Source organism: Callospermophilus lateralis, chromosome 13 (assembly GCF_048772815.1).
Source record: "Callospermophilus lateralis isolate mCalLat2 chromosome 13, mCalLat2.hap1, whole genome shotgun sequence".
Taxonomy (NCBI): domain Eukaryota; kingdom Metazoa; phylum Chordata; class Mammalia; order Rodentia; family Sciuridae; genus Callospermophilus; species Callospermophilus lateralis.
In genome coordinates, this window is record NC_135317.1 from 50,703,931 (window position 1) to 50,776,019 (window position 72,089).

The 72,089-nt window shown below is 38.0% G+C and overlaps 1 protein-coding gene across 1 annotated transcript; it reads right to left on the bottom strand.

Moving 5' to 3' along the window:
* Nucleotides 1–7,805: 7,805 nt before the first annotated feature.
* Optn (optineurin) lies at nt 7,806–47,234 on the bottom strand. Its single transcript, XM_076831349.1, has 14 exons — nt 47,026–47,234; nt 40,255–40,431; nt 39,344–39,546; nt 35,308–35,490; nt 32,741–32,814; nt 31,030–31,164; nt 21,557–21,659; nt 20,314–20,429; nt 18,920–19,069; nt 18,463–18,556; nt 16,914–17,072; nt 14,732–14,862; nt 13,484–13,566; nt 7,806–8,840 (listed from the first exon to the last, which is right to left on the bottom strand). The coding sequence occupies exons 2-14, from the start codon at nt 40,418–40,420 to the stop codon at nt 8,713–8,715; spliced, it is 1,725 nt and encodes a 574-aa protein (XP_076687464.1). The 5' UTR covers nt 40,421–40,431; nt 47,026–47,234; the 3' UTR covers nt 7,806–8,712.
* Between the last annotated feature and the right edge of the window lie 24,855 nt (nt 47,235–72,089).

Below are 72,089 nucleotides of genomic sequence, written 5' to 3' on the forward strand. Positions count from 1 at the left end.
GTATTAAAAATAATCCCAAGTTATCTCTTTCATTAGGGTCAATGGAACTCTTAGCCAATCTTCACAACAATCTTGATTTTCTGATGCACACAATGAATTTTAGGGTGTTCATACTAAATAATCTTTTAGTTCAAAGTTATTTTTTCATTAAAATTAGTGTCAGTTTTTAGAACAGCTTTAGGATTATAGAAAAAATGAGTGGAATGAACAGAGAGTTCCATATAGCTGCTTCAAACAGTTTCCCCTATTATTAATATCTTGTAATAATAATACACGTGGGTCATTTGTTATAACTGATAAACTAATATTGATACATTAACTATAATCCATATGTTATGTTAGACTTCATATATTCACCATCACTGTATCATAAGAATACTTTCACTGCCCTAAAAGTGTCTGGGCTTCACCTATTCAGCCTTTTCTCTTCCCAATCCTGGAAACCACTGATCTTTTTTCCCATTTCCATAATTTTGCTCAGATCAGAGGTCATATAGTTGGAATTATACAGCTTATAGTTTTTTTAAGACAGCTTCTTTCACTTAGCAGTTTGCACGTTAAGGTACCTTCATTTTTTTTTTTTTTTTTTTTTTTTTGTGGCCTGCTAGCTCATTTCTTTTTTTTTAATATTTATTTTTTTTAGTTGTGGTTGGACACAATACCTTTATTTTATTTATATGTGATGCTGAGGATCGAACCCAGGGCCTTGCACATGCGAGGCTAGTACTCTACCACTGAGCCATAACCCCAGCCCCATCATTTTTTTTTATTATTGAATAATAGTTCATTGTATGGATGTGCCACTATTTGCTCATCCCTCCATATATTGAAGGTTATCATGGTTGCTTTCAAGTTTTGGCAATTATAAATAAAGTGGCTATAAACATTCATGTACAGAATTTAGTGGCTGTAAGTTTTCAATTCATTTGAGTAAATACCAAGGAGAATAATTGTTAGAGTGTAAGGTAAGTCAGCTTTGTTTTGTAAGAAATTGCCAAACTGTCTTCTACAGTTGCTATACATTTTTTATTCCCATCAGCACTGAGAGTTCCAGTTGCTACACATCCTCACCAGCATTTAGTTGTTAATGTTTTGGATTTTAGCTATTCTAGTAACTGTGCAGTGGTATCTCATTGCTGATGTTTTTTATTTGCTTTTGTTTTTGTGGTACTAGAGATTAAACCCTGTGTCACTCTACGTGGAGCTACATCCCCAGTTCTTTTTGTATTTTGAGACAAGGCTTCAAATCAGAAGTTGCTGGGGCTGCCTTCAAACTTCTGCTCTTCCTGCCTTTGCCTTCCAAATATCTGGGGTTACAGGCATGTGCCACTATGCCTGCCTTATTTGCAGTTCTTCAATAACATGTGAGGATGAACATCTTTTTATTTGCCTGTTTTCCAGCTCTATATCTTATTTGGCGAGATATCTGTTCATCCTTTTGCCTGTTTTAAGATTTGACTGTTTTCTAAATTTTAAGGGTATATTGTAGATGGCAGCTCTTTATGGAAATGTGTTCACTAAAGACTTTCTTTCAGTCTGTGACTTTATTTTTTTTAAATAATCATTTTTAATCCTTTATTTTATTTGTTTATTTTATGTGGTGTTGAGGATTGAACCCAGTACCATAGTAGACAGGCACACTACCAATGAGCTACAATTCCAGCCCCAGCTTTAATTTTTATGAAAAGTGTAAGGTCTATGTCTGGACTCTTCCTCTCCTCTACCTCCTCCTCCTTTTTCGCATGCGTATGAACAGTTGTGCCAGACACATTTATTGAAACAAACTTCTTCACTGAATTTCACTTATTCCTTTTTCAAAAATTAGTTGATTATATTTGTGTGAATCCACTTCTGGGCTTTCTGTCTGTTCCATTGATCAATTGGTCTAGGTTTTTGTTTGTTTGTTTGTTTTTGTTTTGTTTTTTGTTCTTCTGTTTTGCAGTGAGAGATATCAAATTTGGGGCGATACACATACTAAGCAAGTGTTATATCCTCAGTCCCTTTTCTGTTTTTATGCCAACGTCATACCATCTTGGTTACTATAGCTTTCTAGTAAGTCTTGAGGTCAGTAGTATCAATGTTTTTACTTTATTACTCTTCAATACTGCATTGGCCATACTTTTCTCTTTCCCTATAAAATTTAGCATTACCTTGTTAATATCCATAAAATAACCTGTTGGGACTTTTAATTGAGATTACATTGAATCTATACATCAAATTGGAAGAAGTGACATTTTTAGAATATTGAGTCTTCCTGTCCATGAACATGATCTCTCTTTATTTATTAGAATTTTTTTCCATCACAGTTTTATGGCTTTCCTCATAGGTCTTGTGTGTATTTTACTAGGCTTATACCTACGTCTTCCATTTTGTGTGTGTGTGTGTGTATGTGTGTGTGCGCTAATGTAAGTGGTACTGTGTTTTTAAATTTCAAGTGACCATTCCTTATTGCTGGCATGCTAAAATTGGTAATTTGTCTCTTCTTTCTTAATCTGGCTACAGGTTTACCAATTTTATTGATTATTTCAAAGAACCAGACTTTGGTTTTATCAATTTTCCTCTATTGATTTCCTGGTTTCAATTTCATTGCTTTCCACTTTTTTCCCTCCTCAGGTCAGGGAGAGAAGCTGAGAGCTAATGGTTTTCACCTACTTGTCTTGCACTGAATTGGGGGAAAGTACTATGGTAACTGAGTGTAATTTCTGCTGTAATTTTTATTTCTTTTCTTCTGCTTATTTTGCATTTAATTTATTATTCTTTTTTTAGTCTCCTAAGTGGAAATTTACTGATTTTAGAGACTTCTTCTTTTCTATATGTGCAATCAATGCTACAAATTTCCCTCTCAGCACTACTTTCTCTGTATACTTGAATTTTGACAAAGTATACTTTCATCTAGTTTAAAATTTCACAAGGAACAATGGTGCATGCCTATAATCTCAGTAATTTAGAAGGCTGAGGCTGGAGTATCACAAGTTTGAGGCCAGCCTCAGCATCTTAGTAAGACCCTTAGCAACTTAGTGAGACCTGTCTTAAAGTAAAAAAATAAAAAGGACTGTAGAAAAGTACCCCTGCTTTCAAATCCCCAGTTCCAGAAAAAAAAAAAAAAGTAATTGATTTCAGTTTAGACCACATAAAAATAAATAAACAAAATAAAGATATTTTAAAAAATTGTTTGTTTTGGAGATGAGTGATGACTTCCAAGTCATCATATACCAAACTAGATCAAAGTTATTTTTAAATATAATAGTTGATGTTTTAAGATTATTAAATGATTTAGTTATCTGATTTTCATTAGTTCATTAATATTTCTTAGTTCCCATATTTCTATTGTTCCCATTTAACAAGACTTAAGAATATAGCAATACACATACTATAGGAATTGATATATGTATCAATATATCAATGCCTTAAAAAAGGGACTAAGAGCCTGATGTAGTAGCACATGCCTGTAATCCCAGAAGCTTGAGAGGCTAAGCAGGAGCATGTTCAAAGCCAAGCTCAGCAACTTAGTGAGGCCCTGAGCAACTCAGCAAGAACCTGTCTCTAAATAAAATATAAAAAGGGCTGAGGATGAGGCTCAGTGGTTAAACACCCTGGGTTCAATCCCAGTATTTTAAAAAAAAAAAAAAGAAAGAATGAAAAAAAAAGAAAGAATGAAAAAAAAAGAAAAGAAAGAAAATAAGAAAAAGAAAAGGGGCCAAAATTCCAATAAGGGAGATGATGACATCATCCAGATGGCAGCATAGGACGCCTCAAGCCCTCCCTCCCCCAGAGAGATGCTGACTTAACAACATATATATATTCCTTTTGTGAGAAATCAAGAAGATAATTAAAATGTTCTTATACCTGAAGTGAGTATAAAACAAACACGTAGGCAAATTTATGGCACCTAATTGCTAGACAGAGTACCTCCCCCTGACTTAGAATAACATGATCAAGAGAAAACTCCCAGCTTCTGAGTTCTCCTTGGGGTGGCAAAGAGGAGAGAATACACCCAATATTGCAAATTTCAAAGGTTTGCCTGAGGGACTGGTTTCTATCCCATCTCAAGCCCAATACTGAGAGTGGCTGGGGAGGTGGGGCAGGACCGCATGGATGAGGATAGGACACACAGGACACACAAGCGACACCAGGCTGGAATCTTCTGAGAACAAAGAAGATCTGGATTAGCATACATTCAGTTACCATAGTACTTTCCCCCAATTCAGTGCAGGACAAGTAGGTGAAAACCCTTAGCTCTCAGCTTCTCTCCCTGAGGAGGGAAAAAGGTGGAGCATGCATTCAGTTTTTAGTTAGAGCTACCCAAGAGACTGGTTTTTGTCTTGCCTGGTCAGAGTGCTGGACAGGAACTTGTATACTACAGATGAGGGTGGGGATGGGGGTGGGGGTGGAGTGGGGTTCTAAGAATGAGAATTGAGTGGCTTGCTGCTGCTGTAGAGGATCTGTATCACAGCAGACACAGGCCAATACATCTTGGCAGGCCCTCCCTTGGGTAGAGAAGAGAAGAGTGAAGCACATGTCCATTGTTCCATCTTTGTGGGGGGAATTCCCAAGAGAAGAGTTCCCGTTTTACTTATCTTAGGGTGCTCGTGGGACCCAGCATACTGTAGACGTCTGGGTCCCAGAGAGTTGGGAGGCTTGCTGCTGCTCTAGAGAATTGTAGTGTAGCATACAGAGGCGTTTTGGTAGCCTCTCCCTCAGGAACAATGAGAAGAGTAGAATGTGTGTCCAACATTAAAGAAAGAATGTTGAAAGTAAGAGAAGAGACTCATCACATTCAAGGAAGTCTCCATAAGGCTGTAAGCAATTTGTAACAGAAAAACGTGCAGGCCAGAAAGGACTAGGATAATATATTCAAACTGCTGGAAGAGAAAAACTGCCAAACACAGATAATATATCCAGCAAAACTATCCTTCAGAAATGAAAGAGATACTTTCATAGATAAACAAAAGCTGAGAGTTCATCAAAAAAGAAAATAAGGGGCTGGGGTTGTGGCTCAGTGGCAGAGCACTTGCCTCGCATATGTGAGGCACTGGCTTCAATCCTCCTCACCACATCAAAATAAATAAACAAAGATATTTTTAAAAAAAGAAAATAAGAAAGGAATTTAAAGTATGTTGCTGCAAAAAAGAGAAGAAACAAGAATAAAGACAGCAAAAGGTAAAGACATGAAATTGGTCTTGGCACTGATTTTTTACATATGACACCAAAAACACAAACCACAAAGATGAAAATATAGACAAATGGAACTACGTTGAACCCAAACCCCCTCTGTCTAGTAAAAGAAACAATCAACAGAATTGAAAGGGCAACCTACAGCATGGGTAAAAATACTTGCAAACCATATATAAACAAAATATTATGGTTTGCAAGTATTTAATAAGGGATTAATAGCCAAAATAAATAAGGAATACCTGTAACTCAAGAGGGGGAAAATTTAAAACTATACAAAGGACTAGAATAGGCATTTTTTCAAAGAAGACATACAGGGGCTGAGGTTGTGGTTCAGTGGTAGAGTACTTACCTAGCACATATGAGGCACTAGCACCACAGAAAAATAAATAAATAAAATAAATAAGATACATATATGGAATATAACTTATTTTTTTTAAAAAAGAAGATGTACAAATGAACAACCGGTATATGAGAAGACATTAATATGACTAATTATCAAGGAAAAACATACCAAAATCATAATGAGATATCACCTCACCTATTAGTATGGTCATTATCAGAAAAACAGAAAATAGCAAGTGTTGACAAGGATGTGGAGAAATCAGAACTCTGTTCTTACTATGGTAAGAATGTAAAATGGTACAATAAGGAGTTTCCTCAGAAAATTAAAATAGAACTATCATATGATAGGTAGTTATCTGAAAGAACTGAAAATAGGCTCTCAAAGAGAGAGTTGTACTCCCATATTCATGTAGCATCACTCATAGTAGCTGAGAGGTAAAACACCTGAATGTCCATCAGTAGATAAATAGATAACGAAAATATGATATACATATACAAAGGAATATTACGCAACCTTAAGAAGGAAATTCTGCCATATATAACAACATGGATGAACCTCGAGGACATTGCTAAGTGAAATAAGCCAGTCACAGAACAACAAAATAAGCATGATACACTTATGTAAAGTATTTTAAATGATCAAAATCGTAATAAAAAATCATAGACACAGAAGGTAGAAAGGTGGTTGCCAGAGGCTGAGACGGGGAAAATGCGAATTATTTATAGGTACAGAGTATTAGACATGCAAGATAAAAAGTTCTAGAGATATTCTGATAGTAATGTATCCATAGTTAACACTACTTATAAATCTGTTAAGGGTAGACACCATTCTTTGTGTTTTCATCCCCCCACCCCCCCACACACAAGATTTCTATGAGGAATCATTAACTGTTAATATGGAACAAAGCAGGGCTTTGTTCCATATTATCAGGATAAATAAATTAGATAAGACATATACAGAGCTTACATGTTGTTTACTAAACTGGTTGATTCCCTTAAAACAGCCTTAATTTATTTTTTAATATACAACACATTATTTATTACAGTCACTATTTGTGCCAAATATCACTAAAGCTTACTCCTCATAATTGGAATTTTGTCCCCTGTGATCTACATCTCCATTTTCCCTATCTAACCCCCTCCCCATCCATTGGTAACCACCATTCTATTCTCAACTTCCAAGAGTTCAACTTTATATATTTCACATATAAGTAATACTATATGGTATTTGTCTTTCTGTGTTTGGCTTATTTCAATTAAACATATGTCCTTCAGGTTCATCCATGTTATTGCAAATGACAGGTCTTCCCTCTTTTTAATGGCTGAATAGTATTTTCATTGTGTACATACACCACATTTTCTTTATTTATTCATCTAATGACGACACCTAGGGTGTTTCAGTGTCTTAGCTACTATGAATAATGCTGTAATGAACACAGGATACAGATAACTCTTCAACGACCTTAATTTAAAGCAACCATAAGAACTTGCCTTCATTTGTCATACTTTTAGTTATCAAGCAAATGATTTGGTCACAAGCTTAATAAGCTCATTCATATATTTTAGACTTTAGATTTCCTAGATATCTATATTTGAACAAAGTAAAAGAATATCCACAATAACTTAAACATGAAACCATTTTGTTTTCTTCTCTATTTAGGATACTATTGAAATCTATTTTATCCAATATAAAAGGATAAAAACATTTATATTAGAAACTATAAACAAGTAAAGAAAAAATTTCATTATAATTTTAGAAATGTCTTTAACAAACATTCTCCCTGGGATGTATGTATGATAATCTTTTAATCTAGATTAATAAGGTGTACAGTGTATTCTCTTGGCATGAAGATAACTGTAATTTGAATAATATGTTCTTTTGGCATGAATTAACTATTTTGATTCATATTTAAATACACATAAATGCATACATGCATGTACATATATGTGTAATCAAGTTTGTCTAGGAGACATCATGGTAAATACAAAGGAGATCTTTTATTTTCTCTTAAATGTTTTAGGAACTGGATATATAAAGATATTGTTAACTTCTATGGCTTGTCCAGTACTAGTTAGTAAACTACAGGTCTAAAATAAGGCAAATCCCTATCTGTTCACCTTCTTAGTAAGAACAACTTTCTAATTCAAGTGTGTGTTGGTCTCAAATAAAGGATCCTGTTCAACTTCATCAAATTGATAAAATATATCTTACAAAGTAAGCTTATATTAAGCTAAGTGAGTTTAATACAGAAAATGCATACTATGAAATCAATCATATATGAACAATGTAAAAGATTTATAAACAAAATTTTATTTTGTAATAACTACTTCTTGTGATTATGAAACTTAACACTGTGAATGATGAGAAATCTAGTGAACTTAATCCCAGTGACTCAGGAGGCTGAGGCAAGAGGATGGCAAATTCTAGGCTAGACTGTGAAACTTAGCAAGACCATCTCAAAAAAAAAAAAAAAAAAAGAGTGGGGTTGGGGGAGGTGGGGCATGATGTAGCTTAGTGCTAGAGTGACCCTGAGTTCCATCCCTAGTTTCCCTCTCTAACACATATGGAGAGAGAAAAAAGAGAAATCCAAGGAACTTCATGTCATGTATGCCAACATTTTTTGACTTGTCCTAATATTAACTGAAAGCTCACCATACTAGATGAAAAGCGGTATGTCACAACTTTGGTACAATTACTATGGCTACAATAAAACTACAACATATACATAAACACATAAACCCAAAAGATCCAGTTTCAATAGATACATAATAACAATAATTTGCTTTAAAACTATTTAAAAGACATTTTTTCCTGATTAAATCTGTGACCAATTCATTTTTTCCTGCCTCCTTAAAAGATTCTCAAATTTATCAGTGAAGTTTCTTATAATTCCCTGAGCCCTGTCACTTTACATCCCTTGCTATTTAGCTGTATGAACAGTGTATTTGCCCACATAAACAGAACATAAAAACTACTGAATTTATTATCAGAAGGGCAGTGGTTAAGGATTCCATTTTGTGAGCTCATGGAAATCCAGAAAGTGTTCTCTTAGAATTGATACATCTTTTTTTTCCTCCTAAAACAAGCACAATGAGGCAAAATATTTGAGTGAAAACAAATAAGACAAAAGTACAAGTCTTGGAGGAAAAAGCTGACATTTACCAACAGTTTGGGGGAAGGTGAAACATCAACACTTAAATGATGCAGTCCATCACATGAATCTGTAATGTATCTATATCAGGCAGAACTTCTCCACACTTGGGACAGGAATGAATTGGAATACTCTGTGGTTGCTGTTGCCGCCAGTTCCTATCCTCTGCTCCTGGGAATAAGCAGGAAATTGAATGTTTCATTAGTTCCACCTTGAAAAGAACTTCTGCTTGATTTTAATAACATGGTTATTTGGTCATCTGTTAAACTTCATAATCAATACCCAGTGGGATACCATTCCCAATCCTTTTTATTTTGTTAATTCAAGACAGGGTCTTGCTGAGTTGCTGGGGGTCTGGCTAAGTTGCTGAGGCTGGCCTTGAACTTAGGATCCTCCTGCCTCAGCCTCCAAAGTAGCTAGGATTACAGGTGTACATCACCACACTCTTTAACGGAAGATATCACTGTGTGCACAGAGAAAACTCCACAAATAGTACCTGCTGCTTTTCTATTATTTCAGGATTTAAACTATATTCTAGGTGTGAGTCTGAAAAGACAATTTCAGTTCTAGGTACAGGACAATATAGGTTCTGGATAGAAGCAAAAGAGGGAAAGAATATGAAGGAAGGAATAAAGTGAGTATGGAGGGGTCTCCTGCAACAGTATATACCTTTTCAGAAGCAAAACACTCACTCCCATTTATTCAGCAAACACTTGTAAGCCCTCATGTATGTGCAAGAGACTGCTGTGTGCCAGGATACTGACAAGGTGGGGAAGCCAGGTAAGAAAAGGGGCAGTGGTGGTGTGGAAATGGGGGAGTGTTAGGCACTGTGGGCTTGGGTAGGAGTAAGAAAAGAGCCCCAATGCAGAAAGGCCTCCTGGATGAATAACCTATGAGAGGAGCCTTAGAAAGAATAGGAATTGCCCAAGGAAAGTCAGTGAAGAGAAACAGCTGAAGAATGCATCCTGTAATTGCCCCCAGTTCTGAGTTAGGTTGAGGTTGAAACCTAAATCAGAGAATGTTTGAAACAAGCTCTTACTCTGGGTATGTCCTAGATCAATACAAACTGTGATCATTGCTGAAATTTACTTCTATCTCCTGGGCATCTCTCTAGCCTGACCTTTCTGGACCAGTGCAAAGTATTTTGTGTTTTTAGAGTCTCAGCCCATAATTTGGTTCAGCCCCAAAACTTTGTTTTTGGATCTTTACCATTGTTATTTGGTTCAAAATACATTACTGAATTCAATAACATGTAAGACTTTCAGACAAAAAAGAAACTTAAGAAACTTTCTATTTTCTTTAATTTTTTTCAGTGCTAAGACCCAGATCCAGGGTCTTTGCAAACTGGGCAAGTGCTTTACTAGTGAACTACATCCCTGGCCCAAGAAGCATATTTTACTATCTATATTCCTCATAAAGCATGATTTTTGAAGCAGGGCTTTCTAATTGTCTCATTGCTTGAGATTAAGAGTCAACAAACTTCTGTAAAGGATCAAAGAGAAAATATTATATAGGCCTTGCAAATCATAAATAAAATCTCTGCCACTGTAGCATGAAAGCAGCCAAAGACAGGATGCAAACAAAAGGGCATGACTACATCCCAATTAAATTGATTTGTAAAAACAAAAGACAGGCCAGATTTGGCCTGTGGATTGTAGTTTGCCATTGGCATTGTTGGTTCTGCATTTTAAACACTGTTGCCTCCATGTGTGCTTTTTGTGTGTGTGCTATAGCAGCCTGCTCAAGGTTCCCTCTGCCTCCTGCCTCTTCAATCCATAAAAAGTTTAGTCAGTTTTTATTATCAACTGATCATACTCATTTCCACCTTTGCCTTTTCCTCTCACACTACACTTATCCAAATCCTAGCTTCAAAGTCAAGGTTAGAGTCATGTTTTTTCAAGGCTTTTCTCAACTCTCTGTGCCTTCATGATCAGCTTTTTCTGTTATCTTCACCACTATTCCTTTTATTTACCTACATGCTATCTTGTACATGAATTTATGTTTTTATGTGCACATTCTGTCTCCAGCTATACCACAGCCCTTAAGGACTTGAACACACCTTAGGCCTTTCTATTCTCTGTCACTTAACCAAGTCCTAGAACAGAGCAGACACTGAAATGGCTGCTGCTGATGACAATGATGAGATGTATCAAGAGAGACTTGTTTAAATCAGTTTTGTTAAGACACTAAAAAAATCTTAAGACAGTTCTCTGGAATATTTTTTATGACAAAACAGCTTATTTAGACAAGAATAAATGTATACATAGAAAAAGACTTTTAGATTATAAATGTAAGTCAGAAACTGACCAGTCTTTTTTATGTAAGTAGGTTTTTGCCTTATAAAGAACACAACCAGTCCTTAAGACATCCACATGCAAGAGACTGACCTTTTTGTAAGGGGTTCACTTGATGCTTTGACTAATATACCTTGTGGCTTTGAATCTTACATGTTTTTTTCCCCCAACCTTTTTCTCCCCGATCTTCTCCTTCCTGACCTTCTTTTCCCTAATCTTCTCCTTCCTGATCTTCTTAATCTCATTTTCTCTGAATTACCTCTTTAAAAACCCCGTTCATTCTGATGGGCAGAATCTCAGCCTTTGGGACAGGAGTCAGCAATAATTTGACCCAAGACTACCTTGTTGGACATTTCTAGAATCAGACACATATAGACAGGCATGGTGGTGACAGATTCAATTTCCAGTACTGATGGGGGGATGGGGGAAAGAAAAGAAAAAAGGAAGGAGGGAGGGAGAGAAATCAGATGAGTGGAAAGAAATCAAAGGAGTGGGCAGCTGTAGGTTTCTGAGAAAAACATAGCTTTACCCACTGATGCTAAAAAATGCCTCAGGGTAATATTTTTTAAAAAATATTTATTCTTTAGTTGTAGTTGGACACAATACCTTTATTTTATTTACTTTTATGTGGTGATAAGGATCGAACCCAGGGCCTTGCTAGGTGAGTGCTCTACCGCTGAGCCACAACCCCAGACCTAGGGTAATATTTTTGTTAGATCAAATAATAGCTTTTTTGCATTTTCCCCCATGAATAATCCTATGCATATTTTTAACCTGAATTGCTATCTCTAATGTTTAATCTTTTTGTTGTTGTTCCTGTAATAGGATTTTGGCCGGTGGGGGAAGGGGAGAGATAGAAAATAAAAAAAGATACTCAGAAATTTCCCTGAGATTTATCAGTTCATTATATATATTAATATTGTGTCCTTACTGATGATAATATTGCAGTTCCGTTTTAATAGTCAGTTGGTATGTGAAGGAAACTTAAACTGGTAAAATATTTACAAACAAAAAAGTTAAGGAAAGTTTTTTTGTGATATTTAAGAGGGATCCTGAACTCAGATTCTACTTGATGGCACTGCCATTAGTTTATTTTTTCTAGCTATGTTAGTCTTTGATCTTGGAATTTTATTTTTTAATACCTAGAATCAAGAATAATATTTTCCTTTCAATGATTCGTTATAAATTACAGAACATTATTACTAGCATATTATTAGTGTATTAGTACCAGTATAAAATCATGTATTAAATAGAGCATCACTCTTTTAAGATGTATCATGATCAGTTTTACTTAGGAAATTAAAATCTGGATGTATTTCAAAATTAAATGATATCTGTTGTACGCAGTATACTATGAGTAGTCAAAGTCAGATAACCTTTGGTTCCTCTTCCAATTCTGCTCCCAACTAGCCTTATAATCCTGGGTTACTTAACCTTGTCAAAATTTTAGTTTTGTCTTTTATAAGAAAATGATAATATAGACCTCATGGAATTTTTTGAGAATCAAATCAAATAATACAGATGAAGTTAGATCAGCAAAGTGCCTGAACATAGTAAACTCTCAAAAAAAAAAAATGCTAACATTATTATGTGCAAAACACCAGATATAGGGTGAAAATATATAGTCCAGAAGCCAGGTGTGTTGGTGCATACCTGCAATAGTAGTGACTTGGGAGCTGAGACAGAAGGATCACAAGTTCAAGACCAACCTGGGCAACTTAGCAAGTGCCTTTCTCAAAATAAAAAATAAAAAGGGATGGGATGGGAATGTAGCTTAGTGGTAGAGCACCGCTGGGTTGAATCTCCAGTACTAAACCAAGAAAATGTACTGTCCTGGGAGCTCATCATTTAACAGAGGTCTAAAATACTGATTTCAACATATAAATACTTAAAAGATAGCAGAAGAATGAAGTATTTTGGAAGCTCAGAAAGGTGACAATTTGGAGATGGGAAAATATGAAAAAAAATTTTTTTTTGGCCATACTGGGGATTGAACCCAGGGGTGCCCTACCACTGAGTTACATCCCATCCCTTTTTATTTTTTTATTTTGAAAAGAGGTCTTGGCTAAGTTGCCCAGGTGGCCTTGAATTTGTGATGCTCCTGCCTTAACCTCCCAAATTACTGGGATTATAGGAGTATACCTGTCTGAAATGGGTTTTAAAGATGGGATAAGAATTAATTGGAAGGAGAATATAAGAAGACAGGAATATGCATATGGAAAGGACACTTACATGAAGGATACTGCACAAATAAATATATGCAAGTAGAGGCTTAAGATGAGTTGAAGGGGATGATGCAGACGGCCTAATATCTGTAGACTTCAGCATGGGGTGAAGAGTCAGGTCTGGAATTAGTAATAGATAGAGATCTGAGTACTAGGGGAATAAGAGTGAATGGTGCTGTATTTTGGGTAGCTTAATTTGAAATCCCTTTTATAGAATATAGTGGGATTTTTTTTTTCTTTGAGTGCCTTCTTAGTAGGATATTCCCTGAATATCCTAGACTTGAATGTGACTCACCTCTTTGGATGAGGTAAGCCTGCTGGTCTGGGTCACTTGTTCTTGCCCCATGCCGGCTCTGCATTTCCATCAAGGATTGCCTACTGGGATTAAAAGCAACACTATTTGTGATGTTCTGCAACTCTGAACCATGACAACATTAAGCAATCAACAAAAGTATGGGGGAAAAAAAGAGTCAAACTGCAGTGTCAAGGTTCATAAAAATCAGAATGTGAGATTACATTTGTTTTTTTTTTAAAGAATTTCATTAGGACCTGAATGAATTTTATTTGTTTTTATGTGGTGCTAAGGCTTGAACCCAGTGCCTCACACATGCTAAGTGAGTGCTCTATCGTTGAGCCACAACCCCAGCCCCTTAAATTGATTTTATATAATATTGGCACCAGCATACTGTGAGGTAAAAATAAGATCTTTAAAAATCAACTAGGAAATAACCAAACTATTAATTGATACTAGAATGGATTAGAAAATGTGTTACATATTTCTACACTAAGACACTACACAGGTATTAAAACAATGAATTAAATCAGCATGAATCAAAATAGACAGCATTTGAAGTCACAATGTTACATAAAGTTACAGAATAATCTCTACACTGATTATTTTGTAATTTAGAGAGAAATAATATTGTTTTAAAATATTATATTGGGGTGTGTGTATACACACATGTATAATACAGATGGGAAGGCTACCCACTAAACTCCGGTTGTTCAAAGCAAAAGAAGAGGAGAATAAATGAAGGATGTGGAACAAGAGACTTTAACTTTATCTAAAGCTCCCTTTCATAAAAAAAAATTTTGAAGCAAAAAAAAAAAAAAAAAAAAAGATACACTAGCAACTGTCAATTCAGAATTGTGTATATTTTGCTGTGTATTATTTTTTCCTCTGTATTTTTCTAGAATTTAAAACTTTCCCAAGATGAAATTTTAAAAATCAGGAGAAATTTTGGAAGTTTTTTTTTTTTCAAAGCACATTAGAAATTTAAAGTGTATAGTATATTTCACTCACGACTAGCAGGGTAACATTTGGACACATAAAACATATTTTCACAGCTTTTCTCAAAGCCAAGAACTTGACTGGGTTCCTACAAATCTCTGTCCAGCTTTGTTAATAAGCCAATCTCAAATGTAGGAACACAAGTGTAGGTAGAGTGATTCTAATAGCTCAAATTAGGAAACATCTTTGACAGGTAACCTCTCCTACAGTCCATGCCATCATATGTTCTGCCTTCCTCTTGCTTTACCTTACCTGCCTCCATCTTCAAAAGCGTTGTTCTCTTTTAGCAAAATTGCCAGCTGCAATGCCAGTTGCTCCTTTTCTTCATGAATCTTCTCTCTCGCTGCTCTTTCAGCATGAAAATCAGAACAATAAACCTCCATCTGTTAGAGGAAAAAAGTAAAGAAGTTTCTACTGAGATGAATGTGGATTCCCTGCAGATCACCTGTTTATAAGGTTGAGAGTGCTGCATCCTCAGGTAGGTCTTGTGAATGATAGTACATACTCCTGCTAGAAACTAGTATAACAATCACAACTTTCCAACTGTTTTCAAATAATAGATATGAACTGTGTGTTTATGTGTGCTTAAACAGTTAGGACCCTGAAACTGCACTGATATAGATGGTTTAGACAATATATGCAACATTAATTCAGTAAAATACTCCCATTTCTTTTTTTAAAAAGGTATTCAGAACTAATACAATATAGTAAGTGGCTTATTCAATTTGCTAGATAAGCTTAAGAATGCTGCTCTTAAGCTAAATTTAAAATAATAGAAAGATGCTATTTATTGAATTCCAGACACATGTGAAGTCCCCATGAGGATGTTCATTTCCCATATCAAAAGTCCTGGGATTGGGACTGGGGTTGTGGCTCAGTAGTAGAGTAATTACCTAGCATGTGTGAGGCACTGGGTTTGATTCTCAGCACCGCATATAAATAAATAAAGGTCCATCAACAACTAATAAAATATTTTTTAAAAAGTCCTGGGATTGTAGAATTGCTATCCTTATTTTATAAACTAGTTTAATAGCTCTTAATCTTGGGGAAAATTGGCCATATCAGTATATGAACCTAGAAAGTCCATTTTCGCAAACTACTTCTCTGCCCCTGAGATGGCTCCAATGATCTCCATCTATTGGTATTCACACTCTTCACAAGAAGAAGGAGCAAGCAGAGCACTTAAGATGGCTTTTTACTAAATGGAACCAAGACACCTGGACACATAGGAAAAAAATATAAATCCAAATTCTTATCTCACTCTATATACAAAAGCCAATTTCTGATAGTTCATAGATCTTAAAATAAAAGATAAAACGGAAAAGTATTTAGAATACAACAAAAGAGTATCTTCTTGGCCTTAGAGTAGTGAAAGTTTTTCAAACAGGACACAAAAAAGGTACTAATTATAAATGGAAAGACTGGTATCTTGGACTACTATAAAGTTAAGAACCTTTCTCATCAAAAGACTCCTTTATGAGGGCTGGGACTGTGGTAGAGTGCCAAGCACATGTGAGGCACTGGGTTTGATCCTCAGTACCACCTAAAAATAAATATATAAAATAAAGGTATTGTGTGCATCTACAACTAAAAACATTTTTTTAAAAAGACTCTTTTTTCCGAGAGTGAAAAGGCAAAAACAATGATAAGGGCTTCTATCAGACTATATATGGAACTGATAAAATCAAGAAAAAGCCAGATAGACCTAAAGAAAAAATGAGCAAAGTTTTATCAGGCACATCACAAAAAAGAATACCTAGAAGACCAACAAACATTTGAAAAGTACTCAAACTCATTAGTCATCAATGAAACACCAAATAAATGTGATATCATTACATACCCCCAAAACAATAAAAGTAAAATGACTGATAATAGAGACATAGATAGGACCGTTGAGCAATGGAAACTCTGTGGATGGGAGTGAACATCTCCAAAGTGGTACAACCACTTTGGAAAACTGTTTACTTACTACACTGAGTAACACGCATAGCCTGTGAACTAGCAATTCCACTCCCAGGTGTGTACCCAACAGAAAATGAGTGCACATGAGAACAGAGATATCTACAGGAATGTCACAGTAGCATTAATTATAATGCTACAAATTAAAATAACCCATTTTCCTATCAGTTTTGGAACACAGATGAATAAAATTCATTTGAGCTGTGCACTCTGCAGACTGGGGGTGTAACTCAGTGGTAAACATTTGCCTAGCATGCATGAGACCCTGGGTTTAATCCCTAGCATCACACACACACACACACACACACACACACACGACATTGGCACACTTTTTATCAATTTAAAAGTTTTAAATATTTCACTGGTAGAAGGAATTATAAAATAATGTGTGTGTGTAGTAAACACCATCACTTTTGCGTTTGCAAATCTAATTGGGATTTATCCCACTCAGTTGAGGTTCCACAGCATTTCTTACCTGAGTCCTAAGGACACCCATGGTTTCCAGATCCTCCTCCTGCTTGGCAATGGTCTGTTTCATTTCATCCATTTGAAGCTGCTTGGAAGCCAGTGCCCTCTCTGCCATTTCCAGTTTTGCATTTAGTTCCTGCAGCACTGCCCTGTCCACTTTTTCTGACTACAAAAGACAATTTGATTCTAGAAATGTAGCCTATGTTAGTAAAATGTTAGATAAACCTTTAGTTTTTTTTTTTAATTATTAGTTTTGTTGGGTATAGTGACTCACACTAATAATCCCAGTTACTTGGGAGGCTACGGCAGGAAAATAACAAGTTTGAGCCCAGCCTAAGCAATTTAGGGAGGCCCTGTCTCAAAAGAAAAAAAATAAAAGGATCTGGGGATGTTGCTTAGTGATAAAGTGCCTCTGGATTCAATCTCTAGTACCAAATAAATACATAAAGAATAAAAAATAAAATAAATAAAATCATTAGCTTTAAATTAGTCTGTTCATTAGCAATACCAACTTACTCAGAAAATCGGATTCATTTAACATATGGCTTGCAAATCATAGTTTCCTGATTTATTTATCTAATTAAAATGGTTTTTTTACATGTAAATGGACACAATGTCTTTATTAATATATTTATTTTTATGTGGTGCTGAGAATGGAACCCAGTGCCTCACACATGCCAGGCAAGTGCTGTACCACTGGTGGACAGGGCAGTGCTACCACTGAGCTACAGCCCCAGCCCAGTTTCCTGATTTAAAACAACAGTATTTTTAAAAGATAATACTGAAATAGAGACATAATAAGCCCCTCCAGAATTGACGAACTCTAGATAGGGCATTGGGGTGGGAGGAGAAAGGAGGGGGCAGGGGCTTAGCAATGATGGAGGAATGTGATGGACATCATTATCTAAAGTACATGTATGAAGACATGAATTGGTATGAACATACTTTATATTCAAACAGAGATATGAAAACTTGTGTTTTATATGTGTAATAAAAATCATGATGCATTCCGCTGTCATGTATTTAAAAAATAAAAGCAATTAAAAAATACAACCCCCTCTAAAAAAGAGTATATTTATAAGAATATAAATTCAAAGACTTTCTAATTCAAAGTTTCCATTGTCTATAAATTGTCACACCATGCTGGGCATTATTATCAATTTAAATTGCAAACCAGTGAGTCCAGTGTTCCAAGTTCACTGCCAGCAGGCAAACTGGCCTTGTACATGTGAATGGCCCCTCCAGCCCTAGCCAGCTGTCTTACTGTACACTGTGCACATAGGAGCCCATGCTCTTAGCTCTCCTACAGTTCTCTCTACCTACTCTGAGAAATACTAAATGCTTACTCTCTGATAGTGGGACATGAACACCACCTTTGTAACACAAAGCACATTGAACATATGTGAGAAGTTGTAAATATTATGATACAAGAAATCAATTATAAACTGAAAAGCAACTTTTGGAATGGGACTTAGTCAAGGATTCAGGTAACCTTTTTTTAGGTATAAAATGTTCAACCGTTTCCATTAATCAGTAATCTATTTTTCTATGAGTACCTCTTTCCTTATTAGTTCCTCAATTGTTTTCAATGCATTATTATGTTCTTGAAGAAGCTTGTTGTGGGTTGACTGTAGAATGGCTAACTTGGACCTATTAAAAAAGATATTAATAAACAGAATCTTGTAGGAGGATATCACAAACTCAAAGCCTTGCCTCCGAATCATCTTCTGAACACTCAAGTAGCAAAATCTCCTCTTATCTTTATCATTCCACCATTTACTAGCATTTTCTTACTCTCAAAACAATAGTTTCTGGGGGGGAAAAAAAAGCTAGATACAAAGAGTAATTTTGTTATAATAAACCTTTAAAATTTTATCCCTCCAAAGATCTCATAGTACTCTTTCAGATAAATAAAAAACAAATTTTGTGAATTTATTCGCTATTCCTAATTCCAATCTGTATTTTAAAAAGGTATTCTTTTGGGCAAGTTCCCATTCTGCACAGTGTACTCACTTTCCATCCTCTGTTTTAGCTTGCTCCATTTTGATTTCGGATCGCATGCTTTCCACTTGCAGCTCTAGCTTCTTGTTATTATAAACGAGCTCTTGCTTTTCATTCAGCTCTGCTGGGGTTGCAGAATTTTTCCTTTCAAGGGCCTGGCATCTAAGAAAGATGAAGATAAACAATGCAATTTCACTTCTCAGTGGCTTTTCAACACATCCCAAGAACAGGTAAAATTCAAAGAAGTTTAAGGATTGTAGGATTTATGAATGTAAAGTAAAATATTTTATCCATTCTGCTTCTTTACTAGACATGTCCATATTTCTGAACTTTTATGTCTAAAAATAAATAAGTACAGATCTAAAGTGACATGAGGTAGTGTCATCTTTGAATAATTGGTGTATGTAGTCATATAAATATATTTTTCTTAGCTAAATACAGACCAAAGTAGAAGTTGGCTAGCAATGATTCTCATGTAGTGATCCATGGGTACTTTTTATATTTGAAAAAGTTCTGTCAACCACCAAAACTTGGATTTCTAATAAAGACTCAACAAAGGAAAAAGGAAGCCCCCACAGGTTCTCTTAAATATCAAAAAGAGAATTTCGATCTGGGGTTGTGGCTCAATGGTAGAACACTCGCCTTGCATATGTGAGGCACTGGGTTCAATTCTCAGCACCATGTATAAATAAATGAATAAGATAAAGGTCCATCAACAACTAAAAAAAATTTAAAAAGAGAATTTCAATATAAAAACAGCAAAAACAAATCAATGACAGCTATGTGCAAAGCATTAAAGCCAAGCAAATTAAACATCTTATTTAACTTGGTGTACATTAGAGAAATTATGACACATAATTTACACATAACAAAACTTAGGTGCAGAGTGGTTAAATAAATAACTTGCCCAAGGTAATAACACAAACATGTTATATTTGCTACTTCTTGGGTAACTTCTTAGATCAAAAGAAATAAGCAAATGTAAAATTCTCAATTTATATGCTAGCTTTAATGATTGATTAAACAACAAATTGAGATGGACTTTTTCCTAAACTTCACTCAGTCTCTTTTCAGCTTTCTTTTGTGTGTGTTCACATCAGTGTTGTCACAGTACAGGCAATCTGGCTTGCTACTTTGCACAGGTGCCACATAGGCTAGTGTACTTAGAATCAAAGTCCCCATTCTTTCATATTACAACAAGAATTCCATGCTTATACATTAACCTGTACATTAATGAATTCATATTTTACATAGGCCTGTTTTTCTTTTACTTACTAACATAGTAGCATATATAAAATTATAGTAAATATACAGTAAATATTGTAGAACTATATTTCTATATAGTAACATACTTAATGAAAATGTGTATTTTTCTAAAGAGGATAAAAGCAGCCTCTTTCTCTTACTTTTCTTGAAGTCTCTTCTTCATCAGCTCGGCTTCACTCAATTTTGTATGAGCCTCTTGAAGCTCCTTAAACAGTGATGTCACCTGAAGGTTCAACATTTCCACTTCGCTTCCAACCTATCATACAGGAAATAACAAACATTCACACTTGATTATCACAAGATTAAATGAACTTCTTTGTGAGAAGAGTCTGAACCACTGGTATGGAAATAAGACTGACTGGTAAATGAATAAAGTTTTCACAATTACTACCCCAAATATCTTGCATGAAAAGAAATATTTTGGATACAATTCTACTTCCTAATAGAGCATTAATCAATTTGAATGCTCTTCTAATAATGATTTTTTACTACTAAAAAGTAATCTTTCATATGGCTCAGTGATCATAGAGATTAGAGAGTATCAAAGCACATCCCTATTTATTGCTATCAATTCATCTACATATTTCCTAGCTAATTTATGTTTTTGGTTTGCACAACATTTTCGTTATACAGCCTTTTCCTTGACAGTCCTGTAATTCATAAATGAGTTTTACAATATCTTGGAAGTCTTGATACTTCTGTTACTGATAGTTGAATTAGTTTTTGTCAACAGAGTGTGGTTACACACTGGTGGTCTCTACATCTGTTTTCTAAATAGTCTCGATTCTTTTGAATACAAGGCCAACAGTAGGCATTTGATATATAAATTTTGTTAAATAAGTCCATTAGTTAAAATGGCTATTTTATATAAGTACCTATCACATGGACTACTGTGGCTATCATAACTTCATGGTTTCATTAACTCTTTCTAAATTTAAGACTCTTCCGACTGAAAGATACATCTCTAAGTTACACACAACAGTGAATGTACATACATGGACCTTTCTTATTCTAACTACTTTGTTCCTACCATTAGAGACATACAACCAAGATCTTTGAATTCCACAATTTTCTGAGTTATATCCTCAAGTAATCTCATTATAAAGTAGATGAAGTTCCTTTTTAATGTAGTGAGCTTTCTCACATAAGGATTTAGGAGACAAGAAGAGATATAGAAGTGGTTTTGTAGAATACTGATTGGAATATATCTCACTATAATTAACACTGAGTGAAGCTCAAACTAGGACAAGAAATATTAGAGAAATAAAAAAATTTTTACTATTAATATTATTTCTACATTTTTTAAAGCTAATACACATCACAGCCACTGTATTACTCTTTATCCACTGGGTGTGTCAGCAGTCTTAGAATCTTAGTACCCACAGTCTCTGTATCTTTCTCCTCTTCATTCTCTTTTTCTGTGCTGCCCTCTGTCTGGGTCTCAACTTCAGAATGATCATTTGCTTTCTTTTCAAAATCTGAAATTCTGAAAAATTACAGAATGTTAAAAAGTTACTTTAGGCTCAAAAGGAGTAGCAATTACAGAAGTACTCCAAAGAACACTTCAAAATCTGGGTAAAGAATCAAGGTTTTTCAAAATCTCTGCATTCACTGTATTAGCATTAGTTTTGTTTTTCATTCTAAGACTGGCTAGAACTGATGTGATTTAAGATATGAATATATGTAGAAGTGAAACCCAAGAATAACTCATTTTGAATACTGCCTGTTTTCATTTGACTGGACTATCCAAAAATATTTTTAAAATTTCTTGTGTGTGTATACACATGTAGATATGTGTGTGTCTTCCATGAGTGTGTTTGTCCCACTTATAAGAAACTAACAGAAGGAAAGACTTTTCCTTTAGGATCTATCTGAATTTATAAGTTCCTGAACAGACAGACCCAGCACATTTTTACACTGAGTCATAATTGCAGGAAAGCCATCCCAGTATAAATAAAAAAAATGGAGACAGGTTAAATATAGGAAGTCGAGTATGTGCATATAATTCTTCTCCTACCCCAAATGCTATGAAAATGACTTTCAAAAACCTATGTGACTATAGGAACAAAGAGAAGGTGAAAGCAAATAACAAAATTTAGAAAGCACAGGACTTAGTGGGGACAGGCTCAGCATTCCAGGAAGGTGATCCTGAGCCAATAGTAGGGAGCGCCATTAAGTAACATGATTTATACTGTGGAAATTCCAAAAAGGCTGGGGGTAGTGGGTACCTCTGGATGTGGTAAAGGTGGAACCTGTTTTAAAAATGTTGTAAGGTAAAAAGTAAAGGATTCTGGACTCAGAAGAGTTAAGCAGAGAGATTGGGCCTTCTATTTAAAAGGGAACAATTTACATAGATACAGCTGAAGGCCTCAGCCTTCTTTACCTACTCATCTCAAGAACACTGGCATCTAGAAAAATGCCCTTCAGGCAGGAGGTTAGAAGCATCTTCTCAGGAGAATCTAACTAGAACAAGGGAAAAGATTTTAAGTTTCAGACGTGGGGTTTCCCCAGGAACCTCCCAGCTTATCTCCCTCCAGATGCTCACAAAGCTTCAAGTAACTTCTAACTCTTACTTACTCTTAAGTCTCATCAAACAGCCAAGATTTCCAGACAAGATTACCTTAAAATAAAACAAATATTTTCTACTGAAAGTAAAATATGCCAGTGGGAGGTGGGGGTGCTATCCCCAGAGACATAAGGAAATATATCGCAGTCATTGAGAAAGGAACATTAAAAGCAAGGAAGCATGTGCACATGTACACCCACGCATGAGCACTCCCCCAATACAATAGAGATGAAAACTGAAAAAGGAAAATGAGAAAGAGATGCCAAAGATGAGCAAAAGTTAAGAAAATCAGATGATGGGTCCAGGAGATCCAATTCAAAATAAAACAATAGTAGGTTCTAGGAAGGCAAATAAAGGAAAAAGAGACTAGGAAATAATTTTTAACTTGAGATTACTTGTCAAGAAATGAAGGTCAGTCAGGAGTAGTAGGGTATATCTGTAATCTCAGAGGCTCAGGAGACTGAGGCAGAAGGATTACAAATTCAAGGTCAGCCTCAGAAACTTAGTGAGGCCCCGAGCAATTTAGCAAGACCCTGTCTGAAAATAAGAAATTAAAAGGGCAGGGGATGTTGCTCAGTTAAGGTCATAAGTTTGCAGAATGAAAAAGGTGCAAGGTTAAAAAACAGGCTCACACACAGAGCACATGTGAAATTTCAGAATACTTGAGACAAAGCAAAGAACTTTCAGAGAAGAGGAAAAACAAAAAGTTTTCATACAAAAAGATTAAGGATCAGAGTAGCAATAGATTTCTTAACAGTAAATCTAGAAGCTAGAATACAATGAGGTGATGCTTTCAAAAACTGGGAAAAAAAATAATGTCCAATCTAGAATTCTGTATCTAACCCAACTATCCATTAAGTATAAAGGTAGAGAGATTTTTTTCGATAAGTAGACCTCAGAAAACATACGCCTCATATTCTCAGTATGGAGATGTAGTGTACACTACTTAGTAAAAGAGTAAGAAAGGCACTGGATTAAGGAAATGAGATCCAACACTGGAGAGCAAAGGAATTCCACAGGATGATGCCAAAGGAAGATGTTGAGATGATTACAATACAGCAGGACCCAGAAGTGACCACGTGAGACTCTTGGAGAAGATTCTGCAAGAAAAGCACACTACTATGCTATCAGTGTTTTCTAAAGTAATTAAGAGATTTCCTCACTGGAAGAGAGTACATGGGGAAACTCAGTGCTAGGGTTTGAATGTTGCCCTCTGAAACTGAAACTTATGTTGATTAATTGCCATTGGCATTATAACAGTATGGTCATGCATGGATTAAAGCTGCTTTAAGCTCAGGAGTGAGAACCTAATAAAACAATGACAGTAGCTCTGTTTTTCTATTGTGCATGCTTGCTTCCCTTCTTCCATGTTATGACATAGTAAGAAGAACTTCAGCAGAAGCAGCCCCTCTATCTTGAACTTCCCAGTCTCCAGAAGCAGAAGCCATATAACTTACATTGTTTAAGATGTAAGCATCTATAGTATTCTGTTATAGCAGCAGAAAACGGACTAAGACTTAAGCAAAAAATAAAGCAGTGTTAGAGATTGAACCTGGGGCCTTGTGCATGCCAGGCAAGTGCTCTACTACTGAGCTCCATCCTCAATCCTTTTTTAAATTTTATTTTGAGATAGTCTCATTAAGTTGCTAAGGCTGGCCTTGAACTTGTAATCTCCTATCTCACCCTCCTGAGTAGATGGGATTACAGGCTTGTGCTACCACAATCAGCAGCACATTTCCAAAAAGGAATTATATACAGAGGTTAAAAAACGTTTTGTCAAAAGGAAAAGTGGTCATGGCATAGAATATAGCTCACCTGTGAATTTTGTGTGTGTGTGTGTGTGTGTGTGTGTGTGTGTGTGTGTGTTGTGTGTGTTGTGTGTGTGTGCTAAATAATCATCTAATTAAATTTCAATATAATTAATTTCAGAGGCAGGGAAAGGACAAAATGGAGGGATCCAAAATCATATGTGTGGTGTTGATGATGATGTGTAAGAGAGTTAAATCTTCAACATGCATAGTGGGAGATTAATAGATTATGTACAAAATGTTTTAAAAAATTTAAATAACAATTTAAGCCTAATATATGAAGGTAAATATCAATAGAACCAAGTAAATATGTTGAAAGTGTTTGAGAAGAAGGAAAAAGTGTAAAAGTGATTTTTAAATAAGGACTTAGTGATGATAAAAAGTAAAATAACACTGGATTCTGTTAAAGTTTGCCAAACCTAATTGGTGTACAGAAACTGTCTCTGGCTAAGCCCAATAAATGGGTTAAGTACCAGATGGTAGGGGGCAAGAGGTTAGCCTTTACACCACCACTCACACAGGACACAGGTTTTTGACTTATAATTCAGTTACAACTTAATTTTTATAATTAAATTTACAACTTAAATTTTTTTTTTTTTCCTGTGGTGCTGGGGATTGAACCATGGCCTTGTACATGCGAGACAAACACTCTACCAACTGAGCCCCAACCTTTCTTAATTTAAATATATATATATATATATATATATATATATATATATATATATATATATATATATATATATTTTAGTTGTAGTGGTTGGACACAATACCTTTATTTATTTATTTTTATGTGGTGCTGAGGATTGAACTCAGCACCTCCCACGTGCTAGGCGAGTGCTCTACCACTAAGCCACACACAACCCCAGCCCCTCTTAATTTTTTTAAAGCATTTTTTAACTTTTATTTTATTTATTTATTTTTATGTAGTGCTGAGGATCAAACCCAGTGCTTCACATGTGCTAGGCAAGCGTTCTACCACTGTGCCATAACCCCAGCCCCAACTTTCTTAATTTTTTACCTTGAGCTGACTTTTCATTGCCACCTCTTAATTTTCCAGGGCTACATTTCTTATAGAATTTCATGCTCCTTACTGGCTATCAGAGTATGTTTAGAAACACACATATTACATGAAATATTAATCCTGTCAAAACTGTAGACAAATCTACTATTCACTTTCCCCATAAATCACCTAAAAATTTTTCAGAGTAACTTTTATATATACATTTAGAACAACTGTTTCCTATGATTAATGAAAATGCTTGAAAATTGACTTATTTCAGAAAAGGACATGTTATATATTGCACATGTGTTTTTATCATATCTGTGTATAGTGTGTGAAAATCAAGCCAGGTTGTTCATGTGTCAGTGATTTTGTTCCTTAGTTTCAGACCTACCTTATCTAGGAGGAAATCCTCCTATGCCCACATAGAGAACATTATTCTCAGCAGCTAGTTACTGACTTGTTAGTTGTTAAATATTGAGAGAAAGCTGGTTAAAAAGCAGAAATTGAGAGTTATTGAGAAAGAGACCTTTACAGGGTGCTCATGTGAGGCATGAGGACTTCATCTCAAAGGCAGGCCTGACTCATTACCTACAACCTGAAGAAATAAATACCTCTAGGCATCTGGTAGAAAGCTATGACTTTTTTGAAAGCAGGTAATATATATTTCGTATGAAAGATCATTATTTATAACTAGCAAGTTCCTAAGTTTATACTTCCACTAATAAGGCCAATCATATTGGATTAAGGATGAATTGTGTTAAACTTGACTTTGTGGAATGGTATATAGAACTTGAAAAATAAAATTTGCCTTTAAAATACAAATACACTGACTACCCATTGCTGTTAAAGTTCTCATTCACAGAACATCTTCTTTTAAAACTCAACTATAATAATAAAAAGAATGCTTTTATTTGTACTACTTACTATGTTTTTGGATTTACTGAAAAGAAAGGATGATTATATTTCCTCATTAGAAGACAATGGAGGTAGTAGGTTCCTAGACATTAACTCCGAACTTTTCTGAATAGTAGTGTGTAGGGTAAAAACTTAGATGCCTCCATGCCCTTTTCACCTTTGAAAAGAGTTAATCACCAAATAAGACACGGGACAAATACTGACATGTCTTTCAGGTTATTTTTTTTTATTTCTGGAAAAAAAAACTTATATTTAACATTTAAGAAGAGATCTCCTTATAGTTAAAATTCTAAACTGTTTCAACTGCAAAATATTTTCTTTTTTCCTAAGAGAGGATTGAACCTAGGGCCTCGCAACATACTAGGCAACTGCTCTACCACTGAGCTACATCCCCAGCTCTGGAAAGTATTAAAGTGCTGCAGTATAAGATTAAGCTAGGCATGGTGATGTATTCCTATAATCCCAGAGACTCAGGAGGCTGAGAAAGGGGGATCAAAAGTTCGAGGCCAGACAGGGCAACTTAGCCAGACCCTGTCTCAAAATGAAAAAATAAAAAAAGGGGTGGGGATGGAGCCCAGTGGTAAAGTACCGCTGGGTTCCATCCCCAGTACCACAAAGGCAAAACAAAACAAAAAAGCAAAGGATAATGTCTGAGAGAATTAATTATGCCATAGTATATTATGATTAAATGTTCCAGTCATAAGAACCCTAAAACTATTTATAACCTCCCCTGTATCTTATACTATATACTTTGTATTCTAAAAAGTATATTTATAAACAGAAATTACTGACTTAAAAATGCATAAGACACATAAATGTACCCCTGAAACCAGTCTAAATGATTTTGCTTACAACAGCATTATGTTATAGCTATTTCCATATAAAAAGATTCATTGGATATTTTTTAAAGTGTATGTATCCAGAGGAGGAGGTACCATTTCTCAATTTATTCTATGAAGTCAACATTAACAGAGACCAAAACTAGACAAAGATATCTCAAGAAAACTATGAATTATTATCCCTTATATATTTAAGTCCTCAACAATATACTAGCAAACTGAACCCAGCAACATATAAAAAGGATTATATATCATGACAAAGTGGGAATACAAAGTTGGTCTAACCTGAAAATCAATTAATATGATATACTATATTAGTAAAGGTTTTTCTAAAACCATATGATCAACTCCATATACACATAAAAAGCATTTGAAAAAATCCAAACCCCTTTAATGATAAAAATTACAACAAACTAGAAATAGAAAGGAACTTCTCAACCTGATACAGGCATCTATGAAATACCCACAGCTAACATTATATTTAATGGTAGAAGATTGAAAGCTTGGAGTTGAGTACTTGCTGAGCATGCAACAGGCCCTGGGTTCAATCCCCAGTACTACTCTCTTCCACCAACACACACACACACACACACACACACACACACACACACACACACTGAAAGTTTTTCCCTGAAGGTTAGGAACAAGACAAGGATGCTACATTTCTAGTTAATACCACATTACAAGTTCTAGTCAGGGCAGTCAGGCAGAAAAAGAAATAAAAGGCATTCATATTAGAAAGGAAGAAGCAAAACTATCTCTATATGCTAATGACACAGTCTGATTCTGTAATTAAAAAAATCCTGAGGATTCCACTAAAAAATTAGCACTTAATAAATGACTTTAGTAAGGCTATTGGACATAATATCCACATACAAAAATTGTTTGGTTGTATTTCTATGTAATGCCAATGAGAAAGCCAAAAAATAAGAAAACTATTCCATTTACAATAACATCAAAAAGACTAAAGTATTTGGGAATAAATTTTGCAAAAAAAAAAAGGCAGGATGTGTTGAAAAGTACAAAACAGGACTTGCCTAGCATGTGCAAGGCCCTAGATTCAATCACCAGCATTGCAAAAACAAACAACTCCCCCAAAACAAACAAAACCCCAAACCAAAAATCCCTGAACTATTAAAAATACAAAACATTATTGGAAGAAATTAAAGAAGATACAAATAAATGGAAAAGCATCCCATGCTCATGAGTCAGGATATTGTTAAATGATAATACAGCCCAACTGATCTACAGATGCAATGTAAACCCTAAAAAAAAATCCTAATTGACTGTTTTTCCCCCCGAGAAATCATCAAGGTGATCTTTTTTTTTTTTTTTTTTTTTTTGTACCAGGAATAGGACTCAGGGGCACTCAACCACTGAGCCACATCCCCAGCTCTCTATTTTTATTTTATTTAGAGACAGGGTCTCAGTGAATTGCTCAGGAACTTGCTATGTTGCTGAGGCTGGCTTTGAACTTGTGATCCTCCTGTCTCAGCCTCTTGAGCCACTGTGATTACAGGTATCCAGGTGATCTTAAAACTCAAATGGAGGGGCTGGGGTTGTGGCTTAGCAGTAGAGTGCTCACCTAGCACGTGTGAGGCACTGAGTTCAATCCTCAGCACCACATAAAATATATAAAATAAAGATATGTTTAAAAAACTCAAATGGAACAGCAAGTAACCAAGAACAATAGCCAAAACAATCTTTAAAAAGAACAAAGTTGGAAAACTCATATTACTGACTCCAAAACTTACTATAAAGCTCTCATAATCAAGACTGTATGCCTGCATAAGGACAGGACAAATATATAGATCAATGAAACAGAACCAAGAGCATAATGAAATTAGCCTTCTATATCACTCCATACATAATAATGAACTCATAATGGACTACAGACTTAAATATAAAGTTAAAACAATAAAAATCTTCAGAACACAGAGTAAAGCTTTGTGATACTGGGTTAGACAATGATTTCTGAGATACCGTACTAAAAGAATAGATGACAAAATTAAAAGAGAGAAATCACATCAGTACAAAAATTTTTTTCTTGCACTGCAAATAATATCATCAAGAAAGTGAAGGGTTGAGAATGTGCTATAGTGGTAGAATATTTGCCTAGCATGAACTGAGTTCAATCCTCAGTAGCTCAGTAACATGAAGGAAAAAAAAATGGAAAGGGAAAGGAAAGGATAAAAACAACCCACAGAATGAGAGAAAATATTTGCAAACCATACTTTTAATAAATAACTAGTCTATTTGAATAGCTATTTCTCCTAAGAAAATTAAACATGAAAAGATTCTCACTATGGAATTAGAAATCAAAACTACAATGAGATGCCAATTCACATCTACTAAGATGGCTAAAATAAAAATGGTAGACAAGTGTTGATATGGATGTGAAGAAAGTGGAATACACATATACTGCCAGTGGTAATACACAATGGTACAGCCTCTTTGGAAAATGATTTGGTAGTTCCTCAAATATTAAACAGACTAGTAATTCCATTCTCTAGGTATACACCATAGATAATTAAAAACATGTCCAAGCAAACTCTTATATCTATATGTTCATAGAAGCATTCATAATCAACAAATGTTCATCAAGTGATAAATGGGAAAATGTCACATATCCAATGTAGAATATTACTCAGCAGTATTATGGTTTGGATGTGAGGTATCCCCCAAAAGCTCATGTGTGAGACAATGCAAGAAAGTTAAGAGGAGAAATGATTGGGTTATGAGGGCCTTAACCCAATCAGAGAATTAATCCTCTGATGGGGGATCAACTGAATGGTAACTGAAGGTGGGTAGGGTGTAGCTGGAGGAGGTGGGCATTGAGGTGTTGCTTTGGGGTATATATTTTGTATCTGACAAGTGCAGTCTCCCTCCCTGGTTCCTGATCATCATATGAACCTCATTTCCACCATACTCTTACACCATGCCTCATCTGGAGCCCCAAGGAATGGAGCTGGCCTTCTATAGACTGAGACCTCTGAAACCATGAACCCCTAAATAAACTTTTCCTCTTCTAAAATTGTTCTTGTCAGGTCTTTTATTCACAGTGGTGAAAAAGCTAAGTAAAACAAGCAACAATAAGGAATTAAGTACTGATATATGGTACATTGTATATGAACCTTAAAAATACTATGCTAACTGGGCATGATATTGAATACCTGTAATCCCAGATACTCAGGAGCCAAGGCAGGAGGATCATCCTGTCTGGGCAATTTAGCAAGACTCTTTCTCCAAAAACAAACAAACAAACAAACAAATAGATAATAATTGGAGGCTGGGATATAGTGCACTAGTAGCATATGTGAGACATGTGAGGCTCTGAATCAACCCCCAGTACTAGAAAAAAAAATCACTATGATAAGTCAAAGAAGCCAGTCATAAGAGTCATAAAAGATCACATATTTTGTAATTCCATTTATATGAAATGCCCAGAATTGGCAAATGTATAGAGACAGAAAGCAGATTACTGGGAGGCATGGGTAGTATAGACACACTAATGGGATTTGGATTTCTTGTATGGTATGAGGGAAAAATATTCTAAAATTATATTGTGGCAATGATTGCACAACCCTAATACAGAATATTGCACAATATTGTGAAAACATTGAAATGTAAATTTTAAATGGAAGAACTGTGTGGTATCTTAGTTATATTTTAATAAAGCTATTAAAAAACAGTGTATGCACATTTCAGGTCAAGCTATCTCATACCTTTCTTTGGCTTCTTTGAGAGCAATTTCAAGTCTCTCCACCTTCTGGTTTCCTTCCCTTAGGCAAAGTAGGAGCTGGCTCACAGTTAATTCTTCAAATTCCAAATAATTCTTGGCATCTTTGGCAGATTTGCTCCTATATTGATACCACCACCACATTCAGTATAAAGGTTAAAAGGTTTTTTAATCAAAAAATGAAAACCAACACTTAGAGTAGCCCAATATAACTAAGACCAGCTTAAACAAATTGTTTTCCAGAACATTCTCCAATTAATTCTCATCTATTGACAGACGCATGATCCCAAGACCCATAGTGCTATGCTCCTCCTTACTTTCTGGGGAAGGTGTAGAGACTGACAGTGAGACATTTTAATAACCAAACCATGGCTACCACTGTAAAAACATTCAGGGACTATGATGATGCCTATGGCAGGCACTATTTCAGTAAACTACTGGAGCTCACAAATCTAATAAAGAAACTGAATTCCATTACTAGGACTCCAAAGCTCAAACTCTAAATCTAGAAATCAATCTCAAACTCCTTCTGATTATCATAAATAATACAGAGTTGTTGTTATTTTTTTTAAACAGCACGGTGGCTTAAAAGAAGAACTGATCTTTGCATGTGGTATGAATGAGGAGGAAGTGGCTTGAAATTGTCAAACAATTTTCTTCCTTCCCTATACTTCCAGGAAAGTCTTCTGATATTAAAAACAGCAACTTGGGGAAAAGTTTTAAGAATTTTTAACCGAAAAAGGGATTAATATTCACTTATGCCAACAGCCATGTTTGATGAAAGAATATTGTCTAATATTTTCTCTCTGATACAAAAGCTTGGAAACATGATTGGATTTTTTCACCTTTTATAAGTCATTATCTATGTACATTCATCAAGTTATAGAAAAAAAGGTTTTAAAAGTCTATGAGGCAATCTGGGGATGTAGCTCAGTGGTACAGTACTTGCCTAGCATGTGTGAGACCTTTGGTTCAATTCCAAAACAAAAAACAACAACAACAAAAAAAAACAATCTATACAGTGCTGGACACAGTGGCTGTAATCCCAGCTACCTGGAAAGCTGAGGAGGATTGCAATTTTGAGGCCATCCTCAATTTAGCAAGAACCTGTTGCCCTTTCATTATTTAAGATGTCTGTTTCCCAGTATCTACTTGGTTCAGGTGAACTTGAGACTCCACAGATAAGACACCTGGGCACTTTCAAGAAACTTCTACAGTGATTGCTAGCACTAACAATAATCGTTAGAGAGGATCACCAGCACTGGTCACTCTGGCTTGTAACTAGGGATGAACAGGGAAGATGAAAGTGATACATCTCATTTATGGAAACTGGGCAGCCTGGTCCAAGTCACACAGCTCTGGTACACAAATTAGCAAACAGGGGTCTTTGGGAAGCAATATCTTCTTTTGATGGAGGGCAGGACTCTTTTCACTTCTTACCTGATGGAGATGAAACACCTACAACAGAGTAGTCTGCGTTAGTCAGCCTAAAAAAGGCACCAAACATTGTTTTTATTCTCCGCCAGTTTGGGCTACAACATTAAATAGCATTCAAACTGAATATTAATGAAAAGTCCTACTATAAATCAATAAAAAGTTACTTCTCCAGCCCATCATGTTTGACCTCCAGTGACAGATTCAAAGGGACAAGACTACCCCATCTTTCTGCCTGACAGTTCTAGTCTTTCATCACATACATGTCAATGGAGTCTGTTCTTGTAGGCTCAAGACTATTCTTGATTTCTTTTAATGTTCCATCTGCTTCTCCTTCCTGTAAAAGCAGAAATGAAAGGGATTTAACACAATATATCTACAAGACAAATTGTCAAAAGAAAAGAAAAAGGGAAAAGATCAACATTTTGATGATACAACCCAGGAAACTATGCAACATTTGAATGTGAAATGATTAAATTAGGTCACTCAAGTGGAATGGAAATTTACTCTTCCCTCAGCCTGCACACCCTGTCAGGATTATAAATATCTAGGCCAAGGCGTAAAGGTCAGACTCCTCTCATTGAACACACTCACCCAGACTCCATAAACATAAGCTTATCTCCTATCTTCTTGGCAGTACCCTTTTTCCCTAGGTTAAGACCACACAGCTAACAATCCCAGCCCTTTAAAATGTAAAATACTAGAACTCTGTGAATCAAAGTTGACAAAGAGACAATTTTCTTTGGATGAGGCTTACCATCTTTTTTTTTTTTTTTTTTTTTTTTTTTCCAAATTAGGTCCTGTTAGAAATTTGCATGCACCATAGGCCATTTAGGGATGGAGAAGGTTAAGTAAGACTAAAGCAGTATTTGCAAGGCAGTTATATTCAAATAAACTAATAGGGAAATCTTCAAAAATTATAATAGATATTGTAGATATACTTCCTAAATCTTTTTTTTTTGATACCACACTGAGCCACATCCAAGCCCTTTTAATTTTTCTATTTTGAGACAAGTTCTCATGAAGTTGCTTATAGCCTCACTAAGTTGCCGAGGCTGGTTTCAAACCTGCAATCCTCCTGCCTCAGCCTCCTGAGCTGCACTTTCTAAATCTTGTGCAGTATTTTCAAGTTCACAGCAGTGAGACAAGCACAACTGTCACTTATCTGTGAGGCAGAAGATGATGTTAACTGTAAGAGAACAAGCCTAATTTAGAGAAGTCTGATATATCTTTGGGCTTCCTGAATTTTATCAGTTATTTGCAGAAGGTTAAAGCTCTTTGATCAAATTTCTGCTTCAGTAATCTTCCAGGAGGGACACTCTGATAAAGGAGCCTTTTCAAACCTAAATTTCTCCTGATTTTGGCATGGATAGTAAGGTCACTAAGAGCCATTGTCCAACTCTGTTAATCTTTAGTGTGGTAAGTGAATAAGGAAGACCCACAGTAATATTCCAGAATACCTAGTAGTTCAAGTGTTTTTTAAGTTGATCCCCACTACCCCTGACTGATCTATAAAGTACATTTCCTTTTTCAGGGCACAATTTATCTCTTTTCTTATATCAGATCTGCACTTTGACAAAGCTCAAATGACCCTCCTATATTACAGAAGATTTTATCCTTGTGTGTTTTTCTCCTTCACTGTCCAATCTTTTGTAGTGTCATTGAAGGAGAGGCCCCTACATGATCTACATACCCATTCTGCTCTTTAACAGGACTATGTGTATATCCAGAAACAGTTGTAACAGACACTTCACAAGAGTTTAGGGATCAATATACACCCACCTTGCTTAGCTCACTTCATTTTGGGTTGACAGAATTTGACTTTGACAGCACTGGCTTCAAACTCAGTTCTCATATATCCCTCAACCTGTAACAGTGGTCCACTTTATGCTTTGAGTATAATTCTTACTGCTCTGCCACTGCAACTTATTTTTTAAATGGACATGTTTCTTTCTCCTCCTCTGTCCTGGCTCCTCCCTAATCTCAGGGGAAACAGGATTACCTTTCTTCCCCATCCTAGGCAGAGTACACACTCACCATAGGAATGAAGTAATCCAGACTTTGGGGATGGTACCAGAAGTTCTCAGAAAGGTCTTATCTCCCAAATGAACAAGTGAATTACAACTCCAGAGAACACACAGAATATAGCCTTTGAGTCACCTCTTTAAAAGCCCCCTGTTCTTGCTGATGGGCAGAGTCACGGCTGTTGGGACAGGAGTCCCCTGTGTTTCTCTTTTGCTAGCAAAGCAATAAATCTTTTTTCCTTTTTCTTAAAATCCTGTCCTTGTTATTGGATTGGCTTTGTGGACAATGACCAAGATTTTGGCCACAAATCTACCACCAGAACAGCTCTTCCCTTTCTTCTCATTTTTAATTTCCATGGTTCCTCATAAGATTTTGAAAAGAGAAACCCACAACTAAAAAGTATTTAAAAACCATTTGTTACTACATTCGATCACAATTCTGCTCATCTAAGTGAACTGGTCTTACATCTTTGAGACCTGATTTAAAAAATGACCAGAAAGTTCATACATGTTTTTTGTTTTTGAGTTGTTTTTAGGTCAGTCACAAAAACATCCAATTTGCCAGGACAAGTTGGGGAAAATGTTTATATCTATTGTCATACAAGGTAATTTATATTTTTTCATTTTAGCTAGGAAACCCTTGTAAGCATTGTACTTAAAAAAATGGGAGCCAATTTATCATTGCTACACTGAAATTTCCTCATTATTTCACTTCCATTGTTGGCAAAAAATTGTGGTAATTGTTTCCTCTGTCTAGATGAGGCTTTATAGTTTGCTTAAAACAAGACGAAAAACAAAACTCTTACAGCCATTTTGATTTCAACAAAGGAGTCTTCTGAGGAGCCGCTGGCAGTCAGCTTGAGCTGTAATTCAGACACAATACCCAGCAGGTCTGCCTTTTCAGCCTGAAGACGTGCCACCTGGGTCTTCAGCTGTTCCACTTCCTGCTCTGCTACCACCTTGGGAAGCCTAGAGTCACCAGTGGAGTCCTGGAAATGACAAGGAGTATAGCACATAAACAAATCAAACCAAGGGCCTATCCATCAAACTTGCTTGTCTTCACACTCATGGACAAGGCTGTTTTCAATATCTTTTTCCCCTGGTTTAAATAGAAAACCCAGCTTTTACTTTACATGTATTTTAACAGAACATTTAAGGTGGAGATTTTTACTGTGTGTGCGTTTCTGGGTATTGAACCCAGTGACTCTCTACCACTGTGTTCCATCCCTAGTCCTTTTTACTTTTTATTTTGAGTTGCATAGGCTGCCCTCAAACTTGAGATCTTCATGCCTCAGTCTCCGGAGTAGCTAGGATTCATATGACACAATGCCCAGCATTTTACATTATTTGTGTTGTACTCAAATAACAGAAATTTAAAATGACTTCATGACAAGAAAGAAAGTCTTCAATAGCACATTGGAATATGGACATTATGAAAAGAACCAACCAGATTCTGGCAATGGTGATTTAGACAAAAACTCTAGAAAACAAGAAGAAAAAGCTCTGCTAACTCAAACTCCTACCTTTTTTCCTCCCTAGAAATGTCCACTTATGCCCGCTCTCCCTATACTCATGATATCTAATTAGAAGCCAAAGCACCAAGGATATTACTTGGTCCCATGACAGCAAAACCCAAATCCTCCCAATATGTAAGCTGGTGGGTATAATATTCTATGTTGGTGTTTGAAAGTTGGTAAAAATAAATCTGTTGAGAAATAGGAAGTTCAAAATTCAGAGATTGGTACCAAAAGCAAATAAATAAATAAATAAATAAATAAATTTTAGCCTATAAAAACTAATAACCCACTAGTGCCTACTACGCATTGTGTTCACCCTGTTGCAATGACTGCATATGTCAACGTCACAGGAGAAAGACCCTTTTCAGGTATGGCATTTTTACTTGGGAATAGGCAGAACAGATCTTGTCCATCACTGGAGGTATATGGCCTTTAACAGAATCCCTGAAATTCCTGGCCTCAGTCTCTTAGGTTAGAAAGGAAAATGTGACACCACACAGAGTTGATTCTCTCCCTAAGAAACCTCCATGGCTCTATGTGTATGACAACATGCTTCATTTAGTTCCCTTTCCAAATTGGGAGTATAGATGCTTGAGAGCACCAGAAAATTTCAGCATTCCCTGCATCTTAATAGTACAGTGAAAAATAACAAATATTTGAGACCAGCCTTTAAAGAAAAATCTTAACTCTCAGAAACTGATAGCCTAATTAAGTATTATCAACATGATCTCTAAACAAATAATTTAAATGAGTGATCCCTAACTTGTAGTCAGCATTGTCTGAAAATTTCCTCTCTTAACCTCTCTAAAAGATTTCCCAAGAAACAAAGAACAGGCCCAAAGGTTCAGAGTGGAACTTTAGCAGTATGAGAAAGACACGTGGCTGGACCACAAACCAGCTAGTCCATGAGATACTGACTTGTAACCCGACGGGCCTCCCGCTGCCCAGGTGATGCTCTGCCTTCAGCTGGAGCAGTGCCGTGCTGGGAGTTACCACACATTAAAAGGAAAGCAGCTCAAAGAACCCCAAGAAGCAAGTTCCAAGGAAAGGTCAGAGCTGTGCAGTCTCTCTCAGCAATGACTCACATAAAAGAAACAAAGGTGAAGAATGAAACAGGAAAAGGATAGGTACTACCTCACCTAGAACCAGGAACGAGTCTAAGCAAAACTAGCCTTTTTAGGAATCATTATGTGTGCCCTCTTGACCTCTCTAAGGACATTTTGTAGAAAGCATTTTTATACACTTTGGTATAGGAGAGAAAATAGAGTTTTAAACAAGTGTTTGAGGATCAAGGATAAAAAACTGACATTAGAATCTCAGATTATTAGTCTAAATTTTCTTTTTCACAATTCCCTTAATTGTACTCAGGAAATAATAAATCAATTATTTTTCCATGAAACTCCTTATAAGATAATCCTTCAAATTTCCCTTCATTTACTACTGAAATCCTTTCCTTTGCTTCCTGGATTAGCGCTCCTATGGTTTAGCTCTGATCTCTATTCCAACTCCATTCTTTGTTGCTCTCTTTCATCACTTCTGGGCCCTTACCACTGACCTTCATGGGACACAATTTGTCTTTTCATGTATTTGTAAAATCTTTCCTCCCACTGTCCTGAAAATGTGCCTAAGTTAATATGCCAACTTAGAATCCTAGAAGGATTCTATCTATTGACTCTGCATAGCCATTTGTACAATTAAGGTAGAAAACACTCCCTGGAGAAAATTTTAATGCATAATTCAGTGAAATCAGACAGAACCACTAGTGCCTGGCCTCACCCTGAGGATCAGAAGGTAGACCTCCAAGGGAGATCTCTATTCATCCTCATGTGGAGTTTGTGTCCTCTGATTACCTGCCTTGAAACAGCTATCCAAAGCTTCAGCTTCTGATTTTAACTTCTTCCAGTCTGGAGCTTTCTAGGAAAACCCTTAGGCAGATAGCTCAAAAAGACAAACTGCTTCTGGAAGCTGCCATCTTGGCTTCAGGGTGATAGGCCCCAGCTGGCTAAAGCCAATAGTCAGCTCACATTCCAAAATCCAAGGAAGCAACATAATTTAAGATATTTTCTTCCCGAGATTAGAAAATCATTCATATATCTTAGGTGATCATTTCTTCAGAGAATTTTACCTCAACAATATTTAGCTAATGAGAAATTCCCCCCACAAAGAAACAACTTCATGCTCTTTGAATAGCAAGACAAGTTGACGGTTCAGGCATGATAAATCTTACCAACAATACAAATATAAATTTATTCAAGCAGAATATTCATCATTCCATGAGCAGGATGATGAGTAAGATCATTGATATGAACTGTAGTATTTTTGTAATCAACTTTTCATGTTTTGGATTATTCACCCCCCTTTTCAATTACTTTTAATTTCTTTCTATTCCTTACCCATTCAAGAAAATAGAGATCAACAAAGTTCAAGGTAAAAAGTCTCAAGAAAAAAATCACTCATAGCTAGAATACATCCTCCCTAATACAACCAAGTACTTCATTTTCCAAAGGGTTAAGTGCCAGGTTGGAAGAAAATGAATAGCAGATGTCCACCCAAATGAATAATAACCAGTGACCCTTGGTATATTGGCAGGGACTTCCAATGTGTCCTGGTTTGTTTTTCACTAATGCCTTTGACATCTACTCTCTAGTATGAATACATTTCCCAGGTTACTTGGGTGATATGTCTCTTTCTCTTTAACCTTGGCAACTCTATAGCCAGCCTCTCATCACAACGTGGCATTTGACAAGTCATTTTTCAAAAGGAAATGTAAAGTGAATTATCTCCATTTTAGATTGAGAGAAAGGACAAAGTCAATAAGTAAAAATACTGAGTAATAGATGTTTTAAATGTAATTTTTATCAGAGACATAATCTAAAAGCCAACAATTGGATGGTTCAAAGCAGAGATCCACCTGCATCGCTGTAATGAATATGAAACGCTGATTTATTGCCTCAGTATTCTTTGGACTACAGTCAACATGATTAAAGCCTTACAAATTTCTTTTCCCCAGCAGAGATTATTACAGGCTTAAGACTGCAATCAAGGGCTAGGGTTATGGCTCAGTGGTAGAGCGCTTACCTAGCTAGCATGTGTGAGGCACTGAGTTTGATTCTCAGTATCACATATAAATAAATAAATAAATAAATGTCCATCAACAACTAAGAACATATTAAAAAAAAACTGCAATTAATTTTTTTCACCAAAACACTTTATACTAAACACTTGTCCAGCCTGAATCATGAAAGGTTTTCACCTAGGAGTCTAGACAAGTAAGATTCTATTGAAAATACTAAGAAATAACATCATAATTTATCAGTCTTCTCACCTCGAATGATCTTTCTGATTTCCCTTTTAGTTTTCCAAGCTCTTCCTTCAATTTTTCATTTTCATGACTCAAGGCCATCAGGCGCTCTTTGGCTTCTTTGCTTTGTATCTCAAAAAACTGGCGTTCTTCCTTCTGTTTCTCTGTCCAGGCTGAGAGCTCCTCAAATCGCCCTTTCATAGCTTGATTATTTAGCTTCATGGCTTCTGTATGGGGGTCAGAATGAGGAAGTCACACACACCAGGAGAATGGACCAAATAGGCCCACAGCCCACTTCGCCACTTGGCTCTGGATCTAAACAGGCTAGCCTTGGCCTGGGCCCAAGGATCAGCAGGAGAAAGACTATATCCGGGTGAGTGGTTTTTGCTTTCAGACAGGACTAGTGGGTCTAACATTTCTAGTCCTCAAAGTATCAAGAAAAAAAATTGATTTGGATACCTCCACTATAGCCCAGATTCCCATTTCTAACTAGGAGACTAAGAAAGGTCCTATCACTCTGTGATGAGAACACCCATTCTGCCAAAAGCCATAGTTTGACATATAAGAATGTTTCCTATGAATAGGTAATATTTAGGACTAAGTCTGTATTCAAAGCAGCCTTCCTTTCTTTTCCTCCTTAGTAGACTAAATGTCACTATTCTATTCCCCTGAGATAGAATTTTTTTTTTCTTTTTTTGCAGTGCTAAGGATCCATCCCAGGGCCTTACACATGCTAGGCAAGCATTCTGCTCTGAGCAACATCACCAGTCCCCTGACAGAATATGTTTTATTCTTACGTTATCAAGAGGTAAAAAACAGAAAGCATTTTAACTCTACCAAAAGCCATCTGGGCTCAAGAGGAGGTTTGTTACAAAGGAATTATGTTTCATAAAGGCCCTAGGTGAGTGGAGAACACATGTAGGGTGGCTGCTCACCTTTCAGCTGGTGGTTCTCAACCAGGAGCTCCTTCATCTGCTGCAGCAGCTCCTCTGGGGTGAATGTATCCAGGCTGGGGTGAGCCAGAATGGGGGGTCCATTTCCTGTGGTCTCAATGGGACTGTCCCCCTTTTCAGTCAGGCAGCTGAGAGGTTGGTGGGACATGGCAGAAGTTCCTATGGAAATGCCACAACCTAAAAATCTAGCCATGCCCCCTCCACCAGGTGTGTCCTTGAGTCTCACAGATCCATTAATAATTACTAATATTTATTTCCAAAGTTGCCAACTTTCTCCACTTGCATTTTGAACTTTTTAAATTCTTTTTTTGTTTTAAACAAAAAGGCATATCCCAGTTTCAGAGAAACATGTATGTGTGTATACATGAGTGTACAAAGGGGTACAGTAAGAGACTGAAAAATGAGAAGGAAGGGTATGTGTAGACATGTGCAAAGCATCATTAAATAAATTTTCCAATGCAAATCTTTAAGTTCAAATCTCCTTACTTTGAGTGAATTGTATGATATATGGATTATTTCTCAGTAAAACTGTTAATTTCCATATATTTACTTCTCAAATTTTTGGTTAAAAGGGAAGGGGAGAGTTAACATTTTTTTCAGTGCTTAATTTGTGCTAAAACACCACCCAAACATGTCATTGCCCTATATTCTTCATTAAAAGTCACCCAGGTAGCTATTTTACTATGAAGAAGCTGAGTTCACAGAGGTATACAGCTTGTTCATGGCCAAGAAGAGGCACAAACAAGTATCAAAAGATGATTTCCACACCCACCCTATCATACAATAAAGGTGCTACTAAATACATGGCCTTCAATATCATAGTTTTCAAAGCATATACCAAAAAAATTTAAGATATCTTGCTATTTTGGATTCTGAAAATATTTCTACACATAACACTTTATTTTGTAAATGGGTCAATGTGGACTTAAAAATACAAGATAACAGTACATACCAACTCTATTTCTTTATTATGTACCACCCAGAGAAACAGGGACATCATTCCATGACTGGCTATATGCTCTGTGAAAAAACTTTTATCTTCACACTTTTTTTTGGTGGATGGATTATAAAGCTATACAAAAGCCACTGACACCAAAGAAGGCCCTAGGATGAAGAAGTATGCAAGCCCATTTTTAATGGGAGAAAGACATTGCTCTAAGACTCATCAGCTCCTCATGACTACAGAGCCTGTGTGGCCCCTTTGAATTGTGCATGAAATCAGTCACTGCAAGACAGAGGCAAGAGAACTGCCTTCTAACATATAACAAGAGGCAAGGGTTTCAGCCCTCTGTCTGTTCTTTGGAAATGAGAGGATGGCACTCTGCTTTTGGTTGTGAAGAACTTGTAGACAATCAGAGACAATGCTACCACCAATAGAAACAGCAGGTTCTGCAGAGCCACTAAGCCATGCGATTTCTACCTAAAGCAGTCAGCACAAAGGAATGCATACTCATGAACTAATCACGAGAATGGCAACTTTATGAATGGAAAACACTGATAAAGCATTTTACTCAATTCTGAACCTCTTGCATTTATGTCTTACACAAGTAAATTGATCTAGAAAAAAAGGTATCATGCTAAAATGTTCCATCATTTAGTATTAAGGAGCTAAAGCAGACTGCTCTTCTCCCCCAGCCAAAAAAAAGAAAAGAAAAAGAAATAAACTGCTAATGTCTATGAATTTCATGAATTTTCTGTACAGATTGATCTTGGTGCCAACATTTCATTAAAATGAGGGTTTTCTTTTTTTTTTTTAATGGGGTTTTCTGATAACAGTGTTCATACCTATTTTGCAGAGGAATAATGAAGTTCTAGGTAATAGGCCTAAATGTGTAATTCATCAGCCAATATAAAATTTCCTTAGCTATTCATCAATTACATTATAGTTTGCAAGGGTGCATATCTCTCTCTCTCTCTCTCTCTCTCTCACACACACACACACACACACACATACACATTTTTCTCTTAGTACTAGGGATCAACTCCAAGGCCTTGGGCATGCTAGGCAAGTGCTTTACTACTGAGCTACACCTGCAGCCCAAAATATTTTTTTAAATATCTAAACCCTTATCTGGAGATGTGCTCAGTTTCGTCTTTTCATATGAACAAATTTTCCCTTAATTGTTTTTCCAAGGGAGAAGGAATAGAAAGGGAAAGGAAGAGGGGAAGGGAAGGGAGAGGGATGTTCCCTTGAAAAGTATTCAGATGTTTTTCCTCCTTGACCTTCCATGACACCTTTATCAAGTCTACAGATAAAACCATAATAAAGGTAAAAACAGTTCTAGTTGTTGTATCAGTGCTTCCAGCTTTTTCAGATTGTCCAGGTTTTATAAGGACATTGGAAAAAGCAGGGTTGTGCTAAAAGAGGCAGTAGAAAAGCACTTATACCACTAGCCAAATGTGTGGCCTTGGGAAGTCACCTGACCTGTTGTGATAACTCACTGACTGGTATAGCAGATGATATGCTTCATTGTTGCTCTCAGCTCAGCAACCCTGTGAAAGGTATTCTTTGGTTTCTAAGATTATAGACCTACTTTACCCTTCAATACAGACACACCCTCATGAGCATGCCTCTCACCAATTCATATACCTGTCTTAGTTACAGGAAACTCTTTTTATCCAATATTGTTAGGAAAAATTAGTTTTTAATTCAAATGTCATAATAAATAAGAAGTTAGCATGCACGGCAACCATAGCATATAGATTCTATCAAAATTTTACTAACAGTAATTTAATATCAAATAATTTTGGATGACTCAAGGGCACTTTATGGTTTTAGAATGTTCTGGAGGAATCATTATGAGTGATCACTGTAGAGTGCACATATGAAATATCTATTGGTAGAATGCCAGTTAGGGAAAACTTACAATTAAGTTTTAACATCACCTTGAGAAACATTCAAGTGGGTAAACACGGAGGTATATTATAAATCTTTGCACATATATTCAAAGATTACAGAAATTGGAACAATGTCATTTAGTCCAAGATTCTAACAACAGATTTTCTCATAATAATCTAAATGACCTCAATCTGAAGTGTGTCAGTTCTCAGAAAAAGAGATATTTAATAATGGAAGGATTGAGCACAGAATTTGTCAATATTTCACAATTAAGGAAGACTGATAACTACCTGGTAGGTAGAAGGTCAAAAGCAAAAATCTAGATCTGCTACCTGAATTCCCAACATCATACATTTGTATTTTTAATTCCAGAGATCAAGTAATTATAGAAATGACTTGACCTTGGAGACATGGAAATAAATCTCATTCCTGAGTTGGCCTTAGAAATAATCTAGTCCAACTTCTTATTCAAAGCAAGAATGTCTTGTCTAGTTTACACGGTGCACATTCACAAAACAGGTTTGAATATTTCAATGACAGAAAACATGAGCAATAATTCAAGTTGTGGGCACTGTCTCTTCTATTACAGGATGGCTGATGGCCAGAAAACTGTAATGTGTTAAGTAGAATTTACTTTACACTGGCTTCTACCCACTAGACATTAGACACAAAATAAGATTAGGCCCTTACCCTGGTGCAGTTGTGCCTTCAAATTTGCTACTGAAGTATTCATGGGTTCAATCCCTACGTGGATAAATCACATTTGTTGTTGTTGTTGTGTTTGTTTGTTTTTGGTACTAGTGATTGAACCCTGGGGTGCTTAACCACTGAGCTACACCTCCAGTCCTTTTTATATTTTATTTTGAGACAGGATTTCACTAAGTTGCTGAGGGCTTTGCTAAATTGCTGAGGCTGGCTCTGAACCAACAGCTGTCTAATCCTCCTGCCTCAGTCTCCTGAGCTGGGATAAATTAGTCTTAAAGTGAAAACTTGTTTCTTGATCAGAGATAATAGTTGGCTCTTGGCAGTATAGTTGGCTCTTCCAGTATGTATTAACAGAGAGGCTAAGATTCCAAGAGTGCATCAGCTAAACTCATCACCATACTGGAAAAAATAACTTAAAGAGTATTTATGCATCCTACCAGTGGGGTAAAAGAAGTCTTACTATTATATACCAGAAATTCTACTTTGATGTGGTATCTTCCTATTACACAGAAAACAGAAACAGCTTTAATCTAGTCGCCAAGATAGGAACCTGGGAGTGATGCTTGATACTTCCAATTCCCTCTTCTATCAAGTCTAATGGATTTTCAAATAGTAGTCTCTTCCACTCACTAAATGCTTCTCAATCTCCTCTCCATCCCCATAGGCTTAGCTTAGGCCCTTCTTAGTTTGCCTGGACTTTGGAAATGCTGACCACCATTGAGAACAGGATTTTTTGTTTGTTTTTGTTTTGGCCTATTTTGTCTACTGCTGTACCCCCAGTCCTAAGGACATTATGTAAAACATATAATGAAAGGTTCAATATATCCTTATTGAATGGATATTAATAGCTGCCTAAATGGTCTGACGTTTATCTCTTTCCATTTTCAGTCCCATTGTCTCTTCTATAACATGAGGTCATTACCTGAGTACAACTATTCTTATAAGACAGAGTTCTGGCAAGACAAATATGGCCTTTCAGGTCCAGGCTCAACATACCTATCCACCGGTGTCATCTGTCACCAAATTACTCATACTCAGGTACACTGAAAGGCTCATAATTCTCTATGTTCTTAGCCTCTGCACCCTTGTCTCTCTTTTGTCATTTGCCTTAGATCTCTGACTCCCTTTTTGCCCTGGGGAACTTGCACTGGACAGTTCAAGGTCTATCTCAAATATGATGTCGTGTATCAAATGAACTCTTTATTCTCCTAAGCACTCAAGAGCAATTTGTGTCTCAACCTCCTTGGCCTTCTTTCCCCACACTTACTGTTGTCATCTTATGCCCATCTATTTTCTCTCCATGTTATTCATACTAAAGACTGCACACAGCAGGCTTCCAAACATGTTTGCTGAAATGAAGTGAAAATACAGCATAATGAAGTATTTTTAAGTCTAACACCTGTAAAATGTTTTCTGCTGTATAAATGACAAACCCCACATGCTGGTATTATTATGTTTTCCTACAGTTCTATGGCATTCACTTCCAGATTTTTTAAATCAGTTTTAAAACCTATTTTAAAAATCAAAATTGCTTTTTAATATCACTGCAAAGGCATCAAAATATTATCTCATAACATATATTCTCATGCTCCATTGTAATACACATGTTGAAGTGGAAACAATGAAAACTTTTAAAATAGGTTTTATTTTTAAGATTTTAATTTTTTCCCTTTGCCTTTTGTTTACCATACCATAAATGCTAAAGAACTTATTAAATAGGCTAATTCTAGGGGCTGGGATTGTGGCTCAGCGGTGGAGCGCTCGCCTAGTACAGGCGGGACCCGGGTTCGATCCTCAGCACCACATAAAAATAAAGGCATTGTGTTGAGTCCATCTACACCTAAAAAATAAAAATTTTTTAAAAACAGGCCAACTCTATAAAATTCAGATAAGCAGGTTTGAGGATCACTGGGTATTTTTCATGGTGAGAACACCTACGTGCTACTACTTGAGAATCAGAAGGAAAGTAATACACTGATCAATTCCTTTCAAGTTTATTTAGAGGGAAATCTCGATTCTGTATCATAATACACAGGTTAAAGTTTTGTTGTAAAACAAAGATGGTGTTACTTTTATAGTGTTGTACACAGTATATAAAGAACTCAAATAACAGATCACACACCCTTCAGACTCAAATCAGCCCTTGTCCACTACAAACCACACTCAAATTGCCCTTGTCTTGTCCATTCCAGGGCAGTCCCTGGCCTTGGCTTCTGCTCTGGGTCCTCTCTAGTACAATACAAATAGGCCTGTCCTGGGAGGCAGCCTTGGCTCCCCACCTCTTCTTTCCCTAGGTCAAAAGAGCCAGATGGCTGGCTGCTCTTGTTACAGTGCTGCTCTGCTAGTTAGTTCTTAAGCCTCTGAGCATCCTGATACTGTCTTCTGTATTTTTCTAAGTCTTTCCATAAGGCTTTAGTTGTCCATTTCATCCTTAAACACCTCTGTGGCACACATTTCCATAAACAGTACTCTTGGTGACAAGGCCTGGCCAGAAGCTAGGTTTCATTTCTTCTGAGCCTGTTTATTGCCTCATCTTACACATTTCTGACTGTAAAAGCAATTCCTTTAAGGTTCTCAGCCTCATCAAATATTCATTCTCTCCCCCTCTGCTGTATATCTACCTGTATAGCTACACAAAGTAAAATCTACATATATATGTAGATTTCAGAGAGAGAGAGAGAGAGAGAGAGAGAGAGAGAGAGAGAGAGATCACACACCTTCCCAGACACAACGGTTTACGTTGACGACTCTGAGCTGTCCAGTAAGCCCACCACCTTGGAGAGGGGTCACTATTCTTTCCTGTTCCTGGAACACCTCATTGATAGTGTTTTCATGTCTTCCAAGAGTGCACCTTTAACCACTTCCTCCTACAAGAGGACATTACCCTCAAAACACCTCGGTGACCTGCAGAGGAAGTCACCTGCAGCTAACCAAGCTGGTGTTTTTACCATTCCGGGGCTCAGGGACCCTCTGGGGTGGCCGCACCGGTCGCCCTTTCACAGCGGGTCATGATCCGGGGCCTGAAAACCCTCGCAAGGCAGTTGTCCCACGGGAGGTATGCCCCATGGCCGCCCCAACCCTCGTCATCCTCAGCCGGCAAGCTCCGGCCGCAGTGAGCCGAGAGGGGGGAGCCGCTTCCAAGGCGAGAAGCACTCGCCAAGGAAGGAGCCACCCCCACCCAGTCCCTGTCGCCCCCTATCACAGCTCACCGGCCGCCGGCGATCGGCTTCTCTCGATGTCACTGACCCCTAGGCATCGTGCCCCTGGAGGAGAGCTCCCGGCCCGGATGTGGACGCCGGCTGGGAGACGGGCCAAGGGCGGGGACCGGAGCGGCGGGGCTCGGGGGCTTACGATCGGCCTCTCGACCCGCCCGGCGCCGCTCAGCTGACCACAGCGCCAGCTCCCGGCCTCTGCCGGGGAATTTCCCAGGCTCCGCCCACGCCACGCCTGTGGCCACGCCCCTCGCAGCCTCGCCCAACGTCCCGCCCCTCCTCTCTCCTGCTTGTGCCCAGCGTTCCACCCTCACTGCTTTCGTGCAGTGCCAAGCTCCCCACCCCAGTGGGTAGGGAAAACGCTGGGTGTCAGACAGATGTCGTTAATTAAGATAAACTACGAATTAGAAGAAGCGTGTAGAATCTGTCTTCCCTGACCAGAGCCGCAGGAGGTCTTGGAAGGAGGAAGAGGGTGCCAGGCAATGTCTTAAAAAAAAAAAAAAAAAAAAAAAAAAAAATATATATATATATATATATATATATATTAGTAGGTAGAAACAATACTTTTATTTTTATTTATTTTAATGTGGTGCTGAGGATTGAACCTAGCGCCTCGCAAGTGCTAGGCGAGCGCTCTACCGCTGAGCCACAACCCCAGCCCACCACCACCCGCAATTTCAAAATGAAACCTTTATCTGTTTTAAATCAACCTTAAATCTAGACATAATTAACAGCATAAAAGCTTTGCATCCCAAAGGCACCTCCCCTTTTGCCTTAATTGAAAAGAAAGTGTTTAGGATGCTGATTGGGCTCTTATTCTTACAGATCTGGTAACTTCTGGATGCTTCAGATGCCCCAGCAGGTGGGATTAATGGATTGATCTGGATCATATTTGTGAAGCAGTCTTTGCTGCTATGGGAAGTATTGATCTATTATGCCAAAGAAGGGAAGATGCTTCTGCATTCGACAGTAGAATTAAAGGGTTGAAAACAATAGGAGAGAAGATCCGTCCTGGTTTGCAATCCAAGCATCAAAGAAAGCATCAGTGAGGCATTGTCATAGGACACAGACTTCATCTGATCACAAGGGCAAGGACTTGGTCTAAGTATTGAGATCAAAAAGGGGATCCCAGAGCAAGACACTTAAATAAATTAGAGTGGGATCCCAGGTGGTCTGGGAAAGCGTCTGTGAGCAGATTTGTGTTTAGGTAGAAAAGAATGTCATAACAGGGAAGAACTTGATCTAGGAATATAAGTGTTGAGGGTTGTTCATATCAGTGGGAGTAAGCAGCCCATGATTACTAATCTATGGCTGCTCACAAATGGGAAATAAAATCCTAATCATTGCCAGGAGCCATTGTGCATGCCTATAAACACAGATACTGCAGAGGCTAAGGCAGGAGGATCACAAATTCTGCTGGCCTGGGCAGAATTAGTGAGTTCCTGTCTCAAACTAAAACAAAAATGGCTGGGAATGTGACTCAGTGGTAGAGCACTTGCCCAGTATGTGCAAGATCCTGGATCCCATTGGCAGCAACACACACTCACAAACCCTCCTAACCCAAAAAAGGGAAAAGGCAGAAACACCCTCTCCTGTTGTACTGCAAAGGTATAGCTTTGCTGTCTAGATCTCTGCTGCCTGGCTCTCAACAGTCCCCTGGTGTTAATTAACCAAAAGTGGGTTGGGTCTGAGAATATAGAACAAAAACAGTTTCTCCCATACTCTTACTCCACAACCAACACAGAAGAGTTCTATGACCTTTGGTCACCAAGAAGTGTGTGTATGTGTTAAAATGTCCCCCCCACCACCAACAACAAACAGCTCTGTGGGTGACATTGGCTGAGTGTCCATTAATTCAATTATAACTCTCTCCACCTGGATGTAGTGGCAGATACCACAGGATAAGGATTCAGTCCCATGGGACTGACCCCCACTTCCAGTGCCATTTGTAATATCCAGGTTGTTTGACAAGAGTTTCTGGTCAACTGACAAACTAACTATAAATTGGGGTTTCCAGGAACCCCTTTGTTTAACCCCAGGGCTGCAAATGCCACAAACATACTATTTACTAATCACAAAGAAAAAAATCAAAGGATTCAATGGAGGGGATTTGGGTATTACAATGGAGGGCTACATTGCATTTAGAAGCAGGGGAAATGTACAGGATAGGGGGCATACCCACTGCCCAGGTGGACAATCTAACATTTCTTTAGATGTTTTATGAGTACATTCTTCTACTTTACAACCAAAGTCACTGCTTTGATCCTCATCTAAAGATTGGTGACAAATCAAGTGTCCAGTTTTCCCTCTCTATTTCCATTATCACATTCTTCAGAGTCCTTCTTAACTACTTTTTGGAACAACAAACTTTCCTAGGTACTAGGAAAAGTACCTAGGAAACACTCCACTCCTTCAGTGCCTCAGAAGCCCTTAAATGTACTGCCCATGTCTTTTGGAAAGTCCTCGGGACAGAGCTCTGGAGCCCTGCATCCATATCTTACTAGGGCAGTACAAAGAGCAAGAACCTATCAACAAGGATGTTAAAGTAATTAGGATTGCAAGTCCATTCCATACCCAGGGAAGTTCTTCTGCTGCAGGTACACAGAATTCTGAGTAGATCCAACAGTGGGTCTGGTTGGCATGATGTGCAACTTCTGTCGCCCAGTCCAGGAAAAGGTTACTTGTTGCTAATCTATGGAGAATATGGCAAATGTTTAATGGGCACCAATAATGGCAAATAAGCTCTATGGGGCAGTATACCAGTTACTGTGTGATCTTGTTGTTAGTAGAGGACCCTATGCAGTAGCCCTGCCTAAGCAAATGCACCATGCCAAGCTATCTGTTTGCACTTTGGGGGCATAGAAAGAATAAGACACTCTGAAATGTAACTGCCATAAACTGATAGAAAGTGTTCCTCAGGTGTACAAGGGTGACATCACTGGTACTTGTGAGGGCCAGGTTCCCCACACAGTGGGCTTCACTTGTTAGTTTAGGTTTACAAGTAAAGTTTAGACCCACAAGGGATCACAGTAAGGCAAATCACCAGCGGCTTCCATGGTCAACTAATACTCCTGTCTCTGATCTGTTTTCAGGTGCCAGAAACAGTAAACTGTTACTTGTGCCCCAAGCCAGTTTAAGAAAATGTCCAGTAGTTTTTTTTTTTTAGAGTTGTAGATGGACAGCATGTCTTTCCTTATTTATTTTTATATGGTGCTATGGATTTAACCCAGTGCTCACACAGGCTAGGCAAGTGCACTGTCTCTGAGCTCAGCCCCAGCCCATGAGTTTATATGAGTGAGATAACATAGAAAAGTCTGCATGCTGCTGATGTCTGCGTTTCTCATTTAATGCCCTCAGTGCTTCAGGCAGATAAGCATTCCACCCCTGCATAGAGTTGCCCTCAGTCCTTAAGACTTTTTTCAGCAGGCCATTCATTCCAGTTAACCCAGTTCCTTTTAAATAGTATAGCAGATGGAAAACCCACAATATGTCTTGGTTTTGAGCCCACTGTTATATGTCATGGCCTGTGAAACAGTCTCCCAGTCACTCAATTACCTGTGGTGTGCCATACATGGAACTCAGCAGGATCAGTCCCTTAATAATTGCCTTTGAATTGATTCTTTTACTGGGGAAGTCTTGCATCAAGCTTGCAACTGTGTCCACACAAGTCAATGCATAGCAGGTCCCTTCTGATAATGGGAGAGGGCCAATGTACTCTATTCGCCACTACTGAAGAGGGACAGCACCTTGTTTGATATGCCCCTTGGTGGCATCCAGTCATTGTGAGTAGTGCTGACAGCAAGCAAGACACTGCTGGAATGCAGTGACCATATCAGATATCTTCATGTGCAGTCCCCAGTATGTTATAGCTGGACACACAGTCTTGACCTGCATGATTAATCTATGATGTAGCCAAGTGGCAATTTTCTCTGCTGTGTCTTCCTCCAGCCATCTTATGTTTGCTAGTTGTATGACCTTGACTGGTTCTACTCTGATGGTTATGGGCTTTGTGGCAAAAAGGGTAGCATAAGTAGTATACAATTATTTTTCCAACAAGCAATAATGTTCCCTCACCGCTTCCTATACTGTGAAAAAATCAACAAGAAGTCTCATGTCCCTTAATCCAGTGCCAGAAGCCCCAACCAAAATCATTTGGGCTGACATGGACAGTAAGCTCAGTAGGTATAAATCAATGTGTCTAGTGTCCCAAGGGCATGCACCTGTTTTGTTGTTCATTTGGCTTGATTAAATAACTCAGTACTCCAGTCAGTACAGTCCTATAATGTACCCCTCCTGCACAAATTACATAGGGATCATTATAACTGACCCAGATAAGGAAATGGAAGCCCTCCAATGGCCCAGTAGCCCCACAAATGCTTGTATTTGCTTACTATGTTGGGAGGTAGACATATTTGAGCTTTATCTATAACAACTTGTTTTACTTGACCAGACAACACCAATAAGCCAGGCCCCTGCACTTTTTTAGGATTTACAGCTCATCTTCTCCTTTGCAAGTCAGTCAAAAGCATGGGGGTAGCCTTGGTGTGCACTGAAAGAGAATCAGATATGATCATTATGTAAACATTTTTACCAGTGGAGGTTAGAGCCAGGTTTATTACCATACCATGACACAAGGTGGGGATATCCTTGAGGTAATATGGTGAAAGTCCATAGTCTGCTTTTCCCACATGAAGGCAAATGGGTCTCAATCCTCAGAAGTTGTATCTGTGCTAAAAGGGGCATTATCAAAGTCTAGCACAGAGAGGTATATTCCCAGTTGAATGCTGTGCTCCTCTCATGTGGCTATGATGAGAATGGCTGCATAGAGGGATCACCTTATTTAATTTCATATAGTCTACTGCCATGTGCCGAGTTCCATCCTGCTTTCTTACCAGCCAGCCATGTGAGAGTTAAAAGTACTGTGGAGCCAGGCGTGGTGGCACATGCCTATAATCCCAGCAGCTCTGTTCGGGAGGCTGAGATAGGAGGAGGCTGAGATAGGAGGATGTTGAGTTCAAAGCCAGCCTCAGCAACAGCAAGGCACTAAGCAACTCAGTAAGACCCTGTCTCTAAATATAAAGTACAGAAAGAGGGCTGGAGAGTGCCCCTGAGTGCCCCTGAGTTCAATCCCTGATATCCTCCCAACACCAAAAAAAAAGGACTGTGGATTGTGTGAATTATATTTACTATATTTACTTTAGCTAATGCATTTATAGTCTGTTATCTCTTACTGGCCTCCAGGGAGCTGATCTTGTTTGGTGACAAAAATTCAGCAGCAAAACAATAGGAAGATGTTTAGCACTCTCTTAGTGTGCTAACATATTCTTAACAGCTGACACATCTCCTGGCAAACAGGGCTCCCCTATTGTGGTTTGTAAACATTTACCCCATAAGGTATCAACACCTATACTGTATACAGGATGGAAGCTATGAACTCCAGGTATGGGGTGGGTGGCCGGTGTTCAAGCTGCAACATCAGTGTTACAACTCCGACTCTCACTGTTTCCCCATATCCATCAATAGCAGTTAACCTGTTTGAAAATTTGTCAGGATTACCATTTATCAATGTACCTTCAGTTCTCATGTCCAATGCTGTTATCTTCTGCATATTTTTTGAAGATTAATGTGTTACTGATTCTACATACGGTCTCTGATCCAGAGACATAGCTCAGACCTCTGAACCTTGACCTCCTCCTAGTCGCCCCACAATCAAAGGGTTCTAGTGTGTGTTGGGGGTGAGGGGAGTGTGGGCTCTGCTTTGTTACATCTCCTAATAGGAGATGCTTGTCTTTGTCTCCTTTTAAAGTAGGAGTCCAGTCTACCTTTCTGACTGTCTCCCTTTTCTTTTCCTTATTGAGAGTTAATGGCTGAAACCATTTGTCCTTTTTAATAATTGCTTCCATAATTACCAGGGTGGCATTAGGCTATTTATCCATTTTCCTTTCATCTATTTCTGCTGCTATTAAGTCCACCCACATTCATTTATGGGAGACTTAGAGAGGTCCTTCCAGTTTGGGTTGAGTTTACAGACTCCCATTTTCTCTCTCAATCTTTCTGTCTCCCCTAGATCTGCTATCAATTGCTGCTTGCTGGAGGAGGGGCTGCCCTACTAATGGGGTACCATAAATGGATGAAGGGGCTACGTGTAATACCGCATCCCTCATCCTGGCAGTGAAAGTCATACTGACCAGCCTTGGAAAGGGCTTCACATAGATAGCATGTTTCATCCCCAGGTCCTGCAAACAGACCTGTAATTCTCTCTTAGGAGCCCAGGTGCTTCTGGGCATAGAAGTATCTCCTAAATTTGACCAAGAAGCAGCCAAGCTAGTAATGATCCCACACTTACATCAGCAGCACTGGCCTAAAGTCACTGACGCAAAGCAGGGTGAGTAGTTACTGAAGTCATTTTAGGTAGTTCTATGCCATTCAATATTATCCCTACAAATGAAGCAGCCATGCTGGTGTACTTTTTTTTTTTTTTTTTTAACTTTCTGCCTGAACTTGGACCTCTGTCCCACCAGCTCCACAGGGGCAGTGGGGGGTATGTGGTCTCTTGGCAGTATGTAAATATAGATTTGGAGCTAGAAATAGATGTGGATCTGCACCCTCAGGCCATTCCTGGTGAGTCTTTACCTTTTGGACAACTACCAGTCTAGCTTCCATTATATCTACATCCTTCACCATAACTTCTGAGTCACTGGAACTAGTAGAGTTTCTGAGTGGGTCCTATGTCTGAGGGCCCAAGTATTTGCTAGTCACCAATGCCTAAATACAGGCTCTGGCCCCATGGTGTCCACTCATTTTATCATAAGGGTACTCCATGACTTGAAGGTGTTTGTCTGCAAGTTCTAAATGCCATGACAGCCCATCCTTGCTGTCAACCTGTGCTAAATGGACTTCTCTTTCTAGTTTAAATTATTTCTATACTCTAATGTGAGTAGCTAACTCCCAGATTGTGACTTACTTCAATGCGCACATCAGGGGCTTTGTCACCAATGCCTGACATTTTTAAATTCTCTTTCCCATGACTACTTTGGATGCTCTTCCAAAACTTGCAGCACCTCTATTTGGATTTTCAGGGTGTCCCTGAATGTATGCAGTGGTCCCCACCCATCCAATAGGGAAGCCACTTCTAACCACATCAAGATTTGTGGCCAGCCTGGATTTTCCCCACCGACCCCATGTCCCTTGGCAACTCTGGAGTCAACATGTTCCTCTTTGGGTTCCTGCCAGTGACACCAATTTTCAACTCTAAGGATGTAAATGCCACGAGTATTGTGTTTCCTGATGCCAAAGAAAGAACTTGGAGGATTCAAAGGAGAGGTTTTGGACATTTTATAACTCTCATGCTCCTTGGGGAGAGGAGAGTTCTAGAGGGAGAGGGAGAAAGAGAGAGAGAGGGAGAGGGAGAAGAAGAAGGAGAGAGAGAGAATGAGAATATAAAGTTCTTGAGGTTTTTGTTGTTGTATAACCACTGGGATAATTCAAGCATCACTGGTTCTTATAATCATACTAGAAAAATTTCAGATGAGTCACTCAATGGCAGTCATGAGTTTATTAGAAGGAATAGGGAAAAGGAAACACTTTCAAAGGAAAAAGGGAGAGAGTGGGTACTCTCAGAGAGGAGAGGACAGTGTGCTCTTTTAGCACTCCTGTTTCATTAGGGGCCCCAGGGAAGTTTCCATGGAATCCTGGTCAGGTCTACCTCTTCACTTTTGACTGATAGAAGGATCCACTGTGTATCATCTTACCCCATGTAGAGGAGATTTTACTATTACAATGACATGCTAAAGACCCAAGTCAACTCTGTGTCACCCTGGACTGTGCTGACTTGTTCCAATTGTAACTTTTTCTTATAAATTTTATTTTTGGAGGCTTCACTTCTAATTATCCTGTCTCCCTAAGTTCTGGAAGATTAAAGGTCTCCCTAAATCCTGGTCTGTGTAAAGGTCATAAAATCCCCCTTCAGGGAAACCCATGCACATCTTAATGGCAGGTAGGAGTCCTTGGGCCTGCATTTCTCCTTCAGATAACAGGTTGTTTTCTGAGGAATGTAGAGTATCCCACTAACTCAAGCCAGGCAAGGCCAGAGTGGCCTCAGGCAAATGCCCTTCAAAAGAAAGCATGTGGGTGTCAACACAGTTCACCCAGTCCACAGAAGATGTTCCCAAACGCACATTGCCACACTTATGTATGTCTGCCATCTATTATCAGGATTAGAGAAAGAAGAGACAAATTTCCCAGTCTAGATTCAATTGTTATGATAATGAAGTGTCCTAATCTTTACACAGGAAAGTAACTTTTGTTACCAATTATCTATTTAATGTTTTGTCTCTCTATCCCTGCTTTACAATGAAAGTAAGTTTGAAATGGCCAATTCACTTTTGGGTTTTGTTAGTTTGTTTCTGGTTTTCAGTCTTTTTTTTTTTTGTCTAGAAATCTAATCTCTTCTACTTGGCTCATCAGACCACTTATTCTGTTTTTTTTGGTATGAAGTGTTGCTGATTCTAAAGTAAAAAATAAAGCCAAGCTGGGTGCAGTGTTGCACACCTGTAATCCCAGCAGCTCAGGAGGCTGAGATAGGAGGTTGCAAGTTCAAAGCCAGCCTCAGCAAAAGCGAGGCACTAAGCAATTCAGTAAGACCTTGTTTTTAAATAAATTGCCCAGCTGTTCTTTAACTTAAAAACCTTTTGCCTTAGCCACCCAAGTCACTAGGATTATAGGTTTGTACCACCAAACCCAGCTGATTATTTCATTTATTGAAGGAACGTTAATTAGTTTGTATGAGAGCTGCTTCAGACCCTGCTGGAGTGTTATGTGATATAAATCAGGTTCATTAGACCTTTCTAAAACTCTGACAGTTCTGAATTATGAAATGGAGCTTGCTCCAAAGGTTGCAGATAAGGGCTTTGTATCTGGAGCACCTGCTGCCTGAGGACATCGAGCATGTTAAAGGCATAGTGTGCATAAGGCACTAGCAGGAGACCTGGCGCCTAGTGTTTGCTGCTATGATCTTTGCTAAGCTCAGAGCCAGCAGTCTCTCAGTCTGAGTAGTTAGCTGTGGGCCTCTATCCTCCTCACACTTCATGAGAAGCTGGAATCCCAGTGTAACTCAGAGGATTAAAAGTCCTACATGATTTACTGCCTCACTGCTGTGGATTTGTGGTAGGTAATACACAGCAGAGTGTGGGTTTTAGTGAGATGTTAATGTGTGTGTCAAGTTCTTTGTGTTTCTCCCCACCCTGGTCTCCTGTTTTGAGTTAGTAGCTAGTCCCCTTGTGTTTCCTACCTCAAGGGCATCTATAGGATTTTGAGCAACAGCTCTTAGAAGAAAAATCTTACTTGTTGTCTTTCGAGAAAACCCAACCTCAGTAGGTACATTATCTACCCCAGGTGTCCTGGAGGGTGAAGGGAGAGAGCAGGGTGGAGTGGGGGATTTCACAGCCGCTGGAGGGAGAAGGGACTTCTTCAGCTTGGGATTGGGGAGGGGCCGGTGGTCTCAGGCACATCCAGGACTCACACTGTTGTCCCTGCTGCACCAGGACAGATGGTGATCTCTTGGAGGTGGCACAGCCATATATTGCATCTATTAGATGCCTGCGACCTTTGGCAGATTCTGGTGTCTAGGCTTGTCATGGGAAACTGCAGGGCAGCCTTCTCTTTCCCTAGTAGAATACCCTATTGGATATTGAGGGCATTATCTGTGAGGTTGATGGGCTGAAAAATAAATGACACTTACTCCAGTGGATCCCAAAGCCCTATGATATATATTTTTTTAAATTTCTCACATCTTTATAGGCACAGCTAAAGCTACCCCTGATATATCATTTTTTAACCTTTTCCCATCAGAATAAAAAAAAATGAGCATACAAAGGCAAAGAAGTTTAAGGAAAAAGCAAACCAGTTCAAGTTTTTTGGGACTGAGAGTTTTCCTAGAATGTAAGATTTTCAGAACTAAAACCAGATGACTCTTGGTCACTGTGTTAGGCCAAAAAAAGTGTCCTTCCCCCAGTATCTATAGCCTAATCTCTGGAACCTATCAATGCTACCTTATTTGGAAAAAAGACTGTGTGGATGTGATTTAGTTAAGGATCTAATCTATCTCTAAGGAGATAATCTTGGAATATACAGATGGACTCACAGTGTCCTTAGAAGAGAGAGGCAAGGAAATTCTTCACAGAAGAGAAGGAAAGATGATCATGAAGGCAGAGATGAGGTTGTTGTGGCCAAAAATCAAGTCATACTAGTGAGCATCAGAAGGAAGAGAGAAGAAGATTCTCCCCTGGAGTCTCCAAAGGAGTGTGGCCCTGCTGAAAGTTTAATGTTGGCCCAGTGATGTCAGTTTTGGGTTGCTAGCCTGCAGAACTGTGAGAGAATAAATTTCTGTCCCTTTAAACTACTAAGTTTGGGGTCACTTATTACAGCAGCTATACAAAACTAATAGGGTCATCTTACCAAGATTCCCTCACTCTCTTGGTTGGAGTTTTTGGTTGGAAACAGAAAAACTCTGACCACCTTAAGGAACAAGTGAAGTGGAAATCCAAGTGCTGAAGGACTGAATTAGACCAAATTATATTTTTTGCTTTTGTGATTATGTCCAAATGTATCCTAATATTATATATAACTAAAAAGAATCAACAGAAATATTTAGGGGGAAAAAGTGAAGAAAAAAAAGAAAGAAAATTCAGAATAAGAAACCTAGCTAGGCTGCTGCAGCTGAGGGAAGGTGAGACTCTTGACTGACAGGTTCTAAATGACTGTATTCAATGGTGGAAAAAGAGTTTATTGGAGCCAAAATCAGAGATGCAGCACATTATGCCTGGTTCTTAAGTGTGGCTCCCATGATTAGCAACATGAATGCCACCTAGGAAATTGTCATACATGTAGATTCATGGGACCCACCTCAAACCTACAGAGTTAGGAACTCTAGGTAGGCACAGAAACTCAAAAAGTCTGTGTGAAGTGAGATAGCCCCTCACCTTATGGGTAGTTCTGAAGGAAGCCAATCTTTGAGAACTGTTGATTAGATTAATCAAGGCTTGCTTATCTTGACTTAAATACCTCTATCTTCCTCACTGCTTTTCTTCTGCATCCTAATTTAAGGTAGGCCTTTAGTGCCTCTTGCCTAGATGATTTCCATAGTGTTCTAATTCATCTCTATGTTCTGCTCTTAAATTTCCCAAACATTGTTCAGAGTAAACTATATAAAATACATACATGATCATTTATCTCCTGATGGGAATCATTTAATAGCTTCCCTGTATTTCCAGTCTTGGAGTTCATCAAGATAGCTGGGGAACTTTCTATGATACAACTTCTGTGTGTTTTTTTGGAGCAGGGATATTGGGGATGAATCTGGGGTACCTGTATCACTGAGCTGCATCCCCAGCCCTGTTTATTTTTTATTTTGAGATAGGGTTTCCCTAAATTACCTAGGCTGGCCTCAAACTTACGATCCTCATGCCTCAGACTCCTGAGTCACCGGGATTACAGTGCCAACATGCCCAGCTCTATGATGCAAACTTGAACATTATTTGAAACCTAGCTAGGCTGCTGCAGCTAAGGAAAGGTGAGACTCTGACTGACAGGTCCTCCATGACTATATCCAATGGTAGAAAAGGAGTTCATCAGAGCCAAAATCAGAGATGCAACACATTATGCCTGGTTCTTAAGTGTGGTTCCCATGATTAGCAACATGAATGCCACCTAGGAACAGTGAACACTGACAGAGCCTAGGAATCTAACAATTGTAAAACAGGCAATATGTAACTGGTCCATAGACCAGTATTTGGAAACCAGTTCCTACAGATTAAGTCTAAAACTCTCAAGAGCTTCCCCTTTTCCTACTTCAGCCATTTGTCTCCTACCAATTTCTGCCTTACGTCATGTGTTTCAGTATACTGAATGACTTCTCTTTCTTTTACCTACTTAGTCTGTAGAGTAAGTAACTATGACCACTTCTGAAATTTTATGACTAGCATAATACATGACATATTTGTGGAATAAAATGGTGTCATTGTGTGTGTGTGTGTGTGTGTGTGTGTGTGTGTGTTTGATTATAATACATTATATATGTGGTGATTAGCACAGTTTCTGAGACATCATTTAAACCAGACAGGCATATAAACAAAGAGCAGTATTTAAACAGCAGTGAAAGTATTATATTCAGAATAAATAAAGTTGGGGTTCTAACCAAAACTGTCAGACTCTAAATTCTTTTTCCTTTACCACTTGATTTTTTTTCCTTTTCTGTTTATTAGTAGTTGGTTCTTACAGGAGAGGAGATGCCTGGCAGATAGAGTATAATGTATTACCTGCCACACAATAATAGTAAATTGAATTGAAATAATAGCAAAATCTAATGATAATGTTTTTGTGAATTCATAAGGCAAAAAAGAAATGAGTAACACCTCCATTAAATCAATTTTTTATTAAAAAGATTCTGCAAATTCATTTAAATTTCCATAGATCAGTCTACAATTATAGTATTGATTTATTGAAATAAATAAATTGAAGCCCCTATTTGGAATATTTAGAAAAAATAGTTTAAAATAACTATTTTGGGGGCTGGGGATGTGGCTCAGTGACAGAGTGCTTGCCTAGCAGGCACAAAGCCTTGGGTTTAATCCCTAACCCAGCAGAAAAACAAAAAAGACCTATTTATTTTACTTTTCCAAAGGATTTAAGCAGATGGTTTCTGATGTATGGTGCAATGCTAAGAATTGAAGAATGTCTTTTTAAAACATATTCAATGTGGCTTTTGATAGCAACTTCTGCTGAGATTGGGGGTGGAGAGGGGACAGAGGCAGAAAACATCAAAACTCCTTGTCAGGCACTGCCATCTGCTGGTCAGTTCTCAAAATGCAGCCTTGAACTCATTTCTCATTAAAAATATAACTCAAAGCCAGGTGCCCTTATGCAGGCCTATAATCCCTGAAGCTCAGGAGGTTGAGGAAGGAGGATCTTAAGCTTCAAAGCCAGTCTCAGCAACTTGGTGAGGCCTAAGCAACTTAGTGATACCATGTCTGAAAACAAAAACAAAAACAAAGGGCTGTAGCTGTAGCTCAGTGGCAGAGTGCTTGCCTAGCATGTGTGAGGCATGGGTTTCAATCTTTAGCATCACATAAAAATAAAATAAATAAATAAAATAATAATTATTTTTAAAAAACAATAGAAAATCGGCTGTGGATGTGGCTCAGTGGTTAATAACCCCTAGTTCACTCCCTGTTACCAAAATATATAATACATATATATTTTATCTCTATCTATCTGAAACCCATACCTTGGCTACTGTGAATTGTGCTGCTATAAACATTGATGTGGCTGTACCATTGTACTATGTTTATTTTAAATCTTTTGGATATGTATTGAGGTGTGGGTATAGCTGAGTCATGTATTGGCTCCATTCTTAGTTTTGTGAGGAATCTCCATACTGCTTTCCAGAGTGGTAGCACTAATTTGCAGTCCCACCATCAAGGTAAGAGGTTTACCTTTTCCCCCACATCCTTGCCAACATTTATTATTATTTTCAGTCTAGATAATTGCCATCTACTCTGACTAGAATGAGATGAAATCTCAATGTATCTTTTTTTTTGGGGGGGTGCTGGGGATTGAACTCAGGGACACTCAACCACTGAGCCACATCCCCAGCCCTAATTTGTATTTTATTTAGAGACAGAGTCTCACTGAGTTGCTTAGCACCTCACTGTTTCTGAGGCTGGCTTTGAACTCATGATCCTCCTGCCTCAGTCTCCTGAACAGCTGGGATTACAGGTGTGCACCACTGTGCCCAGATCAGTGTATCTCTGATTTACATTTCACTGATTCCTAGAGATACTGAGCATTTTTTCCATATATTTGTTGGTCATCTGTTTTATTCTTTTGAAAAATTGTTTAGTTCTTTTGCCCATTTATTCATTGGGTTATTCGTTTTTTTGAGTTTTTGTATATTCCGAATATTAATGCCTATCTGAGGAGCAAGTGGCAAAGATCTTCTCCCATTCTGTTGGCTTTTTCTTTATACTCTTAATTGTTTCCTTTGCTATGAAGAAGCTTTTTGATTTGATGCCATCCCACTTATTAGTTTTTAATTTTATTTCTGCTGCTTTAGGAGTCTTGTTGAGGAAGTCCATTCCTGAGTCGACACTTTGGAGTATTGGGCCTACATTTTCTTCTAGAGGTTGCAGGCTTCTGGTCTAATTCTTAGGTCTTTGATCCACTTTGAGTTGACTTTGGTGCAGGGTGAGAGATAGGGGTCAGATTTCATTATTGTACATGTAGATTTCCAGTTTTATCAGAATAATTTGTTAGAAAGGCTATCTTTACATGCATATGCAGGTAAATGGTTGGAGTTAGCCAATCTCAAAAAACCAAATGCCAAACGATATAAGGAGGCTGATTCATAGTGGGATAGGGAGAGGAAGCATCGGAGGAATAGACAAACCCTAGATAGGCAGAGTTGTTGGAAGGGAAAGGAGAGGGCATGGGGTTATAAATGATGGTGGAATATGATGATCATTATTATCCAAAGTACATGTATAAAAATGAATTGGTGTGAATATACTTTGTATACAACCAGAGATATGAAAAATTGTGCTCTGTATGTATAATAAGAATTGTAATGCATTCTGCTGTCATATATAAATAATAAATAAATAAATAAATAAATAAAATCAAAGAGAGAATAAATATAGATTATGGAGTTTAAAAAGGCTATCTTTCTCCCAAATGTATATTTTTGTCACCTTTGTCTAGTATGAGGTAATTGTATTATGTGAGTTTGTCTTCTAACTCTTTCATTTGTTTTCATGCCTGTTTTGGTACAAGTACTATGCTTTTTTGTTACTATAGCTCTGTAGTATTATTTGAGGTCTGGTATTGTGACGCTTCCTACATCACTTTCTTGCTAAAGATTGCTTTGGCTGTTCTGGGTCTCTTATTTTTCCATATGACAGCACAATTCACAGTAGCCCAGGCATGGAACCAACCTAGGTGCCCTTCAACAGATAATGGATGAAGCAAATGTGGTTTATATACACTATGGAGAATTACTCAGTCATAAAAAAGAATGACATTATGGCATTTGCTGGTAAATATATGGATGAAACTGGAGAGGGTCATGCTAAGTGAAATAAACCAATCCCAAAAATGTCAAAGGTCAAATGTTTTCTCTGATGTGGAAGCTAATCCAAAATAAGCAGGAGTGATAAAAAAAAAGAGGGAATTTCATCAAAATAGAGGAAATATCAGTAAAGCCAATGAAGGTGAATGAGGGAAAGAAGGGAAGTAAAAGGGAAAAAACTGTGGAATGAATCTGACCAACTTTGGCATGAGCATACACAGATGTGGCCCTGTGGGTCTCAGCATCAGGTGTATCCATGGACACCAATTAAAAACCAAAACAAAATAAAGTATAAATGGATTAAAGACGGATGGCTGGAGTGGAGGGAGGCGAGTGGGGTAGCACAGGGCAAGTGCTGGGGACTGATTTGAAGCAGGTTGTGTTTCATGCTTCTGTGATTATTTCAGGGGGTATCTTGGTGTTTTATATAACTAAAAAGAATAAAATGAATATATATGTATATACATATGTAGAACTCAGAGTTCCAATTTCCTGTTATTCAAATATATGTAAAAACTGGGATTCATAAAACAACTATGTTTGAATATTAATTAGGTACAAATAAAATTTCAAGCTATTGAAACAATGGAAAGATACCTTTCCTTAGAGTGTAAAAGACATGATAATTCCATATATTTTTTTAAAAAATCCCTGTTAAAAATGACCATTGCTATCATTTAACCACCTGCATGGGGTGAAATCAACAAATTTAAAGAGCCCAGAGGCCTAGCCTCTCCAAAGTTGACTAGATTAGAGATAAATTCGTTTAATTATCCCAGTCAAGGGCTCATCACCGTGTTCTCTCTGCACTTCACATGAAGAGATCATAAAAACTGATGAGTCTAAAATATGAGACTTGCCTTTGTTTGGCACAGTCTGGAGCCCCTTGCTATTCATAGTTGGCATGTCCTGTTCTGCATCTGATTCTGACATGGTCATCAGCAGCTCGGGGCTTAGTTCCTGCTCAGCCTGGAAGGAGCCATGGAGTTCAATGGCAGAGGGAGTTGGCTTTGCTGTGCTGGATGTGCAGACCAGGGAGGCCAAGCCAGGATGGTGCAGGACCATACTGAGGACCATGCAGACTGCATTTCCATGGGACATGTCCCAGCCAATGGTTAGTGTGTGTTTTCTGGATGGGACTTCTCCTGCCTTCAGATGTTTCCTGTGTTGCAAAGCAAATGTCCTTTCCCCAAGGTTAAAGAAGTTTTGCTGACAGTTGTGATGATTTTCTTTAATGTTCTGCAGTAGTCTTTTCGTGAGCGTGCAGCTCAGTCTTGGGTTTGTATTGATAGTTACCACTTGAGAGACGCTAGGATGTTTGAAGCAGTCTTGGGGCTAAGCAGATGTGTTTCATCAACCCAGCCCCTTAAGTGACTGATGGTGGTGACTCTCTGAGTCTGTTTCTTACTCAAAATTTCTTATCTTCAAGTTCATATATGACTTCACCTATGGACTTACAGGGTTCCTGAAACTATATGGATTGTGTGTGTATCGTGGTATTATATATATTTTTTGTTCCCAAAGTATCCCTAGGCTTTCACGGAGTTTTCTAAGTGGTTTATAGCTTCTCCCCATCCCCCAAACATTTAAGACCATCTGTGATTATGCGATTAGATGAAGATTCTAGTGGTACACAATTCCCAGGGTGGTTGTGGGGATACATTAGAATGGACAAAGTCACAGGAAGAACATCTGGTGCATGTACATGTTAGTTTCAATGAGGGGATCAGACAGGGGTCAAAATTATTCCTGAAAACAAGAGATACAGTGTATGCAATTAAGATGAACTCTGAATGGATGTACTGCCAATCACATAGTAACTGGCAGCGTCCTGTGTCACTTGAAACAACCAAAATTAACAACAAAACCGAGCAAACTTGAACAATGCTGGAGAAAAATGTGACCCTACTAAATTATATTTATGTTATTTGATGCAGCAAAGGAATTTCCAAAACCAATATTCATACATACCATTTTGTATATACATATATTTTTTTACCTTCTACAATGACTTTAAAACCAAACTACCAAAAAAAGATGTCTGCTGCACTTTTCTGCACACAGAACTATTCTAGAAACATCTCATAGAATTAACATTCCTCAAAACACACTTTGGAAAACTGATTTTGTTGTATAAAGTCAACACTCAAATTGAATGTTCATTATCAATTTGGGGTGATACCATGCTGAAATTATAATATGATTAAATTTCATATAATTGCATTTTAATTTCAAAAAGTTGAAGCTGTAAACCGTAAGGACGTATTTACTAGGACTATTATCTCAAATTAGAAGATTCATTACACTCAAAGGAAAGTCAGCACAGATTCAAGAGAGAAGATAAAATCGTCAAAAGATATGATATACGTTTAAGACATTCCTATAATAAAAAGGTTAATTCTAATACCAGGTACAAAAAAAATGCTTTTTTAAATTCAATCAATGAAATTAAGTAAATAATAGTACCCATAAGAGTTCACTTTATTTTTTCCATAGCCATAATCTAAAATTAAAAAAAATTTTTTATTAGTTGCTCAAAACATTACAATGATTTTGACATCATACATTTGATTCAAATGAGGTATGTAATCTTAATCTTATTTTTCCATGTGTACAGATTGCAGGATCACATTGGTTATACAGCCACGTTTATAATAGGGCCATACTAGTGTCTATTGTATTGTGCTGCCCTTCCTATCAATTTAATTTTCTCTCCTACAATGCCTACTCCTAAATGCTATTATAATGCTCTTTCTAAATCACAGGTCTTCTCATATTGTCCTCATAATCAAACACTTGCAGTGGCTTCCCATTGTACCTTCAGTTAAGTCTGACCCCTTCAAAATACCATTTAATATAATCCATAACCAGGCATCAACCAACATCCAAATTGGTATTCCTCAGCTCACTTTGACCCACTCTGATTTTCTACAAAAAATTTCTGAGATTTTTAACTTGATTTAGGCACGATGGTAAGTTGTAAAATATTCTGTTTCAAGCCAGGTACAGTGGAGCACGCCCATAATTCCTGGGTATTCAGGAGGCTGAGGCAGTAAGTTTTAATATCTTAAAAAAATCAAATAATTAGAAAATTATGCCAAAAAAAAATAAAATCATGTCAAAAGTTTTATTCGTAATTCAGATCAACAACATTTTCAAACATCTATTCTGCTTCAGGATATTCCCAAAGTAATTTTGGACCAAATTGAAATTATCAAATTGCAAGAAAATTCCCGTTACTTTTCATTTTAAAATGAAATTTACCTTTTTACATTTGGAAAGTTCAGATGTAGCCAAAGTTTTCTTTTAAAAGGTCGGGGGAAAGTTGAGAGCAGCCTTTCCATGTTACAAGCACAGGTCTTAGGCTAAGGCCCAGTAAATCTTCCCAAAGGGTCCAGGGCTTGGAATTGGCCGGTTAGGGTTTGTCCGCCGCCTTTTCTCTCTGGTCGCGGAGGGTCTGCTCCCCCTCCAGGACCTCTCAGGCTTCTGTCCATTGTGGTGAGGTCTCAGCGACCCGCAGAGCAGTCGCCCAGGGCGCTATCCGCCGCCCAGGTCTAACGCGCGGTCCAGCCAGGGCGTCCTCTACCCTTTCTGGGCTGGAAGGGGCTGACACCCTCCGCTGCGCTCCGGCGCCGCCCTTCTCACCACCGCGCTGTCCTCCGTGGTGGCCTCGCCTGAGCAGGACAGGCTGGGCTAGGAGACCCGGCAGTGGCGGGGTCCAGGCCCCGCAGGGCTCCACCAGACTCCGCTGCGGGGTCCTGGAGGGCATGAGGCTGCCGCGCTTTGCAGTCTGGCCCGGTCATGTGCAGCCATAGCGGGGCTCCAGGAAGTGGCTGCGCTTTTCCCATCAGGATCGCTGCCGGACACCCAAAACAGACACTCGAAATTCCGGTTACTTTTAATTTTAAATTTCTTTTGTCAGATTCAGATTGGGGCCTCAATGCCTTTTCCAGATTTAAAAAGAGACCAGATTGAGAGAGAGAGAGAGAGAGAGAGAGAGAGAGAGAGAGAGAGAGAGAGAGAGAGAGAGAGAGAGAGAGAGAGAGGAGAGAGAGAGAGAGAGAGAGAGAGAGAGAGAGAGAGAGAGAGAGAGAGAGAGAGAGAGAGAGAGAGAGAGAGAGAGAGAGAGAGAGAGAGAGAGAGAGAGAGAGAGAGAGAGAGAGAGAGAGAGAGAGAGGAGAGAGAGAGAGAGAGAGAGAGAGAAGAGAGAGAGAGAGAGAGAGAGAGAGAGAGAGAGAGGAGAGAGAGAGAGAGAGAGAGAGAGAGAGAGAAAGAAAAAACACTACATAGTCTTCTGGCGCTGGGTGTAGAGCGCTTGCCCAGCATGCACAAGGCCCCCGGTTCCATTCCCAGCACCAAAACAAGACAAAGTTCTTGGGTGCCTAGTAGGTCATTTTATTTCACAGTGCACCAGGAATATTATTTATGTTTTCATATTGACAGTCAGAACCTCGTTTACCAGTTACTCTAATATTCAACAGATTTTCTTTTTCCTGTGATCTGTTTAATTAGTGGGCTCTGAGTTCAAGTCTCCCGCTGAAGGTGTGTTCTATTCAAAATTCCATCCGTATCCTTCTGCACATGTTGAAGGATGAGCTGGATTAGCAGGAAACCTTGATCCAACATAGATCGTCTGTTCATGTTGCATAAACTGCCCAGAGTTACTTCCATAGAAAATCCTCTTTCACAGCCGGGCTGGCTGTTCTTGGCCACTCGGGAGGACCTAAGGAAGATAGTGCATACTCATCGCCATAGCCATCCAGAGCGCGCCCGAGGACAACCTCAAGCTCGCCACATCTTCCTGGCCGTCAGTTTCCCTTTCTACCAGTGCAGCAAGGCTGGCTGGCAGAACTCCATTCGCCACAACCTGTAGCTCAACGACTGCTTCAAGAAGGTGACCCGCGACCGGGATGACCCAGGGAAAGGTAATTACTGTAGATGGCTGCCAAATTCTAGCTGCTATGGGTGGGACATGAATAGGTCACTTGTGGTCCACCATCTTGCTGATATTACTCTTCTTTTATTCCAGAACTGGGGATTTAACTCTGATGCTCTATAACTGAGCTATAGTCTCATTCAATTTTACATTTTTAAAAAATATTTATTTATTTATTTTTAGTTGTAGTTGGACACAATAGCTTTGTTTTTATTTATTTATTTGTATGTGGTGCTGAGGATCAAACTCAGGGTCTCGCACACACTAGGCAAGTGCTCTGCCGCTGAGCCACAACCCTAGCCACAAATTTTACTTTTTGTTTTGAGATAGGGTATCTTGATGTTGTCCAGGTTGGCTTCAAACTTGCAATCCTGCTGTGACAGTCTCATGAGTAGCTGGGATTATAGGCTTGTGCCACTGGGACTGGCTTCATATCACTCTTCTTGAACTACTACTTATTAGTTGAAAAACTACTTTTAGCTTTTATGAATATATGAATGGCTAAGTTAAATGGTTTAATTATATTTTGCATTTATTTCTCTGATGGAGATGGAGATAAAATTTCCTATATATTTTATTTTTTAATTTGTGTATAGTTTAAAAAACACCCTAATTGAATATTTATAAACTTATTCTTTCAATCAACACCTCTCTCTCTCTCTCTCTCACACACACACACACACACACACACACACACACATCTGCTGTGAGGCTTTGAGAGCACTCACCTGAAAATGATCTGTAGGTTCAATATTTTTGGTTTATTAGAGATTCTATTTAAAAAGTACACAAACTGGGTGGCTTAAACAGCAGAAAATGATTTTCTCACCATTCTGGAAGCTGAAAGCACAAGATCAGGCGTTGGCAGCTTTCGTTTCTAAGGTCTCTCTCATAGGTTCACGGACAGCCACCTTTCTTACTCTACATTCACATAGCTGTTTCTCTCTGTGGGTCTCTCTGGTGTGTCTTTGTCAAAATGTCCTCTTTTTGTAAGGACATCAGTCAGATTGAGTTAGGACCCTCCCTAACATGCTCATTCTAACTTATCCACCTCTTTAAAAGTGTTCAAATATAGTCACAGTCTGAAGTGCTGGGGGGCCAGAACTTTAACCTATAACATTTGAGGGCACATAATTTGAATATAGCAAATATATATTTTCTAGTTTTAGTTATTTGGGCATTTATTCTACTTAGTGTTCTGAGTTTCCTGGACCTGTAGTCTGGCATCTGACATTAATTTAAGAAAATTTTTAGTCATTTTGCTTTAACTTATCATTACTATTATTCTTGTTTCTGGTGTTACTAGTGATTGAACCCAGGGGCACTCTACCACTGAGTTACATCCTCAGTCCTTTTATTAGTTTATTTTTCATTTTAAGGTAGTATCTCCCTCGGTTGTCCAGGCTGTCCTATGATGCTTCTGCTCAGTCTCCGGAGCAGCAGGGATTACGGGTGTGTACCACCACCCCGAGCAATTTTTATTGTCAGGCTTTTTTTCCTTTTTCAGTTTTGTAACTTTCTGCTGATACATCCTCAAGCTTTCTGGTCTTTCCCTTCATCAAGTCTGGTCTACTGTCAATCCAATGAAAGGCAGTTCTTAATTCTATTAGACTATTTTGACATCTAGTATATCTTTTTGCTTTTTCTTTGACTATTCATATCACTGTTTATATTATTAGGCTGTTCTTGCATGTTGTCTACTTTTTTTTTCTTTAGTGTCTTTAGCACATATATCACAGTTATCTTAAATTTCTACTTTGATATTTCTAGCATCCCTGCCTATCTTGGTCTGGCTCTGACACTTGTTCTGTCTCTTCAATCTCTGCTTTTAGTATTCATCATTAAGCTGGTTGTGACTTACAGGGTAAGAAACTAAGGCAGAGATGCAGACAGTCATGTGGTTGTGAGGGGTGGGTAAGGGGAGGTGCTATACACTGTTGGGATGAAGTCTCAGGCTTTTAGTGAACCCCTGTCACTGGGTTTGTGTTTTGTAAGAGCTTCCCAGGTTTGTCTTCCTCTCAAGTGGGATAGGGAGGATCAGGTGGGCTGGAGTTGGGCATTTCCTTCTCTCGGATAGTTGTTTCCCTGAATAAAACCAGTTTTTTAATTCATGCATGCTGAGGTATAACATTTACAAAACCAGACATATTTGTTTCCCTCAAATGAAATGATTTGTTTTGGGCCGTTTTGCAAACGGAAGGCTCTGTTCATTGATGCTAAGGTGGTGCATTTGCTTTTGATTCTGTTTAGAAGGAGGCTCTGGAGTTCCCAAATTGGCATCCTCTAATGATGTATTTCTGAGAGGATCATAGGTGGAGAAGACTTTTGTAGTTTGGATTCTGAGGAGAATGGAGAGAAGTGGGGAGACTAGAAAGAGTACTTAGACTATACTTAAAATGCAAGCAGATTCTGCAGTAAAAACAGGCAACTTCCCCTATCAAATCCTTGAAATGAACACAGCTATGTTGAGTATTAGGAATAAATAATAAATAATATAATTAATATTTACTGAATGTTATCTCTGGGTGGGGATCATTTCATCTCCAATACCAACCCTACTCTTATTTGATAAGAGTATGGACATTCCTGCTTGCTTCTGAGGTCCATGTGAGTGGTATGATTTTTCCCAACCCTTCACCTTCAGTCTATGTATGTCTTTTCCTATCAGATGAGCCTCCTGTAGGCAGCATATTGTTGGATCTTTTTTTTTTTTTTTTTGATCCAATCTACTAGCCTATGTCTTTTGATTGGTGAGTTTAAGTCATTAACATTTAGGGTTACTATTGAGATATGGTTTGTACTTCCAGTCATATTTGTTTATTTTTATTACTTAACATGATTTGTTTTTTCCTCTTTGATTAGTTTTTCCTTTACTATACTACCTCCCACTGTTGGTTTTCATTGTTATTTTTCATTTCCTCTTCCTGTAATGTTTTCCCAAGGATGTTTTGTAGTGCTGGTTTTCTAGCTGCAAATTCTTTTAACTTTTGTTTGTCGTGGAAGGTTTTAATTTCACCTTCAATCCTGAAGCTTAATTTCACTGGATACATGATTCTTGGTTGGAACCCATTTTCTTTCAGCGTTTGAAATATGTTGTTCCAGGATCTTCTAGCTTTCAGAGTCTGTGTTGAGAGATCAGCCGTTAACCTAATTGGTTTACCCCTAAATGTAATCTGCTTCCTTTCTATTGTAGCTTTTAAAATTCTCTCCTTATTCTCTATGTTGGGCATCTTCATTATAATGTGTCTTGGTGTGGATCTCTTGTGATTTTGAACATTCAGCATCCTGTAGGCTTCTGGGAATTGGCATTCTGTTTCATTCTTCAAGTCTGGGAAATTTTCTAGTATTATTTCATTGAACAGATTGCTCATTCCTTTGGTTTGGACCTCTATACCTTCCTGTATCCCAATAACTCTTAAGTTTGGTCTTTTTATGTTATCCCATATTTCTTGGATGTTCTGCTCATGGTTTCTTAACAGTCTCATTGAGCTGTCTATGTTCTTTTCAAGTTGAAATACTTTATCTTCGTTGTCTGATGTTCTGTCTTCTAAGTGTTCTACTCTGCTGGTAATACTCTCATTTGAGTTTTTAATTTGGTTTATTGTTTCCTTCAATTCCAGGATTTCTGTTTTTTTCTTTTTTTAAATATCCTCTATCTCCCTGTAAAGTTGATCTTTTGCTTCTTGGATTTATTTATGTAATTCCTTGTTGAAGTGATCTTTCATTGTCTGAATTTGCTGTCTAATGTCTTCCTTGAAACTCCAGATCATCTGAAGCATGTATATCCTGAATTCTTTATCTGACATTCCATCTGCTGCAGCTATTACCTCTTCTAAAGTTGAGTTGATCTGCATTGCTTGTGGTCCTTTCTTTCCTTGTCTTTTCATACTGCTCACGTTTCTTTCCAGCTTTGTGAAACTGTTGTGTTATTGATTCCCCCCCCCCCCTATATATTTATATTGCTCTTTTTTAGTTCCAAAGTCCCTCTTTTGTGGAGAAAGAATTGTTAACAGTTCCCAATATCAATAGTACATCATCTAAGCACAAATTTTCATTATTAATACAATTATAGCTAGGCTCTATGTCTACCAATGTTAGCTTCAATTATCATTTAAAAATATAGTCCTTAGTTTCATAAAAGGCCTACCATTTCTGGTGGCATGAAAAAACTGAATTTCAGGTGTAGGATGCTATGTTTAGGGGGAAAAGAGTGAGGGTATGGGGTTGATCTAACTTAGCAACTTTGGAGAGCTCTAACCAATAGATGGGTAATTAATGGAAGAATGTATAGATTCAAACTCCTATCTGTATTTATAAGATTACCCTACTTATAGATAGTAAAATTTAGGGGGTTGAAAGTGGGATAGAGGGAGTAAGAAGGAGAGAAGAAGAAGAAAAAAAAGAAAAAAATAACAAGGAAAAAAAGAGAAAAAAGAGGGAGGGAAAAAGAAAGTAAGTGAGGAAAGAAAAGGGGAAAAAAAAGTCTCTCCGAACCCTATTTTGTTTTATTATTATTACTTTTTTCCCCTTCCAGTAAGTGGCTTTGCCTAATCCTAGTTTGAGTCCCTGTGTTCAGGGTGATGGATGTAGCTAGTGTGAGAGGACTTGAGCTTCACGTGTAACCTCTCTACTTTTAGTCTCTGAGATGGAAACCAGGTGCCTGATCCGTCCCAGAACGCACTGGTAGCCAAGCCCACCAGTTGATGGGTTTTAAGGGTTGGTGGGATTTTCCAAGATGGGTTCCATCTGTTTTTCTCCTAACGTGTTTGATGAGGTGGGGGGTGGTGGGGAGACCTTATGTTTGTCCAGAGCTGGGTCTGGTGACCCGCAAGCCGAGTTTCTGCATTCTGTGCCTCCTTTGTCTGACCCCAGCGCCCCACGACAGCCCCTCCTCCAGGTCGGCAGGGCGGGTGACTGGGCCAATGGCTGGCTGGGCTCCCTCCCACCTCCAGCTCGGCTCTTGTCATCTGTTTACCGCGTGGGTGGAGCCGATGGCTGGCTGGG

What these genes read in the sequence shown, in the direction of transcription:
- Optn (XM_076831349.1), bottom strand. Translation starts at nt 40,420, where the DNA reads ATGTCCCACCAACCTCTCAGCTGCCTGACTGAAAAGGGGGACAGTCCC. An exon ending in AAGAAGAGACTTCAAGAAAA is followed by an intron (nt 19,070 to 20,313) that starts GTAAGAGAAAGA and finishes CATCTTTCTTAG; the next exon opens with ATGCCAGGCCCTTGAAAGGA. An exon ending in AGGAACTAATAAGGAAAGAG is followed by an intron (nt 17,073 to 18,462) that starts GTACTCATAGAA and finishes TGTCTTTTGTAG; the next exon opens with TCAGAAAAAGTGGACAGGGC.